Source organism: Melospiza georgiana, chromosome 24 (assembly GCF_028018845.1).
Source record: "Melospiza georgiana isolate bMelGeo1 chromosome 24, bMelGeo1.pri, whole genome shotgun sequence".
Taxonomy (NCBI): Eukaryota; Metazoa; Chordata; class Aves; order Passeriformes; family Passerellidae; genus Melospiza; species Melospiza georgiana.
The window spans coordinates 5,697,004-5,766,361 of NC_080453.1; the positions used below are offsets into that span (position 1 = coordinate 5,697,004).

Consider the following 69,358-nt stretch of genomic DNA (forward strand, 5'->3'; position numbering starts at 1 on the left):
GCTCCAGCAGCACAAAGCTCAGCACGGCCGCGCGTTCCCTCAGGAGCCAGCCCGGTGACCGAGCCCGGTGACCGAGCCTGAGCCGGGGGCCGCCCTCCCTCAGCCGGCTCCGGAGTCACCGCCCGTCCGTCTTGACCACGCCCCCTTTCGCCCCGCCCTTGCCTCCCATTGGCTGCGCGGGCCGAGGCCCCGCCCCGGCGGCGGCGGTTGGCGCGCAGCGGCGGCGCGGGGCGCGGAGTCGCGGCGCCATGGAGACGGCGCTGCCGCTGCCGCCGCTGCTGCTGCCGGTGCTGCTGCCTCTGCCGCTGCTGCTGCCGCTGCTGCCCGTGCTGCCGGTACTGCCCGTGCTGCCCCGCGCCGCCGCCGAGCAGGGTGAGCCGGGCGTGGCGGCAGCGCCTCCCGGTGCTCCGGCGCCTCCCGGTTCTTCGCCGCTCCCGCGCCGTGTCCCCGGTGCTCCGTCACCGCCGTGTCCCCTCGGCGCATCGGCCCCGGCTTTGGTTGCCCGCGGCGGGTCGCGCTGCGCGTTGCGGTACCGGGAGCGGCCGGCTCTGCTCGGCGCTGGGATCTCTCCGGGATGGCCGGACGGGTTGTGGGGCAGGTGTGCCGCCGCTCTCCGGGGCGCGGAGATGTGCCGGAGGAGCGGGAGAGGACGGACGGGTCCCCGTGGAGTGACCGGGTCAGCGCGGGGTGTCCCGGCCCCCGCGGTCACCGGAGGAACGAGGCAGCGCGCTGCCAGTGCCGTGACACGGTTCAACCCTGGGGTCCGCGTTCGCGGGGACTGCGCTGCCACGGACGGAGCCCGCTGGTCCCGGAGGCGAGAAGAGCGTCCCGGAGCATCCCGGAGCGGTGTCAGGGATGTCCCCGCCGCGATGCGCCGCCGCGCCCCTCGTTCCCGGTGTCCCGGAGCATCCCGGAGCGGTATCAGGGATGTGCCCGCCGGGGATGCGCCGCCGCTCGTTCCCGGTGTCTGAGCCCGAGGCTCAACTTGCCGCTCCGGGGCTGTGGCTGTTTGCTGGCTGTGGAAGGATCGTGAAGCTGTGAACTGAGGGAAATAGCTCTTCCTGTCAAAGACAGAATTGGCTGTTTTGTGGGAGAAGGGTGGTGTTTGCCAGGGAAATCCCTCTTTCAAAGCAGCTGCTGCTGCCTTTCGGGTCCAGCATCCGCACGCTGTGGGCATGGTACAGTGGCAGTGCTGTCTCTGGTGATGGCACAGTGGCAGTGCTGTCTGTGGGCATGGTACAGTACTGTCTGTGGTAATGGCACAGTGGCAGTGCTGTCTGTGGTGAGGGTACAGCAGCAGTGCTGTCTGTGCTGATGGTACTATGCTGTCTGTGGTAATGGCACAGTGGCACTGCTGTCTGTGGTGAGGGTACAGTGCTGTCTGTGGTGAAGATACAGTGGCAGTGCTGTCTGTGGTGATGGCACAGTGGCAGTGCTGTCTGTGGTGAGGGTACCATGCTGTCTGTGGGCATGGTACAGTGGCAGTGCTGTCTGTGGTGATGGTACTGTGCTGTCTGTGGTGATGGCACAGTGGCAGTGCTGTCTGTGGTGATGGTACTGTGCTGTCTGTGGTGATGGCACAGTGGCAGTGCTGTCTGTGGTGAGGGTACAGTGCTGTCTGTGGTGAGGGTACAGTGCTGTCTGTGGTGATGGTACAGTGGCAGTGCTGTCTGTGGTGAGGGTACAGTGGCAGTGCTGTCTGTGGTGATGGTACAGTGCTGTCTGTGGTGATGGTACAGTGGCAGTGCTGTCTGTGGTGATGGTACAGTGCTGTCTGTGGTGATGGCACAGTGGCAGTGCTGTCTGTGGTGATGGTACAGTGCTGTCTGTGGTGATGGTACAGTGGCAGTGCTGTCTCTGGTGAGGGTACAGTGCTGTCTGTGGTGATGGTACAGTGGCAGTGCTGTCTGTGTGTCCCTGAGGTTGCACAGTCCTTAGGGCATTGATCAGGCACCTGTGAGCTTGTTCTGGGTGTGCAGTGACAGCTCCCTGCTCACACAGTGATGCCGTGGCTGCTGGAGCCCTGGCACAGCATGGCACTGAGCTTCCCAATGCGTGGACACGGTGGATTTTACCAGCTTTTTTTTTTTACCAGCATTTCCTGTGTCAATGTTTTCCTAACACGCTGTCTTGCCTGCAGTTGTCCTTCTGGACTCCAAGGAATCGCAGGCGGAGCTGGGCTGGACCTCTCACCCATCCAACGGGGTAAGCACGGGGTGGGACTGTCCCTCTGCACCTCTGGAGAGGGTGGAAGGGTCAAATGCTCAGCAGCACTTGAAGTCCTGCCTGTGAGAGCTTTGCTTACACGGAGCTGGGGTGGGGCTGGCAGCCTCGGGACCTCCTCATTCAAGGTCGATGGGTAGCTTGGTATGATCACTGCCAGGAGCCTCTGGGAGCAGAGCAAGGAGTGAGGTCTCTCCTCAAAAGGGATTTTACACTACTAAAACAAGCCAAAAGACAATAAACATCAGGGGGAAAACGGGTGGGCATTCAGCCTGACTCAACTTTGCAGGAACCTGCAAGACCTACAATTAGTAATAATCAAACCTCGCTGAGTTCCTTCCCCGATGCAGGAGGCTGCTGGCAAATACCTTGGCTTTTACAGGACTAAAAGAAAAAAGGGATTTTACACTGCTAAAACAAGCCAATAAACACTGGCTCGTTAAGGCTTTGTGCTGTGGTTTGCATACCAGCATGAGCACCAAGGGTCAGTCCAGCCCTTGGAATCCCAGGGCTGTACCTGGGGAGGTCACTGGGAGCTGTGCCATGTAATATTTATTTCATCAGCCCCTGGCTTTGCTGCTGGTGTTGGTCTAAAGGCACTTTCAGTGAGCTTGGAGTTGTGCTCCTTGCAGCTTTGGGTTCATTTTCCTAAATGGAAATAAAGTGTTCAGAGGGAAGAGTGATAGGTCTGGAGTCATCTGTGTGGCACAGCTGTTTGTTTGCAGAAGGAACTCTGTTCTGGGTATGTTTTGACTGTTTAGCATAAATTTACCCCCAGAAAAGATTGCTCTGGGAGATTGCCAGGTTGTCATTCAGGCTGTGAGGGTTGAATCATCATCATTTCACTGATCAGAATCTCTGCTGATAGCTTTGGGGAAACCCTGTTTCACTTGCAGGATTGGAGGATTTGTCCTGTTGTAGCTGAAACTTCTCCTGGCAGAGAAGCTGCTGCTGTTTGTGAAGGTGTTTGACATCCTGATGTGATGATGTGACTGGTGTCCTTAGAGATGGATTTCTTGGAAATCTTGGATTTCTTTGGGTGGCCCAACCCTATCCAGCATTACACTGTGTGGATGCACCTTCCCAGGGATGGAAAATCTGAGTGTGTGGGAGATGAAGGCTCTGGCTCCTCAGCAGAGGATGTGTCCAGAATCAGGCTTTGTTTTCCAAGATCCGCTGCCTTTCTGGTTGTGTTTTCACATTTGCACCTCTGTGGAGAGCTCAGGTGTTGGGTGGTCCAAGAGCAGCTGGTGGGTTTGGTGGGCTGAGGACTTCCAGTGCCTACATCACCTTCCCAGGGACGGAAAATCTGACGAGTGTGTGGGAGATGAAGGCTCTGGCTCCTCAGCAGATGATGTGTCCAGAACCAAGCTTTATTTTCCAAAATCTGCTCCCTTTTTGGTTGCATTTTCACATTTTTACCTCTGTGGAGAGCTCAGGTGTTGGGTGGTCCAGGAGCCGCTGGTGGGTTTGGCGGGCTGAGGATTCCAGTGCCTAAAACATACTGACCTGTGGTGGGGAGGCTGTGGCAGTGACATTTCTGCTGGTTAGCATGTCTCTGCTGGGCCAGCTCCCGAGCTTTGTGTTCTGTCCCCAGTGGGAAGAGATCAGCGGCGTGGATGAGACCTACAAGCCCATCCGCACGTACCAGGTGTGCAACGTGATGGAGCCCAACCAGAACAACTGGCTGCAGACGGGCTGGATCGCCCGGCGCGACGGCCAGAGGATCTTCATCGAGCTCAAGTTCACCCTGAGGGACTGCAACAGCATCCCTGGCGTGACCAGCACCTGCAAGGAGACCTTCAACCTGTACTACGTGGAGTCTGACTCCGACCTGGGCTGGAGTGTCCACGAGGGGAAGCACACCAAGATCGACACCATCGCCGCCGATGAGAGCTTCACGCAGGGTGACCTGGGCGAGCGCAAGATGAAGCTCAACACTGAGCTCAGGGAGATTGGGCACCTGAGCAAGAGAGGCTTCCACCTGGGCTTCCAGGACGTGGGGGCCTGCGTGGCGCTGGTCTCCGTGCGGGTTTACTACAAGAAGTGTCTGAGCACGGTGCAGAACCTGGCGCTGTTCCCCGACACGGTGGCAGAGACGGCCTTTGTGACGCTGGTGGAGGTGCAGGGCACCTGCGTGGCCCATGCTGAGGTGGATGTGGATAACCCCCCTCGGATGCACTGCAGCGCAGAGGGAGAGTGGCTGGTGCCCATCGGGAAGTGCATGTGCAGCCCTGGCTTCGAGGAGAAGGACGGGGCATGCAGAGGTAAAAGTGGCCATTGGTGTCCTGGCAGCTTTTGTGTGTGTCAGTCCATGCTGCTGCCAGAGCTCTCTGGTGCCTGAGCACAGTTTGGATAAGTGGATGTTGGATATTGGATATTGGATATTTGGATAAGTGGAATTGTCTTTTGCAGCAATATGTTTGTTTGGGTGAAGGCAGCTCCCCATTGAAACACCAGAGGTTTGTTTGGAGGGCACTGGGCTGCTCTGCAGAAGTATCAGAGCAGGTCTGGTGGGCTGAGGACTGCTGCCAGACCTCTCTGGTACCTGAGCACAGTTTGGACTAGTGGATATTGGATATTTGGATAAGTGGAATTTTCAGCAATATGTTTGTTTTGGTGAAGGCAGCTCCCCAGTGAAGCACCAGAGCTTTGTTTGGAGGGCATGGGGCTGTTCTGTAGTATGGTGATGTGTCAGAGCAGGTTTGGTGGGCCGAGGACTGCTGCCAGAGCTCTCTGGTGCCTGAGCACAGTTTGGACAAATGGATATTGGATATTTGGATAAGTGGAATTTGCAGCAATATGTTTGTTTGGGTGAAGGCAGCTCCCCAGTGAAGCACCAGAGATTTGTTTGGAGGGTGGCATGGGGCTGCTCTCCAGAAGTATCAGAGCAGGTTTGGTGGGCTGAGGACTGCTGCCAGAGCTCTCTCTCTGGTGCCTGAGCACAATTTGGACAGGTGGAATTGTTTTTTGTCAGCAATATGTTTCTTTAGGTGATGGCAGCTCCTCAGTAAAGCACCAGAGGTTTGTTTGGAGGGCATGGGGCTGCTCTGCAGACATGTCAGAGCAGGTTTGGTGGGCTGAGGACTGCTGCCAGACCTCTTTGGTGCCTGAGCACAGTTTGGACTAGTGGATATTGGATATTTGGATAAGTGGAATTTGCAGCAATATGTTTGTTTGGGTGAAGGCAGCTCCCCATTGAAACACCAGACCTTTGTTTGGAGGGCATGGGGCTGCTCTGCAGACATGTCAGAGCAGGTTTGGTGGGCTGAGGACTGTTGCCAGAGCTCTCTGGTGCCTGATCACAGTTTGGATAAAAGGATATTGGATATTTGGATAAATGGAATTGTCTTTTGTAGCAGTATGTTTGTTTGGGTGATGGCAGCTCTCCAGTGAAGAACCAGAGCTTTGTTTGGAGGGCATGGGGCTGCTCTGCAGCCTGGTGCTGCTTGGGCAGACGTGTCAGAGCTCAGGATGCTGGCAGGCATTTCCCACAGCTTTATCTGTAATGTTAAAATTACTCTAGAACATTAATATCCCTATTGATACGCTTTGGACTCGGTTTAATGATTTGGTGACTGTACAGCTCACAAGGTTGTGTTTAAGGGCAGCTGCACAAATGGATGCACCCTCTGCCTTAACAAGGCATCCCACTAATGAACCTGGGGCTGGGACCACTTCCATCTCCCTTTCACAGGCAGGTCAGAGCCAGGTGTGGGATGCTGGCTGCCATGCTCTTTCTCAGGGTGTGCAGCTTCTAAATGGAGAGAATTGCTGGGCTAATGCCACCCCTGGGCACCTTCTTGCCAGCTGGGACCTGGGGGAGGAGGTGAATTCTTCAGTAAAACACGTCTGAAAAGACACTTTGATGTCAAGATGATACCTTGGATGTCGCTTTTCACCTCACAAACACATTGAGAAGAAAACAGCTAAAAGTCCCAGGCACTGGAGTTCCCCACACTGGAGGCAGGAGGTGCAGTAGGAGATTGAGCTTTCTGCCCTCCAGGAGCACATCCAGGCTGGAGGTTCTGCCTTCCTCCAGGTTGGTGGGATGCCCTTCCCAGTTCTCTGGGCAGTGGCTTCTCCTTAAGAAGACCTTATTAAAGCTATCAAATTGAAATCTCAGTGCTGTTGATTGCTTCAGTGGCTGCATGGCAGCTTGCCACGCTTCCCACATCTGTTTGGAGTGGGGATTTACATAGTGAGTCCCAGAAGGCTTTTGCTAATGTTTCAGGTTTCTCTGTGTTGAGTTTAAATAATTCATATTCTCTGAGGAAAAATATTTGAAGTAATTTAATGGACATAATTAAGTTTCTCTCCCCTCTCACAGAAAGCAGGTCATTAGTCATTCTCTGTGGAGCAGCGTCTGATGTCTGGTCAAATATCAGAAAATAGTTTTTAAGGGTTGAAAGTTTTGGGTTTGTTTGCAGCCCTGCATTAGGATAGTGCTAAGTGAATAACTTGAAAAGATTCCTGATGAAAGCTGTGGAAATCCTTCAGTGAGGACAAAAGCCCTTGAGCTGGAGGCAGCTTTGGGAGTTTGGGGGTGTTTTACCAGCCAGGTAATGGCACAACACACCTGGCACCACCACTGTGATCCTGTGGAGGCTTTGGAGGACTCTGAGGGTGTGAATCCTGCATGAAACCTCTTGGTCACTGTTTATTTTGCAGGTTTTGTGGGCCTGAGAGGTCTGGGTGGTGGGGTGGTAGGGGCTTTGCTGGTGCCTGTGGGGTGGCATGGGGGGCCAGGGTAGTGGTGGCAGCAGGACTATGGAGGTGACAGCAGGGCTGTGGTGACAGCAGGGCTGTGGTGGTGGCAGCAGGACTGTGGAGGTGGCAGCAGGACTGTGGAGGTGACGCCAGGACTGTGGTGGTGACAGGACTGTGGTGATGGCAGCAGGGCTGTGGTGGTGGCAGCAGGGCTGTGGAGGTGACAGCAGGACTGTGGTGGCACCAGGACTGTGGTGGTGGCACCAGGACAGTTACAGTACTGTGGTGGCAGCAGGACTGTGGTGGCACCAGGACTGTGGTGGTGGCAGCAGGGCTGTGGTGGTGGCAGCAGGACTGTGGTGACAGCAGGACTGTGGTGGTGGCACCAGGACAGTTACAGGACTGTGGTGACAGCAGGACTATGGTGGCAGCAGGACTGTGGAGGTGACAGCAGGACTGTGGAGGTGACAGCAGTGGAGGAAGCAGGACATGAACTGCTGAAGGTGTTTACCCTTGGTGGCAGAGCTGGTGTCCCTGTAACCCTGATTGAATTACTGAAAGCATCCTGTACCAAGAGAAGGTTTGTGTCCTCACTCTGAAATTAGGAGAGATGGCAAAAAGGACAACAGGATTTCTGACTCTGCTAATTCTGCCTGCAGGAGAATTAGCCTTCCCATGAAGGAAGCTAAGGAGAAAGGAGAAGCTAAGGAGAAAGCTGAGCCTTCCCATGTCCAGCCTTCAGTCCTGCACCACTGACAAGTTTGCATGTTTCTGATGAATTGTTTTTCTGTTTGGTGGAGTGCAGCCATCTCTGGGGTGGGACTGAACAACTTTAGTGTCTGTTTCCACCCACAAAGAAGAGGAGAGTTTGTCACTGAAAATACACTCAGACTTGTCTTGCCTGATGTATCTCTGCAGCCAGTTGCTGCTGTGTGCTTCCTCTGACCATAAAACCCATTCCCAGCAGATGCACAGCAGGCAATTGGGCAGCCCTGTGCTCTGTGGATGATCCCTTGCCCATCCCTGTTTTGTTTTCACTTGCCTTCTCAGCTTTGATGTGTTTTTGCCATTAATTTTGTCAGGTGTGAGCTGTAGCCCCTTTGTGCTGGTTGTTTTGTGTAAATGAAGCCCTGATGTGGGGGATCTGCCTGACATTTTCATTCAAAGTTGTCTCCTTCTGCTTCCTCTCTTCTATCCAATCCCTGGTAATATCTGCAAGGAGAATTTCAGCAAAGCTCAAGGTTAATATTTACCAGCCAGATTTGCTGCAAATAAGACAACTTAAACCAGACATTGCATTAATATGATGGAGGCCAGTTACCAAAAATAGCAGCCAGCCACTCTTCTTTGACAGAAACAGTAAATTTGTGCTCTGGCAAAGTTTCCTCCTCAATTCATTTCCCTCCATTTCTGACAGCCCTGGCAGGAGCCAGCTCTGCCCTGCTGCTGTGTCCCATGCTCTGCTGCCCCCACCAGCACCTGGAGCCCAGCTTGGTCTGGTCAATGATGGTCTAATTAGTGTCCCTGTCCCTTGGCTACGTGGGAATGACATCACTGGAAACAGTTTTAGAGTTGGAATAGTTTCTAGTGCTTTGTCAGGATTTTTAAGTGACCTTTTAAAGAGATGAGGGTTGCTCATCCCTTTAAAACCTCACACAGGAGGTGGCTGCAGTGACAGCCTTGTCCACAGGTGCTGTTTGAAATGGGGAATTACAGAAATTCCCCCTCCTTGTCTGCATCACTGGGTGGATTTTTGAGCAGCATGTTGAATTCAGCCAGCTATGGACAAGACACAAGGAAGATTTATTTGTATTTCTCTTAGGGAGAAAGCAGAGGTTTAGGGTGGGAGTGGGATGTGGGGTGAGTCAGATGTTCTTCTGTCCTTTGGATGTGTCCCACCACAGCATTGTGTCACTGCAGTGTCCTTAGGTGGAAAAGAAATAGTTCCATTGAAAGTTAGAGCAATTTTTGACAATATTTTGTCATTTACTGCAAAGATACCTCCTGAAGCCTGAGGTCTGCTTTTCTGTTTAAATAGAAAAAAGATGGATCCAAGTGTACAGCACTTGGAGCTTTTGATTTGTTTCATCTTTTATACATTAGCTTACAAACCTGTAAGTGCTCCTGGAGTGTTCTTTATCTGCTGACTGATGCTGGAGGATTATGCATACATTTATTTTTCCTCCTGGGGCTCTGCAAGTTGCACAGAGCACCAGGTTTTGCTTTCATCACAGATGCAGCCACAGGCATCCCACAGTCACACCCTGTGCTTGCTGCTGTGTGGAACTGGAGGAAATTCCAGAGGAAATTCCAGAGGAATTCTGGAGCTGGACATGTTGAGGGGAGGTTGTGAGGTGGGATCAGCTGGGTGCTGCTGCCCACCAGCCACACACATGGAGCAGCAAAATGAGTTCAAATGAGTCTCTCATTTTTGTAGCTGTGTGGAACTGGAGGATATTCCAGAGGAATTCTGGAGCTGGACATGTTGAGGGGAGGTTGTGAGGGATTGGATCAGTTGGGTGTTGGGTGCTGCTGCCCACCAGCCACACACATGGAGCAGCAAAATGAGTCCCTAATTTTTGCTGCTGTGTGGAACTGGAGGAAATTCCAGAGCAAATTCCAGAGGAAATTCCAGAGGAATTCTGGAGCTAGACATGTTGAGGGGAGGTTGTGAGGTGGGATCAGCTGGGTGCTGCTGTCCACCAGCCACACATCTGGAGCAACAAAATTAGTCAAATGAGTCTCTCATTCTTGCAGCTGTGTGGAACTGGAGGAAATTCCAGAGGAATTCTGGATCTGGGAACATTGAGGGAGGGTTATAAGGTGAGATCAGCTGGGTGTTGGGTGCTGCTGCCCACCAGCCACACACATGGAGCAGCAAAAAGAGTCCCTGTGCAGTAATGTCCAGCCTTGGAGGTGTCCATCCTTTGGGATTGCACGTTCCCTTGCTGCTTGCAGTGTGTCTGAAATAATTCTGCCTTTGGAAGTTGTGACAGATCCACACACAAATCGCTCCGTGACATTTAATTTCAGAGCAAGCTGCTCTGACAATTACAAGCATCACAAGTTGTTTGCAGGATTCCTGTGAGGTTAAGGTCATGGATATCATGGATAACGTGTTGGATGGGCTGTTGAAATCCAGAGGGGACGTGTCTTGCCCACAGCTGAGGGGGTTTGTGTGAGCTCAGAGTGCTCAGCAGGGCTGTCCTTCTGTCTGTCTGTCTGACTGGTCAGCCAGTCCTTCACCAGGAGCTGCTTGGTGGCTGCATTAGGGAGCTGAGAACACAGCAGTGAATTGCACTTGGCTGAGAGGATGTGCCTGCTTCAGTGTGTCCTTGAGGAACATTCTGGCATAAATAGCACAATGAGGTTCTGTCAGTCCTGGCTGGATTCATCACATGCACTCTGGTAGATATTTCCAGACTGTCTTTCTTCTGGGCTAAATCACCAAATTTAATTTCTGCTGTTAAGAGTTCCTTGTTGGGGATGCACAAGGATCTTGCCCTTGGACTCAGGTTTTCGTTTTAGTACTCCACAAATTATTTAACAAGGACAAAAATTACAGAGTAGCATTGTCTAGAGGTGTCAGAATTGCTGGCAATGTGTTGGACCATAGGCTGCTTGTTGAAAGCCAGTTATTAAAAACCTCCAAATTGTGTGGAAGGCTTTTGGACTCTCTGGGGTGGTGCAGCCTAAAGTTTCCATCCTGGCAGCCATGGAAGCAAGGTGAGAAGAGCCGGACTCAGTGCTTGCATTGATTGCTCCTCATGCTGGCTTTGTCCCTCTCACAGAGGCACAGAGATTGGACATGGGTGCTGTCCCTCCTCTCTGCCTGCAGTGTTGATCACAGCTGGTGCAGCAAGGCAAGGTGAGACCTCAAACTTAGCATGGAGGGGCAGGAGCCTCTCTGCCACCCAAGCATGTTTTCAGCAAGGCTCTTTGTGACCTCAGTCACAGCACTGAAGCACTAATCTGTCAGTGATTTGGTGCCCTGGCTGGTTTTGGGCAGGGTGTCCTTGTCCATGGGCACTGCTGGCAGCATCTGTCCCTCCTTGGGGCTGCTGCTCCCTCCTTCCCCCTGTGCTGGCCTGAGGCACTTTGCTTCTGAAGCACTGATGAAATGTTTGGAACATAATAAACAGTGACTTGATAATGGGATTTGGATGGATGGAGTAGGGCTGTGCCAGTGAGGGGTCAGCAGGAGCTCCTGTGAGGGATGCATTGGGAACAATTTGGGTGACAGAGGTGACATTGCAGGTTTGAGTGCTGCTCAGGGAGGGCTGGAGGGGCCCAGTGCTCCCAGTCTGCCCTTGCTGGGAGGGATTTGGGCTGTCAGGCTGCCTGTGGTGCTGTCCTGGTTCCTGCTGTGGCACCCCCAGTGCTGGCTGCCTGTTTCCCCAGCTGTGGCTTTCCTAAAGAGCATTTTTATGAATGTCTGCTTCAACAGAGAAAATTAACACACATTAAAGCAGATGAACTTTGTCAAATACAATTCCAGGACCAAAACTGGAAAGGAATTGATTTTGGAAGACAACCCAGTTGTAGTGTTAATTATAAATGCCTGTATAGGCATTTTGAGTGAGGCTGCAGCTGTTATTAATTCATGCTGGCACACACAGCACTGCTGCTGGTAGGACTTCACTGGGAAGGGGAATGGAAAGCTGTGCTGTGCCACTGGAGTAGGAAACCATGCATTTTCTAGGTCTGCATCCTCAGTTACCCCTGCTTTCCCCATGGCACAGGCTGGGAATGAGAGAGGACGTTGCTCTTTCCAAAAACACCCTGGTGCTAAGAGAAGCCTTTCCCAAGGTTGCTCCATGCTGGCTAATTAGCCAAGCTGCCTCACAAATGAGTGCTGCTGCTTTGGCAGTGTGCAGGCAGTGTTACAGAGGGGGAATGTGCTCTCCCTGGCAGTGACAGGATCCTAAATGTGTTCCTCCCCTCTTGAGGAGCTCCTGTGGTCAGCATGGTGGAGCTGGAGAGAGGCACTTGATCCATCTGACTGCTTCTCTTTGGCTCTGGGACAATGAATCATTGAATTTCATTGTTTAATAATTTAGTTGTGGTAGCACCAGAGGACCAGGAACATGACAGAAAGCAGTGTACAAAAAAAGAGAATTTCATTCTATAAATTGATGACCTGATCCCCCAAAGAGCTGTCACATTCCCACTGCAGAAATAAGCAGTGTGAAACGACAGGGACACCTAAACCAGCTGGAGACCAAGAAAAACACTCGTAGGATGAGGTGGAAGAGGGTGGGAGTTTGTCTGAAAAAAGAAACAGAGACACACACATGATGCATCACATGTGCTGGGCACTTTTGTTCTTTTCAAGGGCAAGGTTTGGACAGCCAAGATAAAAAAAAAAAAAAGGCAAATAAAGCTCATAGCTCCTTGTGGAACATACTCACATGTGGTGCCTGCTCCTGGGACATGCAAATTGGGGCATTTTGTGGCATTATTAATGTCAGGCACTTCTGTAAACTTACTTCTGGCTGTTGGAAAACAGGGTGGGCTATTCTGAAAGACACTTCTAATTGGGAATGTTCAGTTTCCTGCCATGAGATGTCAGATTTGTGTGACAGGCACATCTGAGGGATGGGGTCTGGGTTTAGTGTTGGATCCCATCATGTTTGTCAACAGGATTGATTTTCCTGTTTGATGCAGTGATGTTTCTGCCCTGTGTGGTGGTCAGTGCTGCCTAACTAAATGAAAAAAGCACACTGTGTCTCCATTCTATGAATACACTACAAGTTTTGATTTGGTTTCTCAACTCTAAAGAGGGAACTGGAAATTTCAGGAGTCATTTTAACATTTGCTATTTTTTCCTGGTTTATCCAGCACCCTAGACAGGGAATGACATTACTGGGAAAGTCAATGCAGAGCTACAGAACCCAAATGGGTAAAACCAAGGGAATCTTTCTTTGTTGGTGCTCAGGGAAAGCAGCTTAGAGGGTGGTGTCTGCAAAGGAGGCTCCAGGAAACAGGGAAATGCACTCATCAGATGTGTCCCAATTTGTGTGGCTCTCCCCTTAACAGCCTCTCTCTCTTTCAGCTTGCCTTCCAGGGTTTTACAAGCTCTCCCTCCGTCTCCCTCTGTGTTCTCCGTGCCCTGAGCACAGCTTCACACATGAGGAAGCCTCCACCTTCTGTTTGTGCCAGACAAATTACTCCAGGTCTCCTTCAGACCCACCATCTGCCTCCTGCACACGTACGTCTCTGTCTGTCTGCCCAGGCACTCTGTCTGTCTGTCTGTCTGTCCTGCAGTGCCCAGGGCTGTGCCTGCCTGCTCTGTGTGCTCACCTCAGTCTGTTCTGGGGTGGGGATGGAGGGGATGGAGGGGCTGTCCCTGCAACCCAGACTGGTGAGGCAGATGTGCAGTCAAGCTCACAGACTCCCTGATAAACTGGGGCACTGTCATTTAGTCACTATAATTCACAGGTTTTAATTAAATGGCCTCTAGTTAATTGGACTGGACTCCAGCTGCTCTGGTGATGGATGCTGTCCAGCTGGCAGCGCAGGGATGAGGAACCCTCCATGTCTGCTGAGCATGGCTGGGCAGTGTGTGACCAGGAGTGGGCTCCCAGGGCTGGTGCTGCTCAGGGAGGTGCTGGGACCAGCCAGGTGCTCCTCACTGTGAGCTGTGGCTGGTGGTGCACACACACCCCTGCAGCTGGCATCCTCTGTCCCACATCCCACCAATGCCTCCATGTCCCCTTGTGCCACCTCTGGCTGTCCAGGACCTCCTGTCCCCTTGTGCCACCCCTGGATATCCAGGACCTCTCTGTCTCCTCATGCCACCCCTGCCTGTGGCTGTCCAGGACTGTCCCCCTGTGCTCTACCCCCAGTGCCTGCTCTGCTGCTCCCAAAGAGAACATTTAGGTTTGTGATGTGTTATTCTTTGAGCCAGGTCTTATGAGCTCTCAGAGAAACCCATCACACCTGAGACAGCTCAGCTACCCTGAACGGCATAAAATTAGCAGCGTGGCTTTTGAGGCAGTGTTGGAAACAGAAAAAGGTTTAATAAAAGGCAAAATGACAAAGCTCTAACAGAGAAAAACCCAGCCAGGTTTTGCAGGGGCAAGAGCTGCTAAAACACCCCACAAAAGTGATTATTTGCTTTGTTGAATTAACTAAGTGGGAGCTCTTGGCCTCTGTCCAGTTGGGCAGTCCCAGGTCTGAGGTGAAGTCCCCAAGGTCCAAACTGCGAGAGGAGCTTGTGGGCTTTATCCCAATTGAAGCAGACAGAATAATTCAGTCACTCCACCAACAGAGAGCACATTCCTGTATGTTTACCCCAACACCTGTGCCCTGACCCTGTTTTCCTTGCAGGCCCTCCCTCAGCCCCCAGGAACCTGGTGTACAGCCTGCGCCAGAGCTCGCTGGTGCTGCACTGGAGTGCCCCGGCCGACGCGGGCGGCCGCAGCGACCTCACCTACAGCCTGTGGTGTGCCCGCTGCCCTGCGGGGCCACCAGGGCACTGCCAGCAGTGTGGCACCAGCGTGGGCTTCGTGCCACAGCAGACGGGGCTGGTGGAGCGCACGGCCACGCTGCTGAACCTGCTGCCCCACGTCACCTACACCATCCGCGTGCTGGCGCTGAACGGCGTCTCAGCCGTCAGCCCGCTGGGAGGGCAGCAGTATGCTGAGGTCAACGTGTCCACTGGGCACACAGGTAGGTGACACTGCTGGAATAACTACCAATATAGCTGGATGAGATGTGCTTGAGCTTGTCTGGCCTTGCCGCTGAACCAAACAGCAGCACTGTGGTGTTTAACCCCACAGACACTTTGGGCTGGCTGGGTGTGTGATGTTTCACCCACAGACACTTTGGGCTGCCTGGGTGCTGCAGCTGGGCACATGGAGACAAGTTCAGGCCTGCAGGAGCTCTGGTGGTGCTGGGATGGAGCTTCCCCCCATAACAGGGGCTGCTCCTCAGGTTTCCCTCTGGCAGAGAAGCTTTAAAGTGCTGGTGAAGGAAAGGAGTCGGTTCTGATGGAGGGTTTGGATGCAGAGCTTTATTCTGGCCCACAGGCCTCTGAATGCAGCACCAGCTCCAGCAGAACTCCCTGAGCCCGTGGTTGCTGCTCCTTTGAACCCGGGGAGAGGGGCAGGGAGCCACCAAGCAGGGACAGGAGGGGAGGGACAAAGGGACAAAGGACACCTGGATGGCCCAATGCCCCCAAGGATAGAGGGCATCCTTTGAATCTGCCAATCACTCTGTGCCCTTCTGGAATTCCAGGACTGACAGACAGTGCTGGGAGGGGAAAGGAGAGGGGACTGACACACCTGGGAGGGAATTATCACGGGAGGAACCAGGCTTCTGGGGTAAACCCTGAAATCACAATGCAAGAGCACAGATGGGGACAGCTCGCTGCTTCGTGTCCCTGTGGCTGCTTTGCTCTGGCATGTTGTATTTGACACTCCTCTGGGAGGCAAGGTGCTGTTGGGGAAGGTGAGACAGGAAAGCCTCATAAATATGATTGCCTGGCAAAAGATTGTGAGAAAATGGAAACTATAAGTGAGATTGAAATGAAAGCAAGCTTTGAGATCCCTCAGTTACTGAACAACTGGAAAACAATGGCATGGCCAGCTGAAGGTGATCCCCTTTGGATCAAACAATCCCCTCTGCTTGCAGACAGACCCAAGGCTCAGAGCAGACCCTGCCAGCCTGGCAGAAGGGGCCCAAAGAGGAGTTTTTAGGGTTTGAAATGTAACCCAGTGTGGTAATGTAATGATTCTTATAGGCTGTATGGAAATGCTGTAGGATTTGTATCTTGCACTAGACTGGTTAGTGAGAATGAGAATATTCAACACAGAAGAAGATTTATTGTATTGTAAGGGGAACTTTGCTCTCTTACGCTCTTACCTTCTTTACTGTCTCTCTCTCTCTCACCCTCTCTCCCCCTCTCTTCTCTCAGCCTGCTCTGAGCTGTGGCTGGCAGCTCCCAGCAGGGCCCTGCACCCAGGCCCTTTGCAATAAACCACAAGTTCCCAGCCCTGGCTGCAGAGATCTCTGCTCTCTGTCCATCCCCACTGTCCCACCCCCATCGCTCCTACACAAGGAGTGAGCCTGGTGACAGCCTGAGATGTGAAGAGACAAGTCTGCTCTGAGATCTGGCTGCAGTTTGAATTTATAAATCATAAAACCCCCTTTGATGAAGCAGCATTTCCAGCCCATTCATCAAAAAACCCTCCTTAAAATAGATAATTCAAATGTTGGCTATCCTTCAGAAACAAAAAAATTGATTTCCTCTCTCTATCCTGTGCTGGTCTGTGACACAATTCTTACTGTAACTGTCCCTTTCCATTTCCATTTTGGCATTTCTGTTCCCTTGGGTAAGGGGAAGTGAGTGCCCATCCTGTGGACAGGTCCCTGAGCAGAGGGGTTGGCTCAGGAGTCCCTTCTGAGGTATTGTCTGTGCCAAAGGACAGTCAGGTCCCTCCTGTGCTGTTGGCTCTGCTGAAGGACAGTCAGCTCTGGCTTGTTGTGTCCTTGTCCATTCCTCTGCAGTTACATTATTAATTTGCATGAAAACCCTTTCCCAAGCCACACTTAATGGAGACAGATGATCCTCAGGTACCTCTTGGCAGGAAGCGGCCAACAATTTCATCTGAAGAGATTAAACTTTGATCTTGTTAGAAATCATTCTCCCACCACTTGATCAAATGCTTTTTTGTGCACGTTGCTGCTTTCTCTTCCCTCATGCCATAATCCCTGTGGCTGCATTGGGGGATGCTGTGCTGCAGACTGCTCCTCAGCTGAGGTGTCACTCCTCATTAGGATCTTTGCTGTTCAAGGATGGATTTAGCTCTGGGAAGGTCTTCTGCCTCCTGAGCTCAGGCCAGGGGCACAGAGAACAGGCTGGGGTGTGGTGAGAAGCCATTCCTCCATCCTGGTGCAGGCAGAGAGGCCTGGAGCTGCCACCTTGCCTGGGCCCCCAGGTCTGAGCTGGCACAAGCTCAGGTGTGGGCAGTGAGTGCCCTGTTTTCTTAGGGAGCAAAGCAGCAAGTCAGTGATGCCAGCCATGCCTTGGTGTAAGAACCTGAATGAGAGATGTGGGACTCCAGGCTGCTCTCCAAAATGCAGTTTATTCCATCCAAGGTGTTACAGCAGTCCAGGGTTGTGGGTGACAGAGCTGTGCCGACAGCTGTCAGCTCCAGCTGCAGGCAGGCCTGGTGACCCTTTGGTTTTGGTTACAACACATGATATACTTTTCTTTAAGTCCCAATGCATTCTATACTTTTCTTTTGGTTACAATCCATTCTATACTTTTCTTTGCTGAGCATCTCAATACAGCAGAACCAATCTACACCTTAACTTTTATCTATAGCCTATCAGAACTACTATAATTACCATATTCATGTTACTATTCTCCGATCACTAAAAGTCAGTACATTACAGTTTAAGCTAGAAGTTGGTTTTTCTTGCAGTGGAAAATTCTGAGACCTTTTTTCTGCTTGTCACATCAGCAGGTTTGTTTGCCTGGGCTATCTTTCTGCTTGGTAAAAACATCTTCTTGTTTGAGGTGGGTTATCTAAGCCATAAAACCCCTTCTAACTAACACACCCTTTGCCTCCTTGGTTATCCAGTAAGACTGGCTCAGCAATTCTTTTCTTCTATATCAAAACTTGCTTTCTTTTCTATTCCTTCATCAGACTCTACATTTAAAAATCTTTCTGCTAAGCACACATATCTGTGAGACTTCCTTGTCAAACTTTCATCCTTCCCAACAGTCCTTGGCTGCTCAGAACAGCTTTTCCCCTGGGGAAGGGGGAAATCTCAGCCCCTTGCTCAATACCATGTACTCCTGAGGGAACTGAAATGCACGTCAAGAATGTGGATAATTAATCCTGTAATCTGCTCAAAATCAATGTCTCTTGTTGAGCTGTCAAGTCTCCAGATGCAGGTGGTGGCTGGGAATTACCCAAGCAGCTGAGGCTCAGAAGTTTCTTGGAACACTGACAGTTTTTATTGCTGGGGCTGCTCTGCCCTGGTTCCTCTTGCCTCTGCACCATTGGCAGGGGGTGACAGTGATGGTTAACCCATTCCTGTCAACAAAAAAGGGGAGAACTGAGGAGAAGCTTGTCTCCTGAGCTCTGTCTGCTGATAAGCAGGTTCAGAGGAAAAATTAAACAAGAAGCAAGACCTTATTTAGCTGTCAGAGCCTGCTCCTCTAATCCAGCTCCGTGCTGTCCTTCCCCTCCAGCACTCACCAGAGGGAATTGTCCATCGCTCCTTGTAATTGCAGCCAAAAGAAGAGATGCAATTTAGTCTGCAGGTGGCAAAATTAATACTGTGTTTTTTCTAATCTGTCCCCAGCATGAGACTAAATAAAAGTGTTTGAGGAGTGAGGGGAACTGTTTGCCTGCAGGAGTGGAGCTGCATTAGCCATGTAAATGTGCACTCCAGGCCACTGTCATTTGTATTCCCGGCAGGAATACAAGGCTCCTGCCTTAAAGAGCTTTTAAATCTGCTGCTGATTAATAATGCAGCCAGTGCCAGAATGCAGCCTCCTTCCTGAGGCTGGAGATGGGGGTTGAGCTGGATCTGGTCCTCCAAAGCAGATCTGCCTGTGTGTGCCCAGGGCTGACTCAGTCACTGTGGGGCAGTGGGGCTGCAGGATGAGCAGCAAAAGTCTGAGCTCCTGGGGTCTTTGTCCTGAAAAGGTGCCTCTTGATGGTGAGGCAGCTTCTCTGCCTTGAAATGGAGATATCTGAGGCATGTTCAGTGTTGGGATGTTAGTAACTGGTGAGGGAAGGGAGAGGTAGCTCTATCTGCACAAGCAGGGGGATTTGATGTTTGTGCCCAAGTGCAGCTGTTGGGTGCAGTGAGTTGTTCTGGGGAAGGACACAGTGCCACATGTTATTTTATGCCTGTTCTGCTGTAGTTTTATGCCTGTTCTGCTGCTACCCTGCTTAATCAACAGGAGAAAACCCACGTACAGGGGAATGGAGTTTATAAAATCAGGCTGAGTGGTGAATAATTTAATGTTTGCTTTTTCAAATAGAGGCAATGATAGGAGAGCTTAAAATATTGATGGGAAACACATTTTTTTCTTCACAGTGTGAAATGCTTTATAGCCTGTGTGATTTTCTTTAATGTTTTTTAAACATGTTTGAGGCTGGCACCTGCTTTTCTGTCATGTACCACGGGCTCTGCTCTAAAGCCCATCTGTGAGTGAGCAGGATTTTTCCTGATGACTTTGTTAACAGTCAGGACCACACAGTCAGGTCTCTCCAGTCCATTTCCAGGATTCAGAGACACAGGAGGGCAGCTGGGTGATATTTTATTGATGGGGATCATACAACACAGTAAGGAGCACTTAGCTTATCTCACAGGAGCAGGACCCAAGGCAGGTGTTGGGGGATAATGTTGGATTATGTCCCACACCCTGAGGGAGCTGTGTGTGGGCCATGGAGCTGTACAGGAGCCCCTTTGACTCCTCTCACAGGGAGCCAAAGTGACTTGGAATCAAGGGGCAAATCACCATGAATAAAACATCATGAGGGCTTTTTATTTCAGCAAAGATTAATGAGCTAAGTAATAAATACAAAATTTCACAGATACTTAAGTTTGCTTTCTAGGGACTTGTTCCTTTCCACAGGAGTCTTGGTGGGACAAATCAGGTCCAGTGAATGTCCTGATTTGATGGGAAGTGGATGGCCACCAGCTCATCCTGGACCTATTCCAGTCCTGATTCAGAGAGAGGGGATTGGTATCTGCAGAAGCCACACACTCTGTTTAAGTGAAATGTTTTACTGGAGCAGCCCCTCAGTCAGTGCCCTTTTCCTCTCTGCATTTCCAGAGCCAGCTCCTGTCACTGACATCCGCACAGACAGAGTGGAGCAGAAGAGTGTCACCCTGTCCTGGCAGGAGCCAGGCCTGCTCACTGCCAATGGCACCGAGTACGAGGTCAAGTACTTCGAGAAGGTGAGCTCTGGGTGTGGGAGTCCTTAAAATCACAGGGCTGTGGGAAAGCTGCAAAAGGCAGCCTCAGAAACAGCAGAACTGTGATTGGAGCTAAGCAGAAGCCATGAGACTGGTCAGCAGAAAAATTATGGGAGAAGTAGAAAAGTAAGGACAAATAGAACAATGGTCTGTGTATTAATGCTTAAGGAGTTATTATTAAGGAATATTAAGTGTTAAAACTAGCAAGCAGTAGAAAAGTAAGGACAAATAGAACAATGGTCTGTGTATTAATGCTTAAGGAGTTATTATTAAGGAGTATTAAGTTTTAAGGAGTCTAGAATAACTCTCTAAGCTACAGAAAAGTTTATCTAGCAAGATATTAGGAAGTTCTAAGCTTAATAATGGAGCTCTGTGCATTGTGTCTTAAGGCTTACAAGCAGGTATTGTATTTGAAATAAGCAAGCATTGTTTAACCAAAGGTACCTGTGCTTATAGTGGTTGGATGGAACCACTGTCAATGTGCATTTGCTTTGTGTGATTGGTCAAAAAACTTTTAAAATAAGTTGTAACATTGAGTTCTTTGTCTGCTGCCTGGGATGTGAGCTGGTGGCATCTTCCCATTGTCATCACCATGTAATGAGACTGATGCTGGAAAATAAAACAGCTCAAGGCTGTTCCCCAGTAGTCCCACCCTGTCTGTGATTTGTACAAATTTGTACATATTGCCTGGCTGGCAATACTGGGCACTGCCATGGGCTCTGCTTGTGCCCCTGGCTCTGTGTCCTTCCCTTGCCCCCCTCAGGAGCAGGGGTGCTGTGTGTGCCCATCCATCTGTGACTGACCCCACAGTGGTTCCTACATCCTGGAGGAGATGCTCTTTGTGTTCCCAGCCTGCTCTCCAGGAGGGTATTGCACCTTGTGCTCTGCACTGGTTTAGGACTGAGAGCCACAAACCTGTGACTGTGGGTGGCCCTTCTACATGGGAAATATTTTTATGACAGTTTTTTGATTTTAAAAACTGCTGCTGTTTGACAGGTGCAGTAGGTTGGGAATTTTAGGAGAAATACCAGTGGGCAGAGCAGGGACAAAGCTCTAAATGAAAATGAATGCAGTTTATGACACAGTTCTGCAAATTACCTTATCTGCGTGCGCTCAGGCTCGTTCTGGAGCTGATGGTGTGTCAGGCACACTGTGCAGGTGACATGTCAGCATTCTGTATTTAGAAACAAGCTACCCTGAAGCTGATTCATATTAATGTGATTTGCAGCATCTGATAGATTTGAGAGGAGGGATCTGTGGAGGAGGGCAAATGCTGGAGCCCAAGACAATAATTCCTGTGCAAATGGGCTGCAGCAACATGATACTTGGGGTATGAAATGAGGAACCTTCCTCCTTGAGTAGAGAATTTAAATTCAGTTTAGCAGTTATTCACTGAAATGAGCCTCTTGATGCTGACATGGGTATCAGCTTAGTTTCTAATCTTTGCTTTTAAAGCTTTTGTTTTTACTGTGAAGATTCAAAGGGGGAAACATCAAATGGAAACACATTTGGTAGTGATGTGAGCAGTGCAGTGAATGGCTGCTGCTCATGCCCATGCCCATGCCAGACTGTGGGGCTGGGACACTGAACTGTGGGGTTGGGACACTGAACTGTGGGGTTGGGACACTGCCTATGCTGAATTGTGGGGCTGTGGGACACTGAACTGTGGGACTGGGTCACTGAACTGTGCTGAAATGTGGGACTGTGGGACTCTGCCAGTGCTGGACAGTGGGGTTGGGACACTGCCTGTGCTGGACAATGGGGTGGGGACACTGAATTGTGGGTCTGGGGTGCCCTTGGGGCTCCACCTGCCTTTCACCAATCCCCACAGATTTGCTCCAGTCCTCAGCAGCTGCAGCAGGGGAGCAGGGAAGGACTGGGCAGTGCTGCTGGCTGCTGCCACAGCTGGGCCTGGCATGGGCAAGTTGCCATGAGGGGTGGCACAGCTGCTCCCCACCACCCCATTTTCTGCCTTCATGTCCTCACAGCACCATCCACCTCCATCTGCCATCTCCTGTGACCTTCCCATGTAATTTCTGTTGATCAGACATGCAGTGGATGTATTGTTTCTTTTGGAGGCTGTCCTGACGGGGCCCAGAGCTGAGGACAGGGCTGTGCCATGCTGGCTCTGTGTCACAGCTGTCAGTCCAGCTCCATCTCAGGTATCTCATTATTTCACAGGATCAGAGAGATCAAAGCTACTCAACTGTGAAAACCACATCAACGGCCGTGACAGTCAATAACCTGAAGCCTGGTACCCTCTACATTTTCCAAATCAGAACATCTTCCTCTCCAGACTACAACCCTGGCATTGAAGTGGAGACATTGGCAGAGTGTAAGTGCAGCAGGGCTCTAGCTGAGCCCCTGGGGGTGCTGTGCTTGCAGCTCATGCTCCTGGTTTCATGGAGCAGCACTTGTTCCTCCGGTTCTGTTGCTCCAGGTCTAAGGGTCACTGCTGCCCAGGAATTTTCTTCTCCTTGCATTTTCCCATCAGATGTTGATGAGGTTGGTCCTGCCTGTGCTGGGGGAGCCTTTCCTGTCTCTTCTCAGTGAAGAGTCAATGAGGGCAGCTGCTCTCTGGCTCCTTTCTCATGAGGAGGCTGGGACAGGCTCTGCTCTTTGGCTGAGCTTGCCCAAAACCACGCTTAGCTCATGGCTGCTCCCTGCTGCTGTCCTGGCTCAGGAGGCACTTGGCTTGCCTGCTCCTTGGCTGGCTCAGGGCAGCCAGCAGCAGTGTTATCTGTTGAGACTTCTCCTTTTAAATTCCCATTCATAACTCTGGTCCAAAAGCATCTTATTTCACTGAGAGAGGGCTGGAGGGATGTTGGGCTTCAGCACAATCCCCCACACTGGCTCGAAGAGCAAGGCTGAGCTGGCTGGCTCAGAACAGCTCCCACAGATTGTGTTTAACAGGGCTTTAAATTGCCTTCATTTGCCACACAGAAGACATTTCAGAATTAATTGAAGCCAATAAAATTTTTATAGAGAATGTAGTAGCTATCTAATACCCCTGTTTGCAAAAGCAGGAGGAAAAGGGATTAATGTGATGAAAGAAAACTATTTGTGAGGCCATAAATTTTGATATGTTCCTCTGATAAACAGGATTCTTCCTCAGCTCTGATTCCCAGCACCAGGAGCTGGCGCAGTAGTGCTGGGCTCTGTCTGTCAGCATGTTGGACTGATCCCACCAGCCTGGGCTCTTAAAGCTGAACCATGTCACAGACATGTTTTCTGAAAAATCCTTTCCTTAGCATTTTTTCTCCTGAGAAGCTGAGAGGCCTCAGGAACAAAATGTAAACAATGATTATCTGCTGCTGTGGAATGCAACAGGTGCATCTGTGATTGGTCTCATAGAGTTGTTTTTAATTAATGGCCAATCACAGTCAGCTGGCTCGGACTCTCTGTCTGAGCCACAAACCTTTGTTATTCATTCTTTCTTATTCTATTCTTAGCCAGCCTTCTGATGAAATCTTTTCTCCTATCCTTTTAGTATAGTTTTAATATAATGTATGTAATAAAATAATAAATCAAGCCTTCTGAAACATGGAGTCAGATCCTCATCTCTTCCCTCATCCTCGGACCCCTGTGAACACCGTCACAGAACCAGAACATGAATTGTTGTGAGGATGGTGAAAAAAGCAGCCAAACTCCCACAGCTCTTCTGGCCATGGGAGCAGTGAGCAAGGCTGCTGCTCTCCTCAAACCTGGCTGATGTGTGGCTCTGCTTCCCTCCTGCAGTGACAGTGGCCTCCAGTGAGCAGAGCCCCGTGCTCATCATCGCCGTGGTGGCCATCGTGGGGCTGATGGTGCTGCTGTCCCTGGTGCTTGGTGTCATTGTCTGGAGGAGGTGAGCAGGGCCAGCTGTGGTCCAGGGGGGTTTGAGCTGGGGTGAGGAGCTACTGCCCAGGTGCTGCTGGGCTCTTGGAGTCTCTGTACTCCTGGCTGACCCTGAGATGTGTCAGAGTCTCTTTTCCCAGCCTGGCACCCAAAGAAGGAGTCAGGATTCTTCTGTTCTGCTTTTCAAGGTTGTTTATTTGCTGTTATCTATGACATTCTTTCTCTGACCTGCTGAGATCTGTCTGGCAGGTCAGGTTGTGGCACAGTCCCTGCCCTTGGGGTGGTGTTGGCTTTTTATACTAAAAACTACTTGTACTTTATTTACAAAAATTTCCCAATACCTATCACCTATGTTAGACAGTCTGTCTCTACTCTAAATCAATCCAGAAGTGCCACCATCACAGCAGAAGATGGAGGCTAAGAAGAAGCAGGAGGAAGGACAGGACATGCCCAGATTCCTCCATCTTGCCTCCTGAACCCCATTCTAAATCCCCAAAATTCTACTTTTTCACCCTGTGATAAATTTACTTACATTCTATTCAAACTCTTGTGGCTTGTAAATCTTCACACAAAACTGATAATTGTTTCCATGGGCTCAAATCAAAGGCACAGGTGTTTGTGACTCTGTGCCAAGGTCTCTGAGCCCTCTGTCAGGGTTTTGAGTCCTCCAGAGGAATGTCCTGCGTTCTGACACTGAGCATCTTCATTCTCTTTGCAGGCAGTGTGGGTACAGCAAAGCCAGCCAGGATGGGGATGAGGAGCTGTACTTCCACTGTAAGTGGCACCAGCTGTCACAGCCAGTGTGACTGTGGGGATCCCTGATTTATCCCCGATTTATCATTGTTAATATCCCACCAAAGGAGCCCTGAGCCCTCACTTTTGAAGTGCTGTCACCCTGGGTTATCCCAGAGCAGGGGCCAGCACAGCAAGGCTCTCTGAGGAGCTCCATGTGCCAATGTCTGTCCTGGCTGCATGGGGGTCACTGTGTGCCAGAGGAAATGGGGACACTTGCAGTTTCCATGGGGTGTGTAAATTATTGTCAGCTTCACAAGCAAACAGCCTTGTGTTCTGGGGCTACTCTGGATTATTGAGCAGCAATATTTTACAGCAGTTGTCAGAGGGAATTCAGATGTAGGGACTGATGAGTTTATTTGATTCCAAGCCTATGGAGTGCACACATGCTTTTCTGTTCCCCAAAGCATCTCAGAAGGAGAAGAGCCTGCCTTGACCATTCCACTTGGCTTTGGAGGGTGGGAGCTTCACTGGAGCAGAGGGGCTGCTCTCCTTTACCCAAGAGTTGTGGTAATGGAGCAGAGCAGTTGGATTCACTCAATCCTAAAAAAAAAAAAAAAATCTTAGGAATCTTAGAACTGAGTCTTTTGCTTTGCTTATAGAAAGGTGGTACATTGGTTCTGCCCACAGACCAGGAGATGGATGAGCTGGGATGGTGTTTCCAGGATGGGTGGGTGGAAGTTCTGCTGAGCCCCTCTCCCCTGCCCTTTCTGCCTTTCCTGCAGTTAAAATTCCAACCAGGAGGACATACATTGACCCCAGCACCTGCGAGGACCCCATGCAGGCTGTGCACCTCTTTGCCAAGGAACTGGACAATGCCAGCATCAAAATTGAGAGGATTATCAAGACAGGCAAGTTCCAGGGGTGGTGGCTGTGCTGGTGTGCTCCCCTTCCACTGGGCCATGGCAGTCCTGGGGGTACCCACCTGCAGCACAGGAATTTATCCAGTGAGGGTTTTATCCAGAAGCTTTGTTCCTCATTCCTGGTGTTTTCCTGAGGCACTGAGCACAGCCAAGCCACGCAGAGCAGAAAGCATCAGCAATTATCTGCATCTGGGCAGTTTGACAGCAGCATGAAAACTATTTATAAATACGTGAACCTAATGATTTATCGATTTTCATCAACTTCACTGCCTAAAACTTAAAAGCAAATTAAAATCCCCTGACTGGACCCTAGAGCCTTAATGGCTGCTGTATGCCAGAATGTGGGAAACGTGATCATTCTTTGTCATTTGTTTTCCTAAAGATAAATTCAGCTGTAGCAGCAGCAGAGGTGGAGGAAGGGAGGAGGGAGGGCTTTGCCTGCAGCTGAAGGACAGTGTTGAAGGAGAGAGGACACTGAAGAGGGGATGAGGTTGCCTCTGAACTGCAGGGTGGAGCAGCTCAGAGGAGCCCCATGTACCTTTCATGAGCAAACTGGTGTTCGAAAAATCAAGAAAGAAATTAGTAATGAAGACATTTAAATCTAAGGAATTGGGAGTGTGTTTGTCTCACTGCTGACCTAACAATAACCTGATTTCCAAATCAATAAAGCTGCTCATAGCTACATGCTTTTTGCTGTCAAGCCAATATTGGTTTTTTATGTTGGGAATTCTGTAGCTGCTGTTGTGGAGCACATGGCTGTGCAGTGGGATGTTCTTCCTCAAGGATTGCAGGAACCCTCCCTCACAGCCCTGCTGTGTCCAGCTCTGTGGGAAGGAGACCAGGAGGCAGAACCAGCCAGGCCCAGAGCATGACCTTGGTGATTACTCCTCCTCTCATGGGCTAAAACACAATATGCACTGGGGCAGAGCATGGAGAGAACACTGAGAGGCTCTGGAGGGTCAGCAGCTTCCATGGGGTGTATAAATTATTGTCAGCTTCTCACGAACATGAGCAGACAGCCTTGTTTTCTGGGGCTGCTCTGGATTATTGAGCAGCAATAATTTTACAGATAACAATTGTAAGACTATTGGAATTTACCAATATAGCTGGACAAAACATGCCTGAGCTTGTCTGGCCCTTGCTGCTGAGCCAAACAGTGGCACTGTGGTGTTTCACCCCACAGACACTTTGGGCTGGCTGGGTGTGTGGTGTTTCACCCCACAGACACCTTGGGCTGGCTGGGTGTGTGGTGTTTCACCCCACAGACACTTTGGGCTGGCTGGGTGTGTGGTGTTTCACCCCACAGACACTTTGGGCTGGCTGGGTGTGTGGTGTTTCACTCCACAGACACTTTGGGCTGGCTGGGTGCTGCAGCTGGGCACATGGAGACAAGTCCAGGCCTGCAGGAGCTCTGGTGGTGCTGGGATGGAGCTTCCCCCCATAACAGGGGCTGGTCCTCAGGTTTCCCTCTGGCAGAGAAGCTTTAAGGTGCTGGTGAAGGAAAGGAGTCGGTTCTGATGGAGGGTTTGGATGCAGAGCTTTATTCTGGCCCACAGGCCTCTGAATGCAGCAGCAGCTCCAACAGAACTCCCTGAGCCCGTGGTTGCTGTTCCTTTGAACCCGGGGAGAGGGGCAGGGAAGGGGCAGGGAGCCACCAAGCAGGGACAGGAGGGGAGAGACAAAGGGACAAAGCACACCTGGATGGCCCAATGTCCCCAAGGGTAGAGGGCATCCTTTGAATCTGCCAATCACTCTGTGCCCTTCTGGAATTCCAGGACTGACAGACAGTGCTGGGAGGGGGTAGTAGAGGTGACTGACACACCTGGGAGGGAATTATCAGGGGAGGGACCCAGGGTTCTGAGGTAAACTCTGAAATCACAACGCACCATAAGACGGAATTCAGATGTCAGGACTGATGAGTTTATTTGATTCCTAGGCGTAAGCTAGTGATAAAGATTAGTTTTGCCTGGGGGTTCATTAGCAGGGGAAGGAGTTGAACCATCATTTTCGGTGTATGGACCTGATAGCTTGTTCAGCTGACCCTACTAGAAAGTAATATAAAGGAAGTATGGAGCATTTTGATTCCTCTAGTGTGGGTTTGATTCCTGCTTTTCTAAGTGCTAGGAGATGAGAGGGCTGGTATATCTCCATGTTCACTTTATCAAAGTGACCCTCAGTGTTCAGGCACATTTCCAGTAGGGCCTTAAGTAAGGAGGTAGGCCTGCGTAGGTAGGCTCCCACACATGCACAGAGCTCAGGATGGCCTGGTATGAGTGCAATCAGTCCTGCCAGGGATGTGTTTAACCCATTTCTCTGCCATGCAGGAGAGTTTGGAGAGGTGTGCCGGGGCTGCCTGAAGCTGCCCAGCAAGCGCGAGCTGCCGGTGGCCATCCGCACGCTGAGGGCCGGCTGCTCCGAGAAACAGCAGCGCTCCTTCCTGGCCCAGGCCTGCACCATGGGCCAGTTCGACCACTCCAACGTCATCCGCCTCGAGGGGGTCATCACCCGAGGTACATTTATTGGAATATTTACCAATATAGCCAGATGGGACATGCCTGAGGTTATCTGGCCTTGCTGCTGAACCAAACAGCGGCCCTGTGGTGTTTCACCCCACAGACACTTTTGGCTGCCTGGGTGTGTGGTGTTTCACCCCACAGACACTTTGGGCTGGCTGGGTGTGTGGTGTTTCACCCCACAGACACTTTGGGCTGGCTGGGTGCTGCAGCTGGGCCCATGGGGACAAGTCCAGGCCTGCAGGAGCTCTGGTGGTGCTGGGATGGAGCTTTCCCCCATAACAGGGGCTGCTCCTCAGGTTTCCCTCTGACAGAGAAGCTTTGACGTGATGGTGAAGGAAAGGAGTCAGTTCTGATGGAGGGTTTGCATCCAGAGACTGCTTTGACTGCTGCAGCTCTCTCCCATGAGTGTGTGTGCAGAGCCTGGCTATGGATGTGATAGTTAAATGGATATTTGTGTAAATCCAAAGAAACCAGAGCATGTGAGCTGATTCTAACCCTAAAAACTAGGGTTTTTATAAGGAAAGGAAGTTCTGGCTGAGCCGGTTGCTTTTGCTTTCACTGGGCTGTGCTGTCCTTTGTGATTCAGAGCTTCTGATACTGGAATCCTTCCCAGCTGGGAATGGCAGGGAAGCCTTGGCCTAGTGCTCATTTTAACTTGGCTGAGATAACATCCTTATCTCCCCCAAAAGCCAGGCAGTGCAGGAGTTGGCACCTGGATTTGTAACCCCTGCAGGGTCTGAGTGATGGCAGCACTGACACCATGCTGTTTGTCTGTCTGTGCAGGGAGCACCATGATGATAGTAATGGAGTACATGGGGAATGGCCTGCTGGACGCCTTCCTCAGGGTGAGTACTGGGGTGTCTGCCCAGCTTGGACTCTCCTGGCCGTGTTCCCATGGCTGCCCTTTGGCTTTTCCTCCTCTGCTTTCACAGAAACACGAGGGGCAGCTGACGGGCACGCGGCTCATCTGCATGCTGCAGGGCATTGCCTCTGGCATGGCATACCTGGCAGAGATGGGCTATGTGCACAAGAGCCTGGCTGCCCACAAGGTCCTCGTCAGCAGCAGCCTGGCGTGCAAGATCACAGGGTTCAGACAGCCTCAGGAAGACAAGATGGAAACCATCTTCTCCACCATGGTGAGCTGCATTTCCACATTCTGTTGGCAACACTTTTTCTAGGCTCCCATCTCCTTCTTCAAGTATGAACAGGGATTCTGCACCTTGGGCTTCTTTCTCAGGTGGAAATCCAATGTGTTTGGTCAGGGACCTTCACAGCACCATGCCTCCTCTGCCCACAACCCTGCTGCACAAATCAGGGCAGAGGGACTTGTGTTTGTACAGCTGTGAGGTGGTTTTCCTTAAATGTCAGCGTACAAAATGCCATCAGCTCTTCCTGGGGACATCCTCCTCCCCCATTAATATTTCAGGACTCACACTCCAGTGTCGCGTACAGTTGCAGGGACACTTTAAACAAATTGAGGAAAAAGTTTTCTCTTAGCACTAAATGTGCTCCTGGCACACGGGTTTGCTCAGTGTCCACCCTGTGATGCCAGGCAGAGCATGATGAACAGTGAATGGCTACCTGGGAATTGCCAGCATTGGCCACATGCTGCTGGGCTCTCAGAAGGTTGCAGTTTATTGTAGCCCCTAGATATGTGAAAAGTCTCTGTTTTGGCTGCATGTTCAAAGAATGAGTCAGAACTCTTCAGTTCTTGGTCTCAGAGTTGTTTATTGTATCTTATCTATAAAAATTTTTCTCCTGCCCTGCCAAGGTCCATCCAGCAGGACAATTCCAGGCACTCTGCCTGCCCCCAGGGTGGTGTTGTCTCTTTATACTAAAAACTACATGTAAAATGTTTACAATAACTTTCCAATACCTATCACCTATATTAAACAGTGAGCTTCTACTCTAAACCAATCCCAAAGTGCCGCCATCACAGCAGAAGATGGAGGTAGAGAAGAAGAAGAAGAAGGGCTGGACATGCCCAAGTCCCTCCATCTTGTCCCCAAAACCCCTATTCTAAAAATCCCCAAAATCTACTTTAGTGATAATTAGTGATAATTTTATTATTACACTAACTTCTGTGGCTTTCAGGTCTTCATACAAAGCTGGTAATTTGCTCCATGGGTCATAATCAAACCCACAGGGGTTCTGGGCTGTGTGCCAGGTTCTCTGAGCCCCCTGGCAGGGGTCCTGGCAACTCTGGACACCCAGAGGGATTTCCTGAGTTCCTGGGCCTGTAAATGATAAATCATTCCTGCCCTTCTGCAGCGTGGGAAGAGCCTGGTGCTGTGGTCAGCCCCTGAGGCCATCCAGTACCAGCACTTCAGTCCTGCCAGCGACGTGTGGAGCTTCGGCATCGTCATGTGGGAAGTGATGTCCTACGGGGAGAGACCCTACTGGGACATGTCCCACCAGGATGTGAGTGCCCTGCAGCTGCAGGAGGGGCTGGGAGGCTTTCCCCAGGGTTTGCAGCACCAGCTGACCCCAGCCCCTGGTGTCGTGCAGGTGATGAAGGCTGTGGAGGATGGGTTCCGCCTGCCAGCCCCTGCCAACTGCCAGCCTCCCCTGCACCAGCTGATGCTCAACTGCTGGCAGAAGGACCGCAGCCAGAGGCCCAAGTTCTCGCAGATCCACAATGCCTTGAGCAAGCTGGTGCAGAGCTTGGAGCCCCCAGAGTGCCCCAGCTCCACGTGTCCCAGGTGAGCACACCTGCCTGTCCCTCCTCTGCCCTGCTGTTCCCCACTCCCTGTTCACCCCGCTCTCTGCTGGCAGGTCCCATGGCACCTCCATCCCCCTCTCCAAGAGAACCTTCTCGGCCTTCCCCTCGTTCAGCTCCGTGGGGGAGTGGCTGGAAGCTATAGAAATGGGCAGATACAAGGACAACTTCACTGCTGCAGGCTACTGCTACCTGGAGTCTGTGGCCAGGATGACAGCCCAGTAAGTGACCCCTTCTCCTGGCTGTAACCTCGTGTGTGGGTGCAGTGAGAGCAGAGCCACATCCAGAGTGATTTACTGATAACCTGTGGTGCTGGCAACACAGGGTGGTGGGCTCAGAGCTGCCCCACACTGGTGTGCTGCAGGCTCCTGTTAGCCCACAATGCCTGGTGTCAGGGTCAGTGCTAAAGCTTGGGGATTTCTTATTTATGCATTTTCCTACTTGTGCATGTGTGGAATGGGCACTGCCTGGCCTGGAAGCAGTCAGTGTTGGAGCACACGGTGGTGGTCACGGTGATGTGAAATGCACATCAAGAATGTGATAATTAATCCTGTAATCTGTTCAAAATCAATGTCTCTTGTTGAGCTGTCAAGTCTCCAGATGCAGGTGGTGGCTGGGAATTACCCAAGCAGCTGAGGCTCAGGAGTTTCTTGGAGCACTGACAGTTTTTATTGCTGGGGCTGCTCTGCCCTGGTTCCTCTTGCCTCTGCACCACTGGCAAGGGTGCAACGATTCCCAAATGGGAATCAAGTTAGCTCATCTCCAGATGCTTTTATATTCATTAGCCACATCTTAAGTGCTGTAAATACACACTTGAGAAGTGTGGATGGTTAACCCAGTGATGGTTAACCCATTCCTATCAGCAAAGAAGGGGGAGAAGGTTGTGTGCTGGGGAGTGGCTGCAAGCTGGGTTTGTCTGTAAGGATTGTGTGTGCTGGCTGACGTGGGGCTCATTTTGCAGAGACATCCTGAGCCTGGGCATCACTCTGGCAGAGCACCAGAGGACCCTCCTGAGTGGGATCCAGAGCCTGCGGGCCCAGGTGATCCGGATGCACGGCCGGGGCGTGCAGGTGTGACACTGTGTCTGCAGCCCCTGCTCCTGGGGAGGAGAGACCTGCTGGGCCAGCCAGCCCCACCTCTGAATCCTGGGGGTCTCAGGTGGGCTGTGGGAACTGCTGGGTGCTGCCAAACACATGGTGGGAGAGCAGGGCTGCTGTCCCCTGTGCCAGCCCAGCATCCCCAGGGTGGAGCCTGGGGGACGTGGCTCTCCCCAGCACTGTTTGTAAGATGAGTCAAACTGTAGTGATGCCATTTCATGTGGTGGTTGAGTTCACAGGGTGGGATGGACCTTTTTGCACTGTCTTAATCCAGAGCCAACACTTCTGTATCTAGGATCCTGCTGGTGAATCCATGGGGACTTTTATACAGCCTGACAGATCACAGCAACCCCACAAGGAGTTTTTAATGCTTTTATATTTAGAGAGCAGCTCTCACCCAATGCCCAACTCCTGGAAGGTGACTTTCCCCATCTGTGCTGAAGGAAACTCTTTCCCAGTTGCATCCCTTCTGCTCCATGAGCTACTTCACAGAGTTTTGACACCTCAGCTGGTGAACAAAACCAAATATTCTCCAGTAAAGCACAGAGGAAATGGTGCTGGCTGCATCCATGCAATCCACACTTTGTTTTGTGAGCACTGTGCTGCCTGCCTGACACACTGGCAGCTCCCAGAGCTGCAGCCTGATCCCTGAGAAGACATAAATAGCATTTTAATAATACAACTTTCCTTGAGGTTTGTTAATTAAATGGGTATTTGCAGCTCTGTATGGAGTTTTGTAAGGTTTTATTGTGATCTGTAAGTGTCTCAAGTGAATTATTAATGCTGAAAGGCAAAGATTTACATAGGGGATGAAGGCTCAGAGTCTGGTTGGAAATGTGCTCCAGTCAGACCCTGCTGTTAGCTGCTCTGAGAGGATGAGGATGTGAATGAGGATTGAGTGCAGGGCCCCTTGGGGCTGGCAGGGTGAGCACTCTGCCCAGGAGAGTGCTGCATATGCTGTGGGGTAAACAAGATCTCTCCTTCCTGCCCCCTCTGCAGTTCAAACCATGCTCCAACCCCAGAGTCTCTTGGTCAGTGTTTTTGACAGAAATAATTTCTCCCATTCTGGCCCATTCCAGTCAGGTTGGTCACTTGCCATCCCCGTTTTTCTCACCCTGAAGAGCAATAGCAGTGACCCAAGCCCTGCATTCAGTGAAATGCCTGATCCCAAGGATCAGGTGCAATTTGTGTGCTCTCTGTGTTTACATTTTATCTCTAGAGCAAGTACATTACAGCTCTCTAGGCAGGGGGTTGAACTAGCTTGGTTCTGGGTCTCCTCTCCCCTCTCCCTGCTGGTGCTGCCTGTTGGGATGCAGGAGCCATGCTGGGAAGCTGCTGCTGGAGGAGCTGGTTCAGGAGATCTGGAGACATCTAGGGCTTGGTGGTGAGGTGACAGTGTGCCTCAGTGTCTTGGTTTGGAAAGCCAGGAGTCTGCTGAGCAAGGCAGGAGCCTCCCCTGAAATGGAGAATGCAAACCCTTCCCACCCCTCTGAATTGCTATAAATTTTAAATTAAGGGGCTCTCAGGCAAAGATATGGGAGCAGGAAATAACAGTTCTTTAGTAGGGAAGAAAATAAAAGGATAAAATAAACAATGCAGTGAACTAAACCAACTCTGCCAGAGTCAGAACCCAACCTGACACCCTGTGGGTCAGGCTGTTGGCAGCAGTGCCATTGGAATTGTGGCTCAGCCCTCCTGCAGTGTCAGGGCTGGTTCTGCTGGAGCAGGGATCCTGGAGAAAGGTGCAGTCTCTGCCTCTGAAGATCCAGGGCCAGAGGCAGCTGCTGTTCCTCTGGGCAATCCAGTGCAGAAGCCGTGCTGGTGTTGCAGAATCTCCAGATTCTATCCGGGTAGGAATGCTTGGCTCCTCCCTCTGGGCTCCCATCTCCCAATGGGATGCTGTAGTTCTTATCAGCCATGCAGGGACATTCAATGGCTGTTATCAGCAGGTGTCCCTCCAGAGGGAGGAGTGATTGTGGTCACTCAGAGACAGAGATAAGGCAAACTGCCCACTTGACCAAAGACAACTGCCATACAGATGGTAATGGAACACATCCTGCCTTGGGATCTGGAACAGTCAGATTGGAAAACAAACCTGGCCATGAGCAGGCAGCACCGTGTTCCCTCGAGTCCCCCAGAACAGACCCTGCCTCCAGAATAAGGGATATGACAAGGGGCCAGCTCTGGGTGCCTCTTGTGGCCACTAAAATCTGCTTTTCTGTCCTTCTGGATGCTGCCCAGCTGGAAAGGGATGAACCTCAGCTCAGTTATCTGTGGTCATGGCTCTTTCCCTGGGCTGCAGTGGCTGGGGGCTGGCCAGAGCTCAAATCTGAGCACTTGTTGGTTTGACCACCAAACTCCCAAAAACTCATTTACTTTTCAAACCAGGACACTCCTGTAGTAGCTGTGGCTGTGTGGAGGGGTCCCACAGGAGCTGGGCTCTGGGATGAGCTCTGACCCAGCAGAAACAGGAATCATCAGCTCTCCTGCAAGGAAGGAAAGGAAAGCCCCTCATAGCCCAGGAAAGCAGCCTCCTCATAGCCCAAGGAAAGCAGCCTCCTAGCCCAGTTTTTGCAAAAATAAACCCTTTTAATTGAGCTCTCACCAACACGAGATAACAAAATTCATAGATTAGGCTACAGATTGTTGTTATGATATTAAAATTTACTTGCATCCTCTCAGCTTCTCTCCTTGGGGAAGCAATATAATTAAAATAATCAGCAAGGCTGTTTTGCAGCTGCAAGGGAAATGCCTCAAAATGACCCTGATCTCTTCCCATCCAGCCTCTGGCATGTCCTGAGGCTCTTGCCTTCTCCAGCATCTGCAACACTCCCCTCACTAGAAACCAAATGGGAATCAAGGTGGTTCATCCCCAGATGCTTTTATATTCATTAGCCACATCTTAAGTACTGTAAATACACACTTGAGAAGTCAATATATATTTTTATAAGCTTGAGACAAATGTAATATAATATTATAAAGGACTCTGTGTGCATCTCATGTTTGAACTATAGTCAGACATCTCCAGGGAATCTCAGTTGGTTTGGAATATTTATTAATAATGATAATAATAATAATAGTTATTATAAATGGTAATAAAAATCTATTGACATTTTTTTAAATTTTTGTATTTATTGAACCACAGTTGAAGCTGGCAATAAAGAGATATCTAAATATCAATAATCCTGCCCTGGTTTGTCTGTGTGGGTCATTTCAATGTTCTGGGGGGAAATGCCACTTTATCAAAGGTGCCATGTGGTGAGTAAGGGACAGTTTTAGTAGCACCAAGGTGTGAAGTGATGCCTTGTTTTGTTAAATGACATCTGTGCTAAGGTGGGTGACACCTGTAGAGGGGGCTGGAGGGGTGGTTTCTTGGTTTGTGGGGAGGAAGAAGCGCCTGCTTTGCTTTTCTGGTGCATGTTGTGGTGTCAGGAAGGTGCATGGGCTGGCCTGTGGGCCAGGTGCTGTTCAGAGAGGTGGGAATCCCTCCCACCACCCCTCAGCATTCATTGCATGGTGAAAGTGAAACCCAGCCCTCAGCTGGCACCCCCAGCAGGTTTGGGGTTTGGGGAGAGCAAGGGAGGAACCAGGGCTGCTCCTCCTACCCCTCACTGCAGCCCAGACATGAAATCCATCCCCTTCCCCCTTCCTCAGACATGAAATAATCACCTTCCCCCTCCCCCTGTGTTCTCAGTGCAGAGAGGCTGCCAGAGCCGGGTGCAGGGCTCAGCTGAGCCTGGCCTTGCTGCCCCCTGCCATGGGCAGTGCCCTGGGAATGTGCAGGGCTCAGGTGAGCCTGGCCTTGCTGCCCCCTGCCATGGGCAGTGCCCTGGGAAGGTTAAAAGGAACCAGGCTCTGGAGGAAGAGCAAGGTTTGAATGTGAATAATGGCTGATTATCAGGAAGAGCAGGTGCCATTTGTCATGCTAATCAGCGATCTGTCAGCTCAAGCAGCTCCTTTCCTCCTGCTGTTCCCCTCCCACGTGTGCCTGGAGAGCCCTGCCCGGGCTGGGACACGTTCAGACCCCTCAGCTCCTCCTGTCACACCAAGGACGGGTCCCCAGTGCCACCCTGGGCTGTCCCCATTGCCCTGCACCCCCCACCTCAGCCAGGATTAGGTGAGTGCCCCTACACTGGCTGGCCAAGGGATGCCCATGGTGAGACAGATGTGGGGATTTGTGGCCCAGCTGAGGCACAGCTGGATGACACTGGCACAGGGCAGGGTGACACTGGCACAGGGCAGGGTGACACTGGCACAAGGCTGGGTGACATTGGCAGAGTTGGGTGCCACTGGCACAGGGCAGGGTGACTTGCACAGGGCTGGGTGACATTGGCACAGGGCTGGGTGACATTGGACAGGATTGGGTGACATTGGCACAGGGCTGGGTGACACTGACACAGTGCAGGGTGACACTGGCGTAGGGCTGGGTGACATTGGACAGGATTGGGTGACACTGGCACAGGGCTGGGTGATACTGACACAGGGTTGGGTGACATTGGCACAGGGCAGGGTGACACTGGCACAGGGCAGGATGACACTGGCAGAGGGCTGGGTGACATTGAACAGGGTTGGGAGCCACTGGCACAGGGCAGGATGACACTGGCACAGGGCTGGGTGACACTGGCACAGGGCTGGGTGACATTGGCACAGGGCTGGGTGACACTGGCACAGGCAGGGTGACGCTGGCAGAGTTGGGTAACCCTGGAGCAGAGCTGGGTGACACTTGTGCCTTGCCACTCAGAGCAGGGCCATGTGCACAGCAGCAAGAGCAGCCTGGCAGGCACATCAGCCATTGAATGACACAATTATAAACAGCTCCAGCCTTTTTATCTTCCTGGGGCTGCCAGGCACCTTGAGCAGCACACAAAGAGCAGCTGTTATCACTCAGCACAGCAGCTCCTCCTGGGCAGCTGCCACCCCTGAAGGGGCACAGACAAAAGCAGAGGAGCTGTGCTGTGCCAGCAGGGCCAGGAGTGTCCCAGAGCCACTGTCACAGCTTGGCCATGGAAGCCCATGGAAACTGGAGCTTCCTTTTTTCTGCCACCTCCAGAGCCCCAGCAGCAGGAGCAAAGGACAAGGAGGACAGACACGAGGTTGTTCAGAGGTTTCTGGAGTTTCTGTAACAATAAAAAGCACTTACAAGGTGTTCTCCCCTGGCACCTGCTCCCTCACACTGTTTGTTAAGGGTGATGTCTGGCTTAGAGGATGTCAGTAATTAAAAAGTCATTTAATGAGCTCAGGTTTATTGGCAGAGCAGACTTTCAGGAGTTGTTGTGCCAGGAGGAGCATGGCACCAGTGTTCATAGAGCTCTGAAAAGCAGCCACTGTTGGTGGCGCTGCACAGCTGCCAGGATGGCACTGGTGCCAAGCCAGGGTCATCCCCTGCCTGCTCTGCTGCTGGGCACCTCCTTGGGTGCTGTGGCACATCCCTGCTGTCCTGGGATCTCAGCTGCTCACAGTGACCCCAAGATACATTAAAAAGTCTCTTTTCCCAGCCCAGCAGTCAAAGAAGGAGTCAGAGCTCTTCAGTTCTCGGTCTCAAGGTTATTTATTGTCTCTTATCTATAAATTTTTTTTTTTCCTGTCCAGCCAAGGTCCACTCAGTAGGACAGACAGATGCACTCTGCCTGCCCCTGGGGCAGTGTTGTTATCTTTTTGTACTAAAAACTACGTGTACAATATTTACAATAACTTCCCAATACCTATCACCTGTGTTAGACACTGAGCTTCTACTCTAAACCAATCCCAAAGTGCCACCATCCCAGCAGAAGATGGAGGCCAAGAAGAAGAAGGAGAAAGGCTGGACACGCCCAGATCCCTCCATCTTGCCTCCCAAACACCCTTTCTAAAATCCCCAAAATCTATTTTTCACTCTGTGATAAATTCACTGTCATTCTACTCAAACTGTCGTGGCTTGCAGATCCTCATCTAAGGTTGGTAATTTGCTCCATGGGTCATAATCAAAGGCACAGGGGTCTTGGGCTCTGTGCCAGGGTCTCTGAGCCCCCTGGCAGGGTCCTGGCAGTCCAGGACAGACAGAGGGATGCCCTGAATTCCAGCCCCCTGGCACCTGCAGCATGTGGGGAGCTGCCCTTGCTGTCCCTGCGTGGTGGGAGCCCAGCTCACTGCTGGGTGTGAGCCCTGAACATTTCCATTGACTCCCACAGGACTGGAATTCCATAATGGGGCTGAAATAAAGCAGCAGCATCACATCCCTGTGGGAGCCCTCAATCATCTGCTCCAGAGGCACCCTGGGGAAGTGTTTGGAAGAGAATTTAGAACTGGGCAATTCAGGCTTTTCTTGCAAATCCCTCCTGTGTAATGAAGCCTGTTCCTGGTGGCTTGTTCCCAGGGGAATATTGTGGCTCTGTTTGCTGGAAGCTTAATGCAGCCCAGGTGTGATGGGGCAGTGATGCCTCAGGTTTAGCTTTTATATTTTTCAGATTCTGTGCTGCTTTAGTGTGTGAGTCTGGGCTTCATATTAATGGATGGTGAGCTCTGTGCACAGAGCAGGGAGACAAAACAATTCCTGCCCTAGCTGGGGACCAAGGACAAATAATCCAAATTTCAGGCCCAAGAGCACAAACAACGTGGGATGAAGAGAGAAAAAAAAGAAGGGTGGGACTTCATAATTGGACAATTAACTCCAATATGCAAATGGAGCAGAACTGATAAAAGCGAGAGACCCCATGACCAGTTGTCCATTTTTGTAACATTTTGCTTCATCTTGGGTATATCTCGGTATGTGCTCTTGTGCTGCCCAAGGTGCATCCATTGAGGCCTTTAATAAATCCCTGCTTTATTCTTTAGCTCTGTCCAGTCTCTGTTCTAGGCCAGGTTTCTGAAGGCATCAGCAGCAGTGGGGAGCAGCCAGTGCTGCCAGACCTGGCTCACAAACCCTGTGGCTGCAGGCCCAGGGACTCCTGGGGTCCTGAGCAGGAGGTGCTGGGGCTGAACCCTCAGGCAGCCCTAGGGGTGGCACTCAGCCCTGGGGGTTTATTTGAAGAAATAGATATTATTTTTAATATTTATTTATTATTAATAAAATATTTTTAAGTTAAATATTTTTAAGTGAATTCTATTAAACACTAGGAGGCAAAAAGATTAAGAGGGCAATGATGGAGATTTTTTGTGAGATTTAGGTGTTCCTGGGTGATGGCAATTCTGTGTTGGATAAATGGCTGTTTGTGAGTGTAAATACAGTCTCCCAGGGTAATGGGATGTACATCAGGAATGCTGCACACCCCTGGGGAAAAACAGGCACCTCAAAAATGATGAAAGTTTCCCTGAGCTGGTTAAAATCATCGTTTAGAAGTGCTGTCCCTCCTGAGGAGAGCTGGGTGGATCTGTGAGGCACACACTGTCTCACAGCAATGCTCAAATCCCTGCCTTGCCTCAGGGGGAAAAGGATGTGTTAGGTATCACATCACACTGCATCGAAATGAGAAGTGGCACAATGAATCCAACTCCCCAAAATAAAACTTTCTTCCAGAAATAAGCTTGTCACTGTCAATTTAAACTCTTGCCAAAGAAGCGTGATTTGAGACAGGTTCCTCTTGCCAGTGATTTACAGTGGTGGGTGTGTTTAATCACTATTTCTGATAGCAAGAGTCTAAAGAGAGGTGTTTCTATTCAGAGGTCCAAACCCAGATCCTAAATGCAGCTCTGATACAGCACAGCTGGGAGGAGAGAGCACAAAGGACAATGCACTGGAGCTTTTCCTGCATTTCCACTTCCCCAACACCACCCTGGTGACACAGGGGGGCTCTGGGCAGGACCACTGCCCACCCAGCCACAGCACTGGCCCTGCTCTCAGCACCCTGAGGGGGTTTAAGGGGTTATTTAGAGACAAAATCTTACAAAACTGCAGGGAGGGAGGGGATCCTGCCTGGTTAACAAACTGTGAGAAAAGCATCAGAGTGCCAGCTGGGGAATGGCCTTTGTCTGGAGAAAGCCCTGATGTGCCATGCATGGCACCAATCCCAGTGGCTCCATGTTGGGGAAGATGAAACAGGAAAGCCTTATAAATATGATTGCCTGGCAAAAGATTTTGAGAATATGGAAACTCTAAGCGGGACTGAAATGAAAGCAAGCTTTGAGATCCCTCAGTTACTGAACAACTGGAAAACAATGGCATGGCCAGCTGAAGGTGATCCCCTTTGGATCAAACAATCCCCTCTGCTTGCAGACAGGCCCAAGGCTCAGAGCAGACCCTGCCAGCTTGGCAGAAGGGGCCAAAGAGGAGTTTTTAGGGTTTAAAATGTAACCCAGTGTGGGAATGTAATGATTCTTATAGGCTGTATGGAAATGCTGTAGGATTTGTATCTTGGACTAGATTGGTTAGTGAGAATGAGAATATTCAACACAGAAGATTTATTGTATTGTAAGGGGAACCTCACTCTCTTACCCTCTCATCCTCTCTCTCTCTCATCCTCTTTACCATGCTCTTCCCTTCTCACTCTTTACCACTCTCTTTACCTCTCTTTCCCTCTTGCCTTTACTCTTTGATCTCTCTCTCTGTCTCTTTCTTTGGGGTTCCTCTTTGGGCCCTGCACCCAGGCCCTTTGCAATAAACCACAAGTGCCCAGCCCTGGCTGCAGAGATCTCTCATCTCCATCCATCCTGACCATCCTACCCCTGACACTCCTACAGCTCTCTTACTTCATCTCTAGGGGATGGGATGGGATGGGATGGGATGGGATGGGATGGGATGGGATGGGATGGTGAAATGCTCCTGGGCTGTTCTGCTGCCAAGACAAATCCCTGCCATGCCCCCAGAGCAGCCCAGCCCTGCTCAGGGAACCCACTGAGGCACCAGCTTGTGGCTGGTGGGTCCCTGTGAGATCATGTTTGGGCTGTTTGGGTCCAATATGCAACAGGACCCTTCAAGGCTGAGCCCAGCAGGGGCTCTGTCACTGGCTTGAGCAATGTTTCAAACACATCATTTATTTTCATTACACTTGTACCAATATCTCTGTCCCAGCGTTCCTGATGCAGGTAGACAGCAGTCCTCAGGAATGCTTTAATTGTGTTTTCCTGGCTTTGCACAGCTCTTATCTAATGCCTCCTGGCTTCATTAGATTAGACACCTCTTGTCCCGAGGATGTTGTCATGTTTTCAAATGGCTTCAATCAGCACCTCCCAGGCTCTGGCTATTTCAGGATACAATAAAGCTGAACCTTATCCAGGCTGGTGAGTAATGGAGGTGCATCTCCCACCTCCGTGCAGCCTGGCTTTAAATTTGCCTGCCTGACATCCTGTAGCTGCAGGCAGAACACAATTAAACCTCTTGTCTTTCAGGCATCGTCCATGCTCACACACAGCTTGGGAGGAAGAGCTCAGCAACAGCAACTGGGTTTGTAATGATCTTGTCATCCAGAACAGCAGAGAGAGATAAATGAAAGAGTGAGGAAGCAGCCAAGATCAAAGCCAGCTCTCCAGATGTCCAGGGCATGGCAGGCTGCAGGCTGGCTGTGCTCATCTCCTCAGACCCACGCTGGCACAGGATGCAGGGACGTGTCCTCAGTGCCAGGGAGTGAAATGCAGAGGGAGCAGCCTAAGCCCACCCAGCACCAGCACTAGGGGCTTCTCTCCAGGTCTGACTGCTCATAAACCTCATTCTGCAGAAGTGTTCCTCCTCTTGGGGTCCCAGGATCCCTCACCAGCCTGTGTCCCCACCACCCAGCTGCAAAGTGCCCACAGGCTCAGGAAGGAAACTGAGGTGGGAAGGGACAAACCAGACCCCAGGGTGGGGACAGAGACCCCCAGCTGCTCTCTGGGGGAGGGTGATGGTGATAGTGGAGCCCTGAAAAAATTAAAGATAGAATCCAAAATGTTAGGCTTTGTGCTTTCCCAGATCAACTGCACCTGCGTAAGCAGTATGATAAATTATATAATTGTTAGATGTGATGATTGTTTAGTTATTAAATATAATTATTATATAACCATAAGAATAACGAGAAACTATGTTGGAAATTCAGCGAGGGGCTAAATTTATGTATACAATAGAACAACATAAGTTTAATAATTAACATGAAAGTTATATAACGATAGAATATAAAAACATGATCATTTTGGATGTATGGTCGGAGTCAGATTTGGGTTGAATATACCCCTGGCACCCAGAGGTATTATTTTTATTTATTATTTTATTTATTTATTTATTTTTTATTTATTATTATTATTTATTATTTTATTTATTTATTATTTTTTATTTTCTTAATAAAAAGCACTGCATATAATCCCTGTGTGATTATGTGGTTTTGAATGCTAACAATGGCTCCAGGACAGTCCCTGCACTGTGTGTCCCTCCTGCAGCCCAGCACAGCAATCCCAGGCACAGCAATCCCAGGCACTCTCCCCTGGCAGCAGAATTTCCCCAGCCCTGTCTTCTTATCACGAGCCACCACAACATCAGCATCGATCCCCTTCACCCCACAGGCAGTATTTTGACTTCTGGAATTCATCTTACCTAGCAAGGGACTCTAAATATATCCCAGACAATTTCCTCTCCTCATTTTTAATAATCTCTTTCAGCCTTAAATTCATTTTTGAAAATATGTATTGGGATGATGGGCTTTTTATCACAGCTGATGGACAATATCCATCACACCTGTGTCCTACAGCTCACAATACACACACACACATTCCTTCCAGCACTCCTGCATCAATTTGAACAGCACTTAATTAATTACAGCCCCATCACTGCCTGTGCCTGCCCCCCTCAACAATGGCACTGGTGATTTGTCACTTGGGTCCCTGTAGGCAGCTCTGTCCCACCTTGCAGAGCCACTGGCACTGCCTGAGCCATGGCATGGGGTGGAATAGCCCTGTTCAAGCACAGCAGGTGTAAAGGTGAAAACCCAGGGCACTGGGAATAGTTCCCTGTCTGCCCTTGGGGTGCCCTGACCCCCAGGGGAGCACTGACTTTGACCATCATTTATGGAGCAAGTTTCCTAAACTCCAGAATGGCCTAAAATCCACTAGGTATGAAGTAGATTGTAGAGAGCAGTGTAGATGCATCACTGAGGTGGGAAATTGAGGTTTTAGGATTTTTAGTATGTTGAGGATGGAAGCAAAAACCTGAAGACAGAAAAGATCCAATGTGTCTCTCCTTCCTGACACAAACCCATTCCAGGAGTGTTTTTCCCCCTGGGAGGGCCCAGCCAGAATCCCAGAAGTTGAGGAATCAGCCACAAGTACCCAACAGCTGCTTCACTGTCCCCACCCTGGAAACCTCCAGGAGGTGGCAGGTGGGAGAGCAGAAGCAAAAATCCCTTTCCTGTCCAGGATCTCTTGTCTCACTGGGCACAGTAGGGCTGAGGCTGTGCTGGCACATCCTCCCAAACCCTGAATCCTGGTGAGACCAGAAGGGAAAACCAGGCTCTGGCTATTTCAGGATACAATAAAGCTAAACCAATGTGCTGAGGCTGTGCTGGCACATCCTGCCAACCCTGAGCCCTGCTGAGACCAGAGGGCAGCCATGGGCACTGCACCAGTGGTGCCTCTCTGGGCTCCCAGCTCAGTCAGGGGCCCCAGGACAGCAGCTCCTCTAGGAAAACTTCTCCAGCAAATTCCCATTTTGCTAAAAATTGGGCAGGACCAATGTGTCTCTCTGGGCCCCCAACTCAGTCAGCTGACCCAGGAAAAACAGATTTTTGGTGGAATTACATGGGTCAGGGGAGAGAGCTGTATGTGCTGTCCTGCACCTTCAAATCAAGAACTCCTGCATGAAAAATCTGCCTGGAGATGGCTCTAATTTGTACCAAACCATCATTCCTTCCATCAGCAGGCAGGGAATTGTTATCAGTTTATGTCTTACACTGCCATTGAATCCATGGCCAGCTGGAAGATGTTGAGGATGACAAAGCTGGCAGTGCAGCTCTGCCAGGCTGCTGGAGCTGCTGCTCAGGAGCTCAGAGCCAGCACAGGGGATTCACTGATAATTATTTCTCAGATCAATAGTTTTACATTTCCATTAATAATTTGGGCAGAAACGTGGAGCTCTCACAGCACAGCTCAGCACACAGAGTCCCCCAGGCCCCAGGAAGTCCTGCCTGAAGCAGGGCTGAGCTCTGGCACAGCCAGGGGAAGCAGAAATGCATTTTCCCTGCCAGGCTGCACTTACCCAGCCCTGGGGAAACAGCCACGTGCTTGTTCCCTCTGCAGCTTCCTCTTTCCTAAGGAAAACTTCTTTTGGAAGAGCTTTGGTCTTAAAAATTGCAACTAGAGCTTTTAAATCAGGTGATTGATCAGTTAGAGCTTTTAAATCAGTGTTGATTTAAAAGAATTCTATAGCCAGGCTAGAAATACTAATTATTTTTGTTTTCCTTTTTTAAAAGCAGAATCTCAACTTACATATTCAAAAGCACATCCATTTTTTATCTACAGCTCAACTAATGGATGCCTTTAATTAATTAATATGTGCACAGCAGAGCAAGGCAGGTGGAGGTGGAGCTGAGTGGGATATTTTATTGCCACCTGCAGTTAGGACTCAGAATCTGCTCAAACCTCTCAAAGAGAGTTTTCCAGATCCATGAGGTCTTCCATACAATAAAATGGTTGTTCTCCAAAAGCAAATTAATGTATAAATGCTGTTCTATAAGCTTTGCCACACCCTGCACCAAAGAGCTCTGATTGCAGTTTATCTCCATTTTAACCATGTGCAGGCCTGGTTTTGCCAAAAGTAGAACTTTTGAAATACAGAAAAGGTTTCAAAATCTCAACATCCTTGCTTATAGCCCCATAAAGAGGCTTAAATGAAGGATAAAGAGGCATCTTTGGAAAGGACAGAGCACCAGCTTACAAAGAAACAGGCTTTTTTCTAGAAAAAGAAAATTCTAGACAAAGTTAGAGAGAAGCAGAGTTCTTTACTCTGAACATGGCCCTTAACATGACAACCATCAGGCTTTCTGCCCACTTGCTAATCTGCAAGCCCAAGAGAAGTGTCATGGTTTCAACCTTAAAGGAAATTTTAAATTAATTTTATTTCTCTCCAAAGTTCCATTCATTTTTCTCCCATTACACACCATAGTAAAATAACTAGTTTTTAGCTTCCATTCTGCATATCAATAAAAGAAATATACAAATAAAAACAAGAACTACGGAGGGATGTCTTGCTCACTGACTTCCATCCAGGGGCAATTTTGCCTCGTTGCAAGCCTGTGTGAGACAAACCTGAAAGGAAAGAGAAATCCATCAGTACTGAGACTGGTACAGCCCACAAGCACCTGCAGCTCCAGCCTAAAGCACAGCTCTGTTTTTCAGAGTGACAACAGCTCTTTTCCCCACTCTGTACTGAGCCAGATGTGATGTAAAGTTCCTGCTTCTCCCTTCTTCACCTCAGCCAAAATTCAAGACAAGGGGTCAGGGGAAATAAGGAGTTTCTATTGCAGCTCAGCAAGCCCCTGACTGGTGACAGAGGGACAGCACTGCCTTACAGCCATGGCTGACAAAAACACCCAGACTTACTGACAGCTTCTGCATGAGCCCTTGGGCCTTGGGGTTCAGCTGAAGGAAATTCTTCTTGGTCAGATCCTTTTCTGTCAAACGTATGCTCTGTGGAAACAAACACAAAGCTCAGGTTTTCTGTCTGGCCAGCTGAAGACAGTAAAAGAGTTAAATAAAAGAGGTTAAGATCTAAGTATAGGCAGGCAGAGAACTACATTCAGCTCATCTCACACCTTTCCTGCCGAGCATTAATGCATTACTGGCTGTGGTGGTTTTAAATATCTTGATTTGTGGTATGGGGGATAAAGCCACACTGAGTGAATGATTTTATTTTTGTGGGTGCACTGGCATTCAGCCATCATCAAACCCACTAAAGCTGCAGTAGTATCAGTGTAAGTGCTTTAAAGTGAATGCACAATGAAACACCCTCCTGTTGTGCCAACCAGCTTGAGCAGTCCCCACTTCTGGCTAAGAACCTCTTCAGGTTTGTTTTAAACTCAATCAACCCCTCAGATAAACTGCAGTGGCACAGCTAAAGAGACAAGAGGGGCTGAAGGGAAGCAAGTGAGGCTCCAAGAGGTGCCTGGGCAGTGAAGGGTCAGGATTTACCTCTCCCCCACCGAGGGGCAGGGTGAGGATGACATCCTCAGGCTCAGCCAGGGGGCTGCCCTTGGCAGAGAAGGTGTAAACGCGCTCGTTGATGGCGGGAGTGCGCAGCCCCGGCGTCTTGAACATCCTGAAACAACGAGATAGGAGAGAGTGATGTCTGCTCACAGCACCTGCAGACCAGTAAGAACCTGAATGAGGGATGTGGGACTCCAGGCTGCTCTCCAAAATGGAGTTTGTTACATCCAAGGTGTTACAGGAGTCCAGGGTTGTGGGTGACAGAGCTGTGCCTACAGCTGCCAGCTCCAGCTGCAGGCAGGCCTGGTGACCCTTAGTTTTGGTTACAGTGCATTCTATACTTTTCTTTTAGTTATAATGCATTCTATACTTTTCTTTTGGTTACAGTGCATTCTATACTTTTCTTTTGGTTACAATGCATTCTATGCTTTTCTTTGCTGAGCATCTCAATACAGCAGAACCAATCTATACCTTAACTTTTATCTATAGCCTATCATAACTACTGTAATGACCATATTTATGTTGCTGTTCTCCAATCACTAAAAGTCAGTATATTACAGTTTAAGCTAGAAGTTGGTTTTCAGTTTTCTTGCAGTGGAAAATTCTGAGAATTTTTTCTACTTGCAACTCTGCTGACTTGTTTGCCTGTGCTATCTTTCTGCTTGGTAAAAACATCTTCTGTTTAAAGTGAGTTTATTCTTTGCTCTAAGCCATAAAATCCCCTTCTAACTAACACACCCTTTGCCTCCTTGGTAATCCAGTAAGACTGGCTCAGCAATTCTTTTCTTCTATGTCAAAACTTGCTTTCATTTCTATTCCTTCTTCAAATTCTATATTCAAAAATCTGTCTGCCAAGCATACATATCTGTGAAACTTTCTTAGCAAACTTTCACCATTCCCAACATAGTCCAAGTCTTTCATTTCAGGTCCAAAGAGCCACTAAAGGCTGTGTTATAAACAGATGGTGCAAGGCAGATTGGATTAGAGATAGAAGGGAAATGTATTTGTTTTCTCTGTTAACAAACCTGGGATCAAATCTGGGTGTAACCATGGAGGTGCCTCCCTGAGCACACATATCAACCATTCTGCCAGAAGCTGGAGTGATGAAACTGTTTTTGCTTGATCTGTAAAAGGGAAATAAATATCTGTACATAACACAACCTCCAGCAAGTGTACAGACACTTGGAGAAGGTGACCACCACTAACCCCAGGGGTTATCACTAACCACTGACCCCGAAACTGGGGACAGCTTGTTCTCACAGGACAGCCAGCTGTCCATCTTTCATTCACATCAGTTCTGCCCTGTAGTGAGGCACAACTCTCCCCCCCAAACCAAAGCCCATCCCACCAAAGAGAAATATTGTTATTTGCACTCTCCATTTCCAGAGAGGAGACAGAGACATCCCCTTTACCTCTTGTTCATGCCCTTCAGTCTCGCTGAGGGAGGTCTTCTGGCCACACGTGGTTTTTTGGTGGATGCCTTCACCTGCAGCACACATCACTCACCAGATCAGTTACTTCCATCTCGTGGGACAGCTGAGTCCACACAAAGAGGCTTCCACACAAAATGCTCAGTCCCTTTCCATGCACAAGGGCCCAGAGCAAACAGCATTCTAGCCTTTGGGACCCTCCCCATTGCTAGAACGCTCTGGGAAGCACCAGCTGGGTGCAGTCCCCCTCAGGGCATCCTGGGCAGCCCTAGTCAGCAATTCCTCTCCTGAGGACAATTCCACCCCAGAGAACAGCTACTCACTCACCTTGGCAGTCCTTACATCCCCACTCTCAGCCTCTGAAGGACACTGGCTGGCAAGTCGAGATCTCTTCTGCCGTGGAAGTGATGGAGGCTCTGCTTCCTCATCGCCTTCAACACTCCTTTTGATTCTACTCACTGCAAAGAGAAAGTGTTATCTAACTGAATAATAACTTTAAATTATTATTTAGCAGGGAAGGCAAACAGCTACAAGCAGTTTTGGCAACAATTTGCTTCAGAAATCCAAATTCCAAAGCCTAATTGTTGCCAGAGCACTACTTTGGATTATTTTGAATGTTTTAATGAAATTAATTAGAGGTACTGTAGGTACTAGGGATAAAAGTAGAATTATTCTCCTAGTTTAAGCATACTTATGGATATGAACAAGAATTGAACTATTATTCACATTAAGCAACAACAACATGCTTCCACAATGTTTAAACTCACCCTTCTCAGCAATATCCAACAGGGGATCGACGCTATCTGTGCTCAGCCTGCGGATTTTCATTATTTCCGTGTCTGCCTAAAATTAAAAACACTTGTGGCACCACTGGGATTGTTGGCAGCCAAAAGTTTGTGTAAGTCAAAGTTGCAGAGCAAACCCCCAGTAATTTTACAGGCAGATGAGCTCCATGTTTGCTGTTGTGCTCAAACTGGGCCTTTCATGCATCTCTGCCTCCCTCAGGACTCAGTGCCTGGTTGGCAGCTGCAGGTGTGCCTTTCCTACACCCTGCTGCCCAACCAGCTTAGAAATGCTGTGCTTTCTGCAAAGTGCATGTGCTCTCAGAGATTAGGGAGTGCCATCTAGCAGATCAGGAAAGATCAACAGGGAGGAGCAGCACCACGTAAATCACATCTCTGATGGGATTTACCTGCCTCTCTTATTGTTGAATTTTAAAGAAACCTTTGTGAAAATATTGATGTAACTGTTTCAGTTGTAACCATCAGTATGATGAGCAGAGTAGGATAGCTTTAGAGAGCTTTATGTTTGTTCTGGACACCTACCTTAGCCACATCCTCCAGTGTGTTTTCACCTCTTGCTAGAAAGAAAACGAATCAGATGCATCAGGACATGTCAGGGGACACTCACACAGCACAGCAGGGTTGTCACCATGGGGGTGAAAAACCCAGCACAAACCAGAGAACAGAAGCAGTGGGGTAGTGGGGTCTTTCCCTGGGGATTGCAGGGAGAGTAGATCCCATCCCATCCCCTCCCTTACACCCACTGGGGTTCATTATTATCCACGGAGGAAGGGGTCCCTGAGCCCAGCACCCCCAGCCCCGCTCCTCACCGAAGAAGTCCAGCCAGTTCATGTCGCGGATGGCGGCCGGCAGCCTCAGGATGGCCATGTCGTACATGTGCTCCACTTCTTGCACCATGCGCTCCCCGTCCGCCTCGATCCGCTTCAGCCGCCGCTCCACTGCGGGGAGACGAAGCATTAGCCCTGCCCGCAGGCCCCGAGTCCCTCTCTCCTCCCCGGGTCCCCCTCTCCTCCCCGCGATCCCTTCCTCCTCCCCGCGATCCCTTCCTTCTCCTTCCCCCTGCCCTACCTTCTCTGTCGAAGTCTTGGAGGAACGCCTCCATTTTGCGGCGGCGGGCGCCGGAGTTGCCCTTTTTCTTGTTGGGCGCCATTGGTGGTTCTGTGGTTCTCTCCTCAGCGGGTTCTTATTACGGGTTCCTTACTACGGGTTCTCTCTTCAGCGGGTTCTTGTTACTTATTGCGGGTTATTTATTGCTTATTGCGGGTTATTTTTTGCGGGTTCTCTCCCCAGCGGTTCCTCCGGGCGGGCTCACTGAGGGCTCCCTCAGCGCTCGCTCCTTCAAACGCAACCGCCGCCCGGGCTGGCCAATGGCGGCGCGGCGCGCCCCGATGACGGGCAGCAACAGCGCCGGGCGGTGATGGCGGCGGTGATGGCGGCGCCCGTGGCCGCGCTCCGGGCCTGGTCGGAGGCGGTGGCGCGGGCGGAGACGGCGGCACGGGGAGCCCTGGCAGCCACAGCCCCGCTGCTGGGCTCGCTGGCCGCGCTGGCGGCGCAGATGCGGGCGGCGCGGCGGCTGCCATGGGACGCCACGGCGCTGGGCGCCTTCCCGGAGCTGCGGGCGCGGCTGTGGCGGAAGCAGCGCGGCGCGGCCGAGGCGCTGCTGGAGCAGCTCGGCCAGCGGCGGTGAGGAGGCGGCGGGGGCCGGGCGGGCAGGGCTGCCAGGGCCCGCCTGACCCCGCTGTGCCGGCAGGGAGGAGCTGCGGGCCGTGCGGGACGCCGTGGGCGCCGCGGGCAGCGCCGTGCTGCGGCTCGTGGAGGAGCGGGGCCCGGCCGAGCTGGGGCTGGCCGCGGTTCTGAGGCGGGGGCCGCGCTGCCCCTCGCTGGCCGATGTGCTGGAGGGGCTGCAGGACGTGGAACGCTACTACCGGCACCTGTATCCATCCTGCCGGGGGGCTCTGGGCGGCGCTGGGGGTGTCAGGGAGGTGCTGGGGGTTTCTTTTGTCCTCGTTATCCTTAGTAGGCACGAAGGTACTTGGAGATCAAACTGCTCCTGCAGCGCCTCAGCTTGGACAGCCTGGCAGACGTGGAAGCCCTGCCGCAGTCCTGGGAGAGGATTTTGGAGCGCTACAAAGAAGATGAGGTTGTTCAAGGTACCTCTGTGTATAAAGAGCTGAGGGGTGATGTTCCCTGGGGACAGGCCTGGCTGTGCTAGCTCTGTGGCAGTGTGTGACCCTGCTCTGAGATCTTGGTCAGCTTCAGGTGAAAACACTCACCATCACACCTGGGCACAGCTGGAAGCAACATCCTCACAGTGTGGCAAGGGCTCAGTGCTCATCAGTTCTACCCACACTTTTCTTTATTGCCTTTAGGACAAGTTTTTGGGATACAGAATACAGGTAAAGCACGTTCAGCTGACGGGGTTGTTGTTTTCTCTCTGTCTCAGATACTCTCCTGAAGGTCTCACTGTTTGTGGAGAACCATCATGACGTGAGCTGCTCACCTGGCTCCTGACAGGCAGCAGGGACTGGCACTGCCCAGCTTCTGGCACGTTCTGTGATGCTGCAAAGGGGACGAGGAACTGAGGGAGCTCTCCTGGTGCTTTTTGGAAGCTGAATGAGTTGAGTCTTGGCCTCAGCATGAAATGCTTGGACTGTACCATTTTCAAGTGGAAATGGTCTTGGTCTCTGAAGAGGCTGAGCCAAAAAAGCCATGAAGATAGAAGGGAGTCACCTCCAGCTGTGGAATTTCTCCTTTCCCTCATCTGCCATGCCTGTTTTGTGTCATGGTAAAAATGTTGATACTTACATGAGGTGCTGCAGGTGTGTGAGTGTAATAGAGTCCTTCAGGCTGCTGCCATGAAAGATATTTGTCCTTACAAATAAAGAAAACATGTCAGATTAGAGTTTAGAAACAGTGCTCACGTCATGTCTTTGAGCAGTGTGTTTGCACTCATCCTACCTGGGCATGGAGGAGGAAGGAAGCAAATCTGAATTCACTCTTAAAAAATTTCACTGTCTGGTAGCCACTGCTGACAGTTCAGGGACACCTTTTGGTGGCCATGGCCAACAAAACTGATCCTCTGAACATTCCCAGGAAGCTGTGGGGTGTTTGTCTCCCAGCTGTGTATTTGGTGAGGAGCTGCAGGGTGGCATTTTCTGGGGTCCCCCATGGCAGGAAAGAATGAATCTGATGATTCCATGTTCTCAGAAGGCTTATATTATATTATATTATATTATATCTAAAACTACACTAAAGAATAGAGGAAGGATACAGACAGAAGGCTTAACAAGATACTAATTAAAAACCTATGACTGTCTCTAGAGTCCCAAAACAGCCAGACTGTGATTGGTCATTAAGTAAAAACAATTCACATGTTGGATAAACAATCTAACCTCATTCCAAAGCAGCAAAACACAAGAGAAGCAAATGAGATAAGAATTGTTTTCCTTTTTCTCTGAGGCTTCTCAGCTTCCCAGGAGAAAAAATCCTGGCAAAGAGATTTTTAAAAATTTAATAATAACACTGCAGCTTCTTGGAGAAAGCTAATAAAGAATTGCATGGGACAGGTTGTGGGTGTGATATTTGTGCTCAGATTTCTGTGTCCCCAACCTGGGTGTCTCCTTGGCCACCTGAGGGCACTGCTTGACCCATGAACACTGAGGGGAGCAAATCGGGGTGCTGAGGGTGCCAAGGGTGGGAAAGGGCTGGATCAGGGCTAGGGCTGCCAGTGCTTCCATCAGGGATAGGGGATCATGAGTTCTAGCTGCAGTTCTTCACATACAGAGTTATAATTGCAAAGAAAACCCTCTCCTTGTGCTGGGTGCCCTGCCTGTGGCATTCACATCCTCTGAAAAAATTCCTTCACCCAGGTTTTCTCCTGGGAAGCTGAAAGGCAGCAAGAGACCTCAGAGAAAAAGGAAAACAATTCTTATTTCATTTGCTTCTCCTGCGTTGTGCTCATGTGGAGTGTGTTTGGAGATTGTTCACCCACAGGTGATTGGTTCATTGGATTCTGCTGTGAGTTGTTTTCACTCTTTGGCCAATCAGGGCCAAGCTGTGTCAGGACTCTGAAAAGAGTCAGGAGTTTTCATAATTATCTTTTTAGCATTCAGTAGGTATCCTTTCTGTATTCTTTAGTATAGCATTCTTTAATATAATACAGTATAATAAAGTAATAAATTAGCCTTCTGATAACACGGAGTCAGATGAATTGTTCTTCTCTGTCACAGGGCTCACTGTGCATTTACAATGCCCTGCCCAGGGTGGAGGTGAGGTGGGTTCTGTTCCTGGTGGAGGCTCACATGCCTGTGCAGCCTTGGCTCCTTACACAGGGTTTGGAGCATGGCTGGTGGCTCAGGGTGAATCAAGGGTGCCATCCTCACAAACCAGATGGTGAGCTTGGATGCAGAATTGTCCTTGCATGTGTGCAGCTGTACAACCCTTCAACACCCCTCTCCTGTCAGCCTCTCTTCAGGACAGCTGCCAGTGAACAAATGGATTTAAATTCAGGGAGATGTTCAGCACAGTTCAGTGGTGGCCCACAGTTCTGCTGCTCCCAGATGTTTGGCCCCTGATGTCTGTCTTTGTGCTAACAAAGTGCTGAGGGAGCTTTCTGCATTGAAAGTGGCCGTGCCCTGACTCTGACTGACTGAAATGGGGTGAGTGAGGTGCTCATTGAAGTTCTGGTGTGATTAATTGCTCTGTGCTGTTCCTGCTTCCTGGGCTGTGTCACCAGCTGCATTTGCCTACAGCTCCCTGTGGGGTGTGAGTGAATTTCTGCATCCGAGCACTCTAATTGGGATCAGCTGTGGGTTGTTCCACTGCAGATCTGCATTTTCTGTCAGGATGGCTGCCAGAGACCCCAGAGCTGAGGAGGACATGGTTCCTTGTGTGTGCAGAGCTCCCTTCAGCCTGGGAGTCACTGTGAGCAGAGCCAGGGTGGGCATTCAGCCTGGCAGTGCCACACAGGTCCTAAGGCAGGTGCAAAGGCCACTCCTTGCCATCACCCTGCCTGTCAGGGTGATGCTTTTTCCTTGATCCTAAAGTTAAGAGCCAGGCACAGTTAAGGGATAAAGGGGTTTTTACCTCGTAATTTAATAATGATCCTTTTGGTGCAACACTTCATTAAGGTGGAGTATGCTGAAATGTACACCTGAGAGATTGTGTGTACAATTTAATAGATTTTACAAATTAGTATATCTAATAAAGATGCTTCAATGAGAGGCTTGAATCAACAGTGTCACATTTTCTCATCTCAAAGTATTCCCTTTTGGATGGGTTTAATCTTAGTTTATAAGATATATTTTAGATGGGACCTTGGATTTTCAAGATACTGTAGGGCTTTCCAGCTTTCATCTACAAGGCCTTTAGGATGTTTGATCTTCTAGCCTGACAGAATACCAGGACTATATTAAATTATCAGACTTAAAGAATTACAAGTATGTATTCTAAGAGCACTGAGAATACATAAAAGATACAGAAAAGATCTATAAAAGATATATAAAATGCAAAAAATTCATCATGGCATCATCCAGCCTGTGCTGTGTCTTAGTGAGGCTATGGGTAATGCAGCACTAAGGGCTGTGAGACCAACATAAAATATATGTAACCATAAAAATAAATCCAAGTACCTTTATTTTTGGACTAGAGCTCTTAAAAGTATCCTTGCACGGAGATCTGTCTTTGAGGAATGCAATAAAATGCAGTTAGCAGCTGGAGCTACCTTGTTAAAGGAAAATTGTCAGGAAACACAAAGCTCACACTTTGATTTTCAGCTTTGCCTCCTGCTAACTCCATTGGAAAACAGTTATTCTTCACTTGCAGGAAAAGCACAAACTCAATTCAGCTATTAAATTCAAATGCCCACAAACATTTATAAGAGCACCTGACTCATGTGTGGTTGTTTTGTTTCCTCCCATAGGGTGGGCACTGCTGGTGCAGTTCTGCTTAGAAATGGGGACCTGCTCTTGGTAACACCAGATTTCCAAAACAAACCCAAAAGCTTTGCTTCAGCCTAAGCTCATGGATTTGAAACAGATTTCAAAACTGAGTGTATTACAAGAGCCCACAGTTATGGAAAAGACAAAGGATTTGGCACCTGAACTGAAGTGCAAAGTGGCTCAGAGGCAGAAATATGTAATAAAAAGCTTTGTGATTAATTTAATAAACCAAGTATGGGCTTCACAAGTCCCTGTGGTTTTTGAGCTTATTCTTTGAGACTTTCATCTTGGCCTGAAGCAGAACTCCTCTGTGACTTTGCTGAGGGGCTGCCTGAGTACTTATTTGCTCTGAAAGACAGCAAACATTCTCCACTACATGTTAGCTGGCTTTTTGCTGTTCCCCAGTCCTGGCTCAGTGTTTCTCTAGTGCCTGTGACTTTGTCACAGCTTTTGCCCTGTTGAGCTCCAGGGAGGGGCAGGTTCTGAAGATCTGATGGGTGTGCAGTGAGTGGGGAATGGTTCTGTGCTGTTGGCACCCCAGGCCCAGGAGTGGGGATGTGCTGGAAGGATGAACCTGCTTGTAGCCCTGTACTTCCACCACCTCCCCAGCTACCAGTGCCTCCCCACACACCAGAACATCCAGAAATATTAATCGTATATTTAATTTCCCAAGAAAGCACCCTGAGATTGGGTTCCCCTCTGTCCCCCGGCATGCCACATCTGCCTCTTCACTGATGGCTCCCTGTGTCACCATGATATTATGAAAAATCCTTTTGCTAGGATTTTTTCTCCTGAGAAGCTGAGAAGCCTCAGAAATAAAATGTAAACAATAATTATCTGCTGCTGTGGAATGCAACAGGTGCATCTTTGATTGGTCTCATGTGGTTGTTTTTAATTAATGGCCAATCACAGTCCAGCTGTCTCAGACTCTCTGGTCAGTCACAAGATTTTATTATCATTCCTTTCTTTTCCTTTCAAGCCTTCTGATGAAATCCTTTCTTCTAGTCTTTTAGTATAGTTTTAATATATCATTTTCTTTTAATATAGTATATATCATAAAATAATAAATCAGCCTTCTGAAACACAGAGTCAAGATTCTCACCTCTTCCCTCATCCTGGGACCCCTGCAAACACCCCCACACTCCCTGTTCTCCCTGGTCCTTCTCTCCACAGCCCAGACAGTCTCTAGGCTGCCTGGGGAAAGCAGAATGAAGAACATCAAGCCAGTAAGTCTCTCCTAACCATTCTGCTATGTGAGGAATGAATCCAAGAGCCTTTGCACACTATTAATCTTTTCCAGTTCCTAAGAAAGCAAACGATCTCCTCCCGCTCCCATAAATCCAACCTCTCTCTCCAGCTTCTCCCCTGGTGTTTGAACTGCTCGCCAAGAGCTTTATTAAAACCTACAAGATGCAGTTTTGTTCCTCACTGAATCCTAAACAACTGTGCTAGATGGAGAAGAAACATTTGGTGCTGTCAGCTTTAGAGCATTTTTGTGTGTAGTCCATGGCCACTTGTCAGCCTCAGCCCCACATTGAGCCCAACAGAACCTTTGCTCTGCTCCCCTGAGGTTGGGAGATTAATTCAAGCTGGCCAAACCTCATGGCCTCATGTCCCAAAGCACCTGGCACTGATCTCTATGGGGGCAGCAGGAGGGATGGGTGCAGAGTGCTCCTGTGGCACCCTGCCCTCTTGTGCCAGCATCTGCAGCTTGCCAGTGGCCTTGGGGACACTGTGCTGGGCAGCTGTCACACCCTGGCACCTCCTGCTACCTTCTCTCCTGCTCTGAGTGGAGAGGCTTCCTACAAACCCTGTGTGTGTCCCCTTGGCATCACCCAGCCAGTGCCACCGTGGGGGTGTGGGGCACCAGGGGATGGTGCCCAGGTGCTGGGGTGAGCAGAGAAGCTACAACTGATATGGGGCAGCAGGGGATGGTCTGTCAGAAACCAGGACATTCCTCTGGCTGCCCTGGGTGACTCCAGACCCTGGCAGGGGGCTCAGAGACCTTGGCATGGAGTCACAAACACCTGTGCCTTTGATTTTAGCCCATGGAAAAAAACTATCAACTTTGTGTGAAGAGTTACAAGCCACAAGGGTATGAATAGAATGATAGTGAATTTATCACTGGGTGAAAATGTAGAATTTTGGGGTTTTTAGAATGAGGGTTCAGGAGGCAAGATGGAGGAATCTGGATGTGTGCTGTCTTTCTCCTCCTTCTTCTGCTGTGATGTTGGCACTTTGGGATTGGTTTGGAGTAGAGACAGACTGTCTAACATAGGTGATAGGTATTGGAAAATTATTGTAAATAAAGTACATGTAGTTTTTAGTTTAAAAAGACAACACCACCCTGAGGGCAAGGACTGTGCCACAAACTGACCTGCCAGATAGATCTCAGCAGGACAGACAGACAATGTATTAGATAAGAGCAAATAAACAACCTTGAGAACGAGAGCCAAGGAATCCTGTGTTCTTCTTTGGTCTCAGAGACTTTCCAACACCTCAGGGTCATCCCACCACCAGAGACCCCATCAGTGGTGCCCAGGTGCTGGGGTGAGCAGAGAGGCTGCAGCTGGTGCTGGGCAGCTGTGGGTGTGCAGGGACAGCCAGGTGAGGGTGAGGCTGGCAGGTCCTGTGGGACAGCAAAAGTGAGGAGCACAGCAGAGCCCTGCAGCTGCCCTGCATCACTGCTGGTTCCTGGCACATCCTGCAATGTGTCACAGCCTTCTCCCTTTTGTTTCCTAATGTTCCCTCAGTATGAAACTCATCAACCAGAGCTGAGAGAAAACATTCACAGACGAAGCCAAAGCAGAAGTGAGCAAAGCTGTTCCTTTGGCTGGGTTCCTCCAGCTCCTTGTGTGCTTGGTTTGAGCCAGAGCCACCTGAGCCATGGGGAGGGACAGCAATCCCCAGCTGCTCTGGGGGAGAGCTCTAGTTGTGGCTTTGCCAAGGAGAACTCCATTTCATGGTGCAGTGCTGGTACCTCTGCCCAAACCCCAGGGAAGGGGTGAGAGCAGGTTGTGTGAGAGGGAAGACAAGGCTTGCACAAGGAGTGCTCTTAAACTTCATAAACCTCCTTGTGAGGAGCAGGAAAGGGGAGAAAGGGATGAGAAAGCCAGCACAGCTGTGCCCAGAGGAGAAGCAGTTCTAGAAACAAGAAGCTGCAGCTGCTCTGCTGGAAGCAGGGGCTGAGGGCACCTGGGGCACTCACAAAATCCTGCTCACGAGGAACCTGAACAGGAGCCCCTGTGCAAGCCCCATCTGGGGAGCCCAGAGCTGGCACAGGGGGGTTTGGGCAGTGCTGGGGTGCCAGGGAGGACAGGGAACCAAGCATGTGGAAAAGCCCCAGAGGTGAATAATCCAGCCCAGCTTTGGCTGGACACGGCTCCCCCAGCTCTGAAAGGCTTTTTGGTTGTGTTTAATGAGATTAGTCTGTAAGCTCTGGAGATGTCAGCCTGCTGGCAGCTCCCTGTTCAGTAGTTCCTCGTGTGCCAGGGAATGATGTTCATTTCATTGGCCTTGACTCTGCTGGATCAGGCTGCTGCTCTGCTCCTCAATTAGCTGCATCTGCGTGGCAGTAATGAGCTGGAGGTCACACAGCCCAGAGAGGGGTGCTGGAAAGTTCACTGGTGTGCAAGGGAGCTCTCCATGCTCCCAGACAGGAGATGCTGGGGCTCTGCACCCAACCTGACCCCTATTCTCCTCAGGAGCCCCACTGGGGTCCAGACCCTTCTTATCACTGCACAGCTGAGAGCCTGTGCTTGTGAAAGCTCCAGTCTGGGTCTGTGCTGACATTATTGAAGCTACTGGTAATAAAACATGTCACTACAGGGGCCAGGGCCACATCCGAGCCTGTGAAGGGAAAGCAAAAATCCAAACAGAAACCCAAAACCTCCGAAAAGCTCTAACCAGGGACATGCTGAGGGTAGGGCCGCATTTCCAGGCATGCAGACCCCACTGCTGCCACCCTACCAGGGTGAGAGGCATCTCCTGGCCCTGCTGGGACACAGGAGCCCCAGCTTCCCAGTGCTGAACCCTCCCTGTAGTGCAGGGAACTACAAATAAATGCTGTTGATGCCTCTGCCCTCCCGTCAGGGATTAGGACATGCTGGAGCAATTTGCATGGGGATGAAACTTGGAAGAAATGGCAAAGCTGAGGGAATATGATATTATTTATTATTGCCAGTTGCAAGGGAACAGCAGCAGCCTCCAAACTTGTATAACTCTGGAACATGGCTATTATTAGAACGCAAAGTTAGCGAGCAATTAGCTAATTGCAATTCACATTGTCTGTTGGCAATTATAAGGAGAACAGTTATAAACCCCAACAGATGGAACTCAAGTGGGTCAGCCTCTCTTTTTCTGGTTTATTTTTTCCATCCCCCAAAGGCATTTGCTATGAGCTAAACTCAGGTTCTCTCTAGCCAGCCTGTGAGTCAGTGTGCACCGGGGTCCCTGCAGGTCACAGTCCTGCACCCCAGCCCTGCACATGGGGCTTGTCCTGTCCAGACCTTCCCCAATGACCCAGTTTTGAGGCCAGAGAGCTCAGTTAAAGCCCTGTGGTTTCCATCATTTGCTGTCTGTGCTGGTGTTTTTTTAGTGGCTGTGGAAAAGCAGAGAGCAGAGAAATCCAGCTGCAATTTGTCTCTGTTCCCATCCAGCTCTTCACAGCTGTACAGCTTCAGGTAATACCTTCCCTTCCCTCTCCAGCAGCGACACAAACTGATGGTGCCTCCCTGAGCAGGATTTCTAAATCTTTTGAGGTTATTTGAGGGATTTTCATTCCCTTCTGAGGCTGAATCAGAACAGGGATCTCTGCAAAGATGAGCAGGCAGCAAAGCAGCTCTGCTTCCCCTCCTGCAACAAAAGATAGCAGCAGAACAGCTCCCACAAGGCAGAGATTATCCCATTGCTTTGGTCAGAAATGTCTGGGTGATGCAGCACCAGGACATGACAGAAGGGTAGAACACAAGCCCTGGACTCAAGGGGTCTCTCAGTGCATGGTTTACATCTGTTTAACCAAACACAGGTGCTCCTACCTGTGACACTTTGCTCTCCTCTGGGTGGGTTTTGTGCTCTCAAGGGGTGCTGTGACAGGTGTTTGCTGAGGGCCATGCCTCAGGTTTTGGCTTTTATATTTTTCAGGTTCTGTGCTGCTTTAGTTTGTGGGTCTGGGCTTCATATTAGGGGATGGTGAGCTCTGTGCACAGAACAGGGAGAGAAAAGAATTCCTTCTTTAGCTAGGGAACAAGGATAAATGGTCCAAATCTCAGGCCCAAGAGCACAAACAACATGGACTGAAGAGAGAAAAACAAGCAGGATGGGACTGCATGGGCTAAAGCTGGAATTGGACAATGAACCCCAATGTGCAAATGGAGCAGAACTGATCACAGTGAGAGACCCCATGACCAGGTGTCCATTTTGGGACCATTTTGGTTCATCTTGGGTGCAGCCCTGGCTGGGCTCTTGCGCTGCCCAAGGTTGATCCATTGAGGAGATCCTTTTAATAAATCCCTGCTTTATTCTTTAGCTCTGCCTGGTGTCAATTCTAGATCAACCTTCTCAAGGCATCAGGGGGGTGAGAAATCATCCTCTACCTGTCAGGCATTTCTCAGCTGTAGCATCCCAGGGTCCAAGCTGTGCACACAGATCAGCGGGTTTGACACCAGAGCCATACCAGGGGCACACATGAGAGCCCCAATACCCCAAATGCTGCAGCCTGGCACGTGCCAGCCTCTTCCTCAGGTTTAGAGCACATGCAGGAGTGAGGCAGCAAGCCTGCTCTGACACCTGGAAACTCATCCTGCATTTCAGGATATTGGAAACTCATCCTGCATTTCAGATTTGTGGAAACTCATCCTGCATTTCAGACTCATGGAAACTCATCCTGCACTTCAGATTCATAGAAACTTATCCTGCATTTCAGATTTGTGGAAACTCATCCTGAATTTCAGACTCATGGAAACTCATCCTGCACTTCAGATTCATGGAAACTCAAGCAGCATTTCAGATTCATGGAAACTCATCCTACATTTCAGATACCTTTTTAGAGTATCTAAAGTATAGATACTCTAAAGTATAAAAGTATAAAATATAGATAGATGATATAGATATAGATATAGATATAGATATAGATATAGATATAGATATAGATATAGATATAGATATAGATAGAGACAGAGATAGATTAGATATAGATATAGAGATAGATAGATAGATAGATAGATAGATAGATAGATAGATAGATAGATAGATAGATAGATATAGATATAGATATATCCAGAGTATCTTTAGAGGGACCAGTACAGGCAGATTTGGCCTTAAAAGGAAATATCACAGAAAGTATTCTGAGGAAATATTTCACTAAAGAACCTCATATCTGCCTCCAGATGCTTTGTGGCCATGGAAGGAGTTTTGCCCTTATTTTTCCTGAGTGCTGGTGATGCCAGTGACCATGGCAAAAGAACATCCTTGATTTGGGGCAGGCTGATGCAGACACAGACACAGCTGGGTGATCTGAAACAGTTTAGGCCCAGCAATATGAATTTCATAAATAGCAACACAAACCCACTGCACACCTTTGGCTGATATTAAACAGGGGATGGGTTGGAATTCATCTCAGAGCAAAGGGATAATAATGAAATGGAAACATCAGGTTTTACTTAGAACTCCCAGGTTTCCCATAGGAGGCAGTTTGTGTAGGGCCCATTTATTAAAGACAAATGCTATCATTTGGAACATATCTCATGGAGAGCAGGGGACTGACTGGGGCAGGGCAGCAGTAACTGGAGATGGGGCTTTGCATTTACAAGCAGTTGTTGTCAGCAGGCTCTGCATGTCCTGCCAGGTGTGCTGAAAGCTGCCAGGTGCCCCAGAGCCTGCCCTGGCCCTGGCCCTGCCTCCCACCATGCCAGCCCCACGGGGGCCCTGATCCAGGTGAAACACGCTGGACTTCAATGAGTATTTAACAGCAGACAGAAAGATAATCTGGTTATCAGAAGCCAGGCAATCATGGGCTAAAATAAGCAGGTATGGATGGGGGGCCCAGCTCTGGCTCCAGGTGCTGAGCCCTGCTCTGTGCTCCAGGAATCCCTTGAAATGAGAGCCAGATCCTGCAGAGCATCTGCTGGGGATGCCTCAAGTCTGAGCTTTTGTGTTTTTCAGATTCTGTGCAGCTTTAGTGTGTGGGTCTGAGCTTCATATCAGGGGATGGTGAGACAAAGGGATAGGGAGACAAAACAATTCCTTCTCTAGCTGGGGACCAAGGACAAATGATCCAAATCTCAGGCCCAAGAGCTTAAACAATGGTGAAGTGAAGAGAGAAAAACAAGCAGGGTGGGACTTCGTAACCTAAAGCTGTAACTGGACAATGAACACCAATATGCAAATGGAGCAGAACTGATAAAAGTGAGATACCTCATGACCAGGTGTCCATTTTGTGACCATTTTGGTCCATCTTGAATTCATTTTGGGACCATTTTGGTTCATCTTGGGTGCAGCCCTGGCTGGGCTCTTGTGCTGCCCAAGGTGCATCCATTGAGGAGATCCTTTTAATAAATCCCTATTTATTCTTCAGCTCTGCCTAGTTTCTGTTCTAGCTCAGCCATCTCAAGGCATCCCTGGGGCTGGAGGAGACCTTGGCCAAGGAGCAGCAGGGAGCAGGATGTCACCTGTGCCCCAGGACACGTGCCAGCCTGCACATTCACCTCCTCACAGCTCCTGAGGCTCTGGGGTCTCTGATTTTGGATCCTCACTCAGAAATCTTCAGAGGCTGTGCCTTTTGGAGGGAGGCACTCCCTGGTTTAGTTTGTTCCTTTTGAGGCCCTTTTGGGTCAGCACCTGCTGGGCACCAGGCTGATGTTCCTTTCCGTCAGTGAGTGATGGTTCTGAACTAAAGGGCAAATGCTGAACAGGAACAATTGCTGTTATAGTCACATCTGCTGTTATAATCACATCTGCTGTTACAGTCACATCTGCAGGCACCTTTGGTTCAGGTATTCACCTGGAAAGAAACAGTGTCCAGTTAATTAACTGGAAAAAAAATGCCCTTCTGGATGGGTCCTGGCATCCCAACAAGATTTCTGTTTGTTCTTTTGAGAGCAGAATCCAGGACAGGCCTGTCCTTCCTGGGCAGTAGCAGGGAAAGCTGCATGCTTTGGGAAGTACAAATTCTGCTCTTTGCATGTAGGAGAGCTTCCTGCTTCGATGCAGGATGACAATTGCCACCATGAATTGGAATAAATTCCATATTTATGCTCCATGCAGCTTTTAGTACATCAGACAGAGCATTCACATGGGACAGAACAGTGAGTGCTGCAGTGTCCATGCAGTCAGTCCTGCCTGTGTTTCCCCTCCCAAGTGATCATCAGGGATCTGACAGCTGATGCTACTGCTCCTTTTTCTTACAGAGCCCCCAGAGGCCAGTTCATGGAGTCCTACAAGAATTCCTATTGGGAATTCTTGATTCCCAGAGATTGATTAAGAGATTGATAAAGGAATTCCAAAGATTGATAAAGGAATCTTGATTCAAGATTCCTTTTGGGTAAAAAGCAGCTCTGGAGCAAGAGGGGTTTGGGATCTCTGCCCATTTCTCATGCTGGGTACTGGATGGGAAGTAGATCCCCCTGCAGTGTGTCAGGGAGGAAAAGTTAAATAACATTAAATATTAAAATATAAATTACATTAAACATAAATTACAGCCAGGGCAGGATGTAAATTAGGGTCAGTTCATGGAATCCTACAAGAGCCATGGATTTTTCTGGGGTAAAAAGCAGCTCTGGAGCAATAGAGGTTTGGGATCTCTGCCCATTTCTCATACTGGTACTGGGGGAGAGGCAAATCCCCCTGCAGTGTGCTAGGGAGGAAATAATAAATAACATCAAACATTAAAACATAAATTACATTAAACATAAATTACAGCCAGGGAGGGCTGTAAATTAGGGTCAATTCATGGAGTCCTACAAGAGCCATGGATTCCTTTTGGAATCCATGGAACCAGAGGAGTTTGGGATCTCTGCTCATTTTCTCATGCTGGTACTGAAGGAGAGGCTGATCCCCCTGCAGTGTGCCAGGGAAGAAACATTAAATAACATTAAATATTAAAATATAAATTACATTAAACATAAATTACAGCCAGGGAGGGCTGTAATTTAGGAAAGAATATCGACATTGCTGTGATCCCCCCAGTGAGCACTGCAGGCATTGGGGAACCTCCTGTCAAAATACAGGCACAGGAAAAGGTGCTGGACTCAAGAATCATCATTTGGCATCCCTTAATGAGAAAATCAAACCTTGTCCTCACAAATAATAAATTTGTGTTCTGCTGAAGGTGGCTTAACCCTGGGAATGTGGCTGGGGATAATCTGCATCTGTGCTGAGCCTGCCTGGCCCCTGAACAGAGGGGAATAACCCCCAAAAGGCAAATGGTATCAGACAAGGGATCTCCTGACTGCCTCATCCTGCCAGCTCCACATCTGGGAGGGGAGCAGGAGGGCAGAGAAGTGCACTGCCTGCCTGCCTGCACCGTGCAGACAGCCTGGTGACAGCTCAGCAATGTAAATGATGCATAATAAGCCCTAAATAAAGTGTGAGGAACATGTTTGGGATCAGCAAATCCGTTCTGACAAGAAGAAGCAAAGGAATGAAATCCCTTTTCCCAAACAGACTGCTAAATCATGGAATAGATGTAACCTAATCCTACTGAGAAATGGCTACTGGAGATTTCTAGCTGGAAATCCCTGCTCTGCTCCATGGTGTACCAGGGGACAGGGACAAGGAGAACTGGGAGTGGGGGCCACATTCTCCTTCTAAAAATGCTCAGGTTCTACTGAAACCACTTTGTGCATGTGTTGGGGAAGATGAAACAGGAAAGCCTCATAAATATGATTGTCTGGCAAAAGATTGTGAGAATATGGAAACTCTAAGCCAGATTGAAATGAAAGCAAGCTTTGAGATCCCTCAGTTACTGAACAACTGGAAAACAATGGCATGCCCAGCTGAAGGTGATCCCCTTTGGATCAAACAATCCCCTCTGCTTGCAGACAGGCCCAAGGCTCAGAGCAGAGCCTGCCAGCTTGGCAGAAGGGCCCAAAGAGGAGTTTTTAGGGTTTAAAATGTAACCCAGTGTGGGAATGTAATGATTCTTATAGGCTGTATGGAAATGCTGTAGGATTTGTATCTTGTACAAGATTGGTTAGTGAGAATGAGAATATTCAGCACAGAAGATTTATTGTATTGGAACAGGAACCTTGCTTACTTACTTTTCTATGCTCTTAACTCTTACCTCTTGTCTCGTAGCTCTTGCCTTTTATGCTTTTACTCTCTCACCCTCTCTCCCCCTCTCTTCTCTCAGCCTGCTCTGAGCTGTGGCTGGCAGCTCCCAGCAGGGCCCTGCACCCAGGCCCTTTGCAAGAAACCCCAAGCTCCAAGACTAGAAGAAGATTTATTGTATTGTAACGGGAACCTCACCCTCTGATCCTCTCTTTTACTCTCTCATTCTCTCTTTCCCACTCTCTTTATCTCTCTCTCCCTCTCTGGGCCCTGCTCTGAGCTGTGTTTGGCAGCTCCCAGCAGGGCCCTGCACCCAGGCCCTTTGCAATAACCCACAAGTTCCCAGCCCTGGCTGCAGAGATCTCTGCTCTCTGTCCATCCTGACTGTGCAACCCCCTGACACTCCTACATGCTCTCATTTACAGCCAAGTCTGTCCCATTTCCTACATTCCCCTCCAGACAAGGGGTGGCTGGAGCCAAATGTTCCCCTGACCCTCCAGAGCCCTGTGAGCCCTCCTGCCCTGCTCAAGTGGGAGGCTTAAGATAAGCCCAGAGGAGTCTCCAACAAACACAGGGAGCTGAGGGGTGACAGGCTGTGCTGGCCAGATGAGAATAAAGGGATTCTCTTCACAATTCTGTTGTGCTGTGGAGGTTTTGTCCTCACAGGATGACAGGCAGGCCAGGAGCCACTGCAGCACTGCACAGCAGGACAAGTGGAGGTCACAACCACAGGCAAAGAGCCCAGAGCAGCATCCTGGGGTGGCTTCAGGTAGCCTCATTCATGTGATTAGCCCAGAAATAAGTTTTCTTTAGGACTCGTTCTGAGAGGAAAAGGGGGCAAAAGAAGCACAGTTTGTTATCAGAAGCTGCAGTCAGCCCTCCACATTCCTGCTCCTGTGCTGTCTGCAGCACGGACAGACAGCAGGACAGAGCTCTCCTTTGCTTTTAGGTAGTTTTATCTAGCAGAGGCAGAGAAGTTCCCTGGACTTTGGTTTTTCTTTTTATTGGACCTCTTTAAATCTGCTCTGGACTGAGCACCCAGAAGAACACCAGCAGCTCCACCTGTGGCCCATGGGGCCAGGCCAGGGAACTGATAAGAAACTGATAAGGGATTGATAAGAGACTGATAACAGACCGAGTGAACCAAGCTATAGCCCACGGAGGAACTTTCTGAGTTTGTCATCTCTTTTGGAGCAGCAAGAATTTTTATTGTTTGATATTATTCATTTTTTGTGCTGGTGAAGGCTTTACCTGTTAAATAAACAATTTTCCCCACTTTTCTCCAAAAAAATCTTGTTCCTGAACCAGCTGGGGTAAGGGCTGCTTGAATTTGTTTTCTAGAGGAAACCTTTTCACAGGGTTTTCTCCCAAAATTGCCCTAAACCCAGACAAGCAGACAAGGTGCAGCAGCAGTGCTGGGAGGAGCTGTGGGACCTCAGGGCTGCTCCTGGGAGCAAGGACAGCCCCATGCTCCATGCAAAGTGTGATCTGGCCCAGCTTTGTACTGTTAATTTTCCATGGGTTTCTATGCCCACTCCCTCTGCTGAGCCACCTCCAGGCAGGTCCATATTTTCCAGGGAAAATGCATTTTTTGTCTCATTTTTTGCCCACGCTGGGAGGTGCTGAGGCTGTTCCTGTGGAGCCTGCAGGGAATGGCCCTCCCTGAACTTCATTGGGACTGTGAGTGTTTAATCAGCTGTTTTATGTTCTTTGTTGCCCTTTCACTTGAGCAGGGGCCAGAAAGGTGGGATCCAGATTGCAGGTGTGTTTCTGGTGCCTCTTTCTGTGTGGGAGCTGCTGCTCCTGGCCCTTGTGGGCTGCACTGAGGGTCTCTCACTGTCCCCTGGATTGAGAACCACAGCCCCCCCAGGCTCTGCAGGTTGAGCAGGCAGCTGTCCCAGGACTTGGGGCTGCACTCACAGCACGAGATGCAGCCTTGGAGCACAGGAGGCTGCCAGGACACCTCATCAGAAGGAGATTGCCTCTTTGTTCCTCTGAAAACCACAAAGAAAAAAGTTTCTCTCGTCACAGTTCACTGATGCCCAGACAAAGATAATGTGAAATCTGTGGGAAGAGTTATTTTATTACAATATAGGAATGCACAGAACCAGATGTTGAAGCTTAGCTGTGGCTCCTCCATGTCCTGCTGTCCCTGCTCATGGGGTGATGTGCAGCACTCAGAATGTGACACAGCACTGTCACATCCTCTGTGGGACTCTCACAGACTCTGGGCAGGTCCCCAAGAGATGCTTGGAGTCAGGGACACAATGAGGAAGGAAGGAAGGAAGGAAGGAAGGAAGGAAGGAAGGAAGGAAGGAAGGAAGGAAGGAAGGAAGGAAGGAAGGAAGGAAGGCAGGCTCTGACTCAATTTTCTCAGAAGGCTAATTTATTACTTTATTATACTATTTATATTATACATATTTATATATATATAATATATATTATTTCTATCTATTATTATACATGTATTATATATTATTAATTTGATTGTATATTATTATATATTATTATATATTTATTATATAATATTATATTATTTATATAATATTATATTAAAGAATACTAAACTAAACTACACTAAAGAATACAGAGAGGATACTTACAGAAGGCTAAAAAGATAATAATGTAAACTTGTGACTCTTTCCAGAGTCCTGACACAGCTTGTGTTTGACTCTGGCCATTGAGTAAAAACAATTCCCAGAAACTTAATGGAACAATCACCTGTGGGTAAACAATCTCCAAACACATTCCACATGTGAGCACAACACAGGAGAAGCAAATGAAATAAGAATTGGTTTCCTTTTTAAACAAATTCCAAAGGAGCAAAACACAGGAGAAGCAAATGAGATAAGAATTGTTTTCCTTTTCTCTGAGGCTTCTCAGCTTCCCAGGAGAAAAATCCTGGGCAAAGGGATTTTTTTTCAGAAAATATAAACATGACAGGCCATGACCATTGCAGGTCCCCTCTGTGCCACAGTTCCTGGAGAAGCAGGTGTCCCTTGGTGACCCCAGCAGGGCTCACAGCCCCAGCCCCATCCCCTGCAGGTGCTGTTCTGCAGGTCCCAGCCTGTTTTGCCTTTCTGTTTTCTCCTGAGGCCAAACCCTGCTCCTGGTTTTCTGTTTGTCTCTGCTGCTTCTCCACTGAGTTAAACCAATCCAAGTCCAGCCAGGGCTGTGTCCTGGTGGAGCTGGGAGCCTGCAGATGTTTTGCAAGAGCCTGGGATTGCCTCCCCAGCCCAGCCCAGGCTCACACGCACCTCCAGCCTGGCAGCTTTGTTTGTTTCTCCAGCAGCCAGAATTTCATCTTTTCCACCTCCAGGCTGCCAGGAGAGCCCTTATGCACTGCCCTGACACCTCCAGGGTTATTTCCAGCTGGGCCACACTGCCTCCATATGTGCTGCTGCTGCTGGTTGTGAAGTCAGTGCTGTTGTTGGTCCCCCTGCCTCCATTCAGAAGTTGGCAGTCATTAAAAACTCATTCATCGTGGGAGCCCAGTGGCAATTTTAGCCTCTCCTTTGGGGTGGGTTAACTCCTGCTCTCCCACCAGCCTGAGGGGCAGCAGCCACACCTGGTTCTGATTAATGTGGTGCACAAAATCCAGTCCTGATTAATGTGATGTAGAAAATCCAGCTCTGAGTAATGTGATGCAGAAAATCCAGCTCTGATTAATGTGATGCAGAAAATCCAGCTCCCCATTCTGCTCAGGAAAACAGGGGGAAGGAAAGGGGGAAAAGAGTGAAAATTGCATGGAGGCAGGAGATAAACTGGGTTATTTTGACTCTGGACAGAGCTGTGGGCACTGCACCCCCTCACTGGGAAGGGCAGTGTGCTCACTCTGCAGTGACTTCAGCAATGATGGGAGAGGACGTGGGGATTTCCCCATCAGGGAAAATTGTCAATCTGATTGTAAAATTAAGTTCTAAAATTTCCAATCTGATCACCCCTCATTGCCTTCCCAACTATCGAGGTTTTCTTGGCTGTTAGAGGAAGAACTGGCAAATGTTTGTGGAGAATTTCTGGGACCATTCCCCAGGAGGTTTAAGGTTTAAGTAAGGAATTCACTGCCTGGAGAAGAGCAAGGCTCACAGTGATTCCAGTTCCAGCGACAGGAGGGGCTGCTCCCCTGGACATGGTCACTGCTTAAAACTTCTTCAAACTTCAGCAAATCAAATGCTCTGAATTGCCCCTGGATACAAAACTCCCAAAGCACGTGGATTGTAATGACCAGGAAAGGGCAAGCTGAGGGTTTGTGGCCCCTGAGCAGACTGTTTGCAATTCCTCCTGCTCCAGAGGTTCCCTCCAGGCTGCTAGTCAGAGCTAATGCTAAAAAAATATTTTTTATGCAAGATCAACTGTGAAGCGAAATCAAGAAACATACAAAGGAATCTCAATTGACTATCTGGCTCTGACACTCCTGAAGCTCGTGGCTATTTATCTCTGTCCAAAAGTGTGCTCTAAAGACACAACAGGAATCTTCCTTTGGGGAGAGAAAGGGGTGAATGTCAGGCCTTCAAATGTCAAATCCAACACCAAAGATATGGGAAGCACATAAACGCCAGAGAACAAATACTCCATACCTGAGATGAAGCTTGATTTTGGATGCAGAAATGTGTTTATTTTCTTGGAAAGAAGCAGGCCCTGGCCTTTCAGCTGTTACAGATTTTCTTGAGGGAATGATTTTCCTAGCAAACCTTGTTCCTTCTGTAATCCTTCGTAGCAACTCACCGAGTCATGCTGCCCTTGCTTTAAAAATACATTTTCAAGGCCCATTAGCAAATTCACAGGTTTTTTTTTCTTTTTTTTTATACACTGAGAATTAAAGTGAAAACATAAGACCCAGCAAACCATTTTCTCTTTATATACAGCCTCCCCAGTAAACAAGTGTTGCAAGAGCCTGTGTGCTGCCGGCAGAGCAGAGAGATGGGAACCAGAATGTGGTCACATGTGGTTTTATTCAGAGAGTTATTTATATAATCTGAAGTATAGTAACAATGTCCTTGGATCCAGAGCCTCTCAGCTCTGCAGTCCCTGCTGCTGGTGCCTCTTGGCTTCTCCCTGAGCTCCCAATGCTTCACTTCCATGTGATGCTGCTCCAGTCAAGGTCCTGGTTCCTGGGAGCTGGGAGCTGCAGGGCTGTGG

General features: G+C 49.6%; 3 protein-coding genes across 3 annotated transcripts; 2 read left to right on the top strand and 1 right to left on the bottom strand.

Moving 5' to 3' along the window:
* The first annotated feature begins 248 nt into the window (after positions 1 to 248).
* EPHA10 (EPH receptor A10) lies at positions 249 to 33,294 on the top strand. The gene is made up of 17 exons (XM_058040181.1): positions 249 to 372; positions 2,141 to 2,205; positions 3,821 to 4,490; positions 12,989 to 13,144; positions 14,266 to 14,607; positions 19,742 to 19,866; positions 22,066 to 22,219; positions 23,623 to 23,731; positions 24,440 to 24,495; positions 25,239 to 25,364; positions 27,701 to 27,886; positions 28,676 to 28,737; positions 28,825 to 29,028; positions 30,164 to 30,313; positions 30,401 to 30,594; positions 30,668 to 30,832; positions 31,573 to 33,294. The coding sequence occupies exons 1-17, from the start codon at positions 249 to 251 to the stop codon at positions 31,685 to 31,687; spliced, it is 3,003 nt and encodes a 1,000-aa protein (XP_057896164.1). The 3' UTR covers positions 31,688 to 33,294.
* Positions 33,295 to 44,557: 11,263 nt separating this feature from the next.
* On the bottom strand, positions 44,558 to 49,360 carry CDCA8 (cell division cycle associated 8). Its single transcript, XM_058040346.1, has 10 exons — positions 49,083 to 49,360; positions 48,824 to 48,952; positions 48,537 to 48,571; positions 47,979 to 48,054; positions 47,539 to 47,669; positions 47,194 to 47,267; positions 46,807 to 46,905; positions 45,767 to 45,893; positions 45,179 to 45,265; positions 44,558 to 44,884 (listed from the first exon to the last, which is right to left on the bottom strand). The coding sequence occupies exons 1-10, from the start codon at positions 49,162 to 49,164 to the stop codon at positions 44,828 to 44,830; spliced, it is 897 nt and encodes a 298-aa protein (XP_057896329.1). The 5' UTR covers positions 49,165 to 49,360; the 3' UTR covers positions 44,558 to 44,827.
* Positions 49,361 to 49,431: 71 nt separating this feature from the next.
* AIRIM (AFG2 interacting ribosome maturation factor) lies at positions 49,432 to 51,218 on the top strand. The gene is made up of 4 exons (XM_058040314.1): positions 49,432 to 49,697; positions 49,765 to 49,947; positions 50,043 to 50,164; positions 50,458 to 51,218. Exons 1-4 carry the CDS (start codon positions 49,432 to 49,434, stop codon positions 50,523 to 50,525), a joined length of 639 nt encoding a protein of 212 aa, XP_057896297.1. The 3' UTR covers positions 50,526 to 51,218.
* Positions 51,219 to 69,358: the final 18,140 nt, after the last annotated feature.

What these genes read in the sequence shown, in the direction of transcription:
- EPHA10 (XM_058040181.1), top strand. Translation starts at nt 249, where the DNA reads ATGGAGACGGCGCTGCCGCTGCCGCCGCTGCTGCTGCCGGTGCTGCTG. An exon ending in GAAGGACGGGGCATGCAGAG is followed by an intron (nt 4,491 to 12,988) that starts GTAAAAGTGGCC and finishes TCTCTCTTTCAG; the next exon opens with CTTGCCTTCCAGGGTTTTAC. An exon ending in TGAGGAGCTGTACTTCCACT is followed by an intron (nt 24,496 to 25,238) that starts GTAAGTGGCACC and finishes CCTTTCCTGCAG; the next exon opens with TTAAAATTCCAACCAGGAGG.
- CDCA8 (XM_058040346.1), bottom strand. Translation starts at nt 49,164, where the DNA reads ATGGCGCCCAACAAGAAAAAGGGCAACTCCGGCGCCCGCCGCCGCAAA. An exon ending in GAACTGGCTGGACTTCTTCG is followed by an intron (nt 48,572 to 48,823) that starts GTGAGGAGCGGG and finishes TTTTCTTTCTAG; the next exon opens with CAAGAGGTGAAAACACACTG. An exon ending in GGCTCATGCAGAAGCTGTCA is followed by an intron (nt 44,885 to 45,178) that starts GTAAGTCTGGGT and finishes CTTTCCTTTCAG; the next exon opens with GTTTGTCTCACACAGGCTTG.
- AIRIM (XM_058040314.1), top strand. Translation starts at nt 49,432, where the DNA reads ATGGCGGCGGTGATGGCGGCGCCCGTGGCCGCGCTCCGGGCCTGGTCG. An exon ending in GAACGCTACTACCGGCACCT is followed by an intron (nt 49,948 to 50,042) that starts GTATCCATCCTG and finishes GTAGGCACGAAG; the next exon opens with GTACTTGGAGATCAAACTGC. An exon ending in AGAAGATGAGGTTGTTCAAG is followed by an intron (nt 50,165 to 50,457) that starts GTACCTCTGTGT and finishes TCTCTGTCTCAG; the next exon opens with ATACTCTCCTGAAGGTCTCA.